General features: G+C 43.2%; 8 protein-coding genes and 1 non-coding gene across 10 annotated transcripts; 3 read left to right on the forward strand and 6 right to left on the reverse strand.

Annotated features, from left to right (window-relative positions):
• The first annotated feature begins 8,252 nt into the window (after nt 1-8,252).
• On the forward strand, nt 8,253-9,938 carry LOC4351505 (uncharacterized). The gene has a single exon (XM_015763591.3). It carries the CDS (start codon nt 8,395-8,397, stop codon nt 9,379-9,381), a length of 987 nt encoding a protein of 328 aa, XP_015619077.1. The 5' UTR covers nt 8,253-8,394; the 3' UTR covers nt 9,382-9,938.
• Nucleotides 9,939-16,072: 6,134 nt separating this feature from the next.
• LOC9266460 (RING-H2 finger protein ATL2) lies at nt 16,073-20,181 on the reverse strand. The gene is made up of 5 exons (XM_066306566.1): nt 19,761-20,181; nt 18,098-18,407; nt 17,841-17,901; nt 17,077-17,255; nt 16,073-16,514 (listed from the first exon to the last, which is right to left on the reverse strand). The coding sequence occupies exons 1-5, from the start codon at nt 20,081-20,083 to the stop codon at nt 16,425-16,427; spliced, it is 963 nt and encodes a 320-aa protein (XP_066162663.1). The 5' UTR covers nt 20,084-20,181; the 3' UTR covers nt 16,073-16,424.
• Nucleotides 20,182-22,901: 2,720 nt separating this feature from the next.
• On the reverse strand, nt 22,902-22,974 carry TRNAA-AGC (transfer RNA alanine (anticodon AGC)). The gene has a single exon. It is a non-coding gene; the product is annotated as a tRNA-Ala (tRNA).
• A 554-nt stretch (nt 22,975-23,528) lies between these two features.
• Nucleotides 23,529-25,368, reverse strand: LOC4351508 (probable glycosyltransferase 3). Its single transcript, NM_001423323.1, has one exon. The coding sequence runs from the start codon at nt 25,110-25,112 to the stop codon at nt 23,721-23,723; it is 1,392 nt and encodes a 463-aa protein (NP_001410252.1). The 5' UTR covers nt 25,113-25,368; the 3' UTR covers nt 23,529-23,720.
• A 5,946-nt stretch (nt 25,369-31,314) lies between these two features.
• LOC4351509 (serine/threonine-protein kinase D6PKL2) lies at nt 31,315-36,366 on the forward strand. Its single transcript, XM_015763236.3, has 2 exons — nt 31,315-31,908; nt 34,966-36,366. The coding sequence occupies exons 1-2, from the start codon at nt 31,376-31,378 to the stop codon at nt 35,831-35,833; spliced, it is 1,401 nt and encodes a 466-aa protein (XP_015618722.1). The 5' UTR covers nt 31,315-31,375; the 3' UTR covers nt 35,834-36,366.
• A 3,095-nt stretch (nt 36,367-39,461) lies between these two features.
• On the forward strand, nt 39,462-41,891 carry LOC4351510 (protein BUD31 homolog 3-like). Of its 2 annotated transcripts, none has more exons than NM_001404650.1 (4): nt 39,462-39,567; nt 40,532-40,639; nt 40,728-40,915; nt 41,451-41,891. In NM_001404650.1, the coding sequence occupies exons 2-4, from the start codon at nt 40,546-40,548 to the stop codon at nt 41,604-41,606; spliced, it is 438 nt and encodes a 145-aa protein (NP_001391579.1). In that variant the 5' UTR covers nt 39,462-39,567; nt 40,532-40,545; the 3' UTR covers nt 41,607-41,891. The 2 variants fall into 2 exon arrangements, with proteins under 2 accessions (NP_001391579.1, NP_001391580.1); NM_001404651.1 differs by having other exon boundaries at nt 39,478-39,567; nt 40,536-40,639; nt 41,451-41,792.
• A 180-nt stretch (nt 41,892-42,071) lies between these two features.
• LOC4351511 (IQ domain-containing protein IQM3) lies at nt 42,072-45,913 on the reverse strand. Its single transcript, NM_001404649.1, has 9 exons — nt 45,516-45,913; nt 45,209-45,323; nt 44,945-45,010; nt 44,585-44,673; nt 44,310-44,397; nt 43,690-43,836; nt 43,484-43,576; nt 42,938-43,039; nt 42,072-42,848 (listed from the first exon to the last, which is right to left on the reverse strand). Exons 1-9 carry the CDS (start codon nt 45,707-45,709, stop codon nt 42,309-42,311), a joined length of 1,434 nt encoding a protein of 477 aa, NP_001391578.1. The 5' UTR covers nt 45,710-45,913; the 3' UTR covers nt 42,072-42,308.
• Nucleotides 45,914-50,849: 4,936 nt separating this feature from the next.
• On the reverse strand, nt 50,850-51,603 carry LOC4351513 (large ribosomal subunit protein uL24z). Its single transcript, XM_015762737.3, has one exon. It carries the CDS (start codon nt 51,551-51,553, stop codon nt 51,101-51,103), a length of 453 nt encoding a protein of 150 aa, XP_015618223.1. The 5' UTR covers nt 51,554-51,603; the 3' UTR covers nt 50,850-51,100.
• A 6,555-nt stretch (nt 51,604-58,158) lies between these two features.
• On the reverse strand, nt 58,159-60,004 carry LOC4351514 (cytochrome P450 94C1). Its single transcript, XM_015763113.3, has one exon. It carries the CDS (start codon nt 59,878-59,880, stop codon nt 58,351-58,353), a length of 1,530 nt encoding a protein of 509 aa, XP_015618599.1. The 5' UTR covers nt 59,881-60,004; the 3' UTR covers nt 58,159-58,350.
• Between the last annotated feature and the right edge of the window lie 10,345 nt (nt 60,005-70,349).

Raw genomic sequence — 70,349 nt, forward strand, 5'->3', positions numbered from 1 at the left:
ATACACAATAGTGCTACACTCTTAAAATCGATAGCTAAGGGTCTCTTATATTATTATAGGTAGCGTAGTTCCATTAGAATTGCTAGCTAAAGAATATATGTGGTTTAACGCTAGTCAATAATAAAAGAGAGTTGGGGATTTGTCCCATTGCCTTGTATCTCATTTTGATTTATTTTTTATGTTTACTTTTTGTTTGTCTTATGATAGAATCCGAGATGTAATATATTTTCATTATCTACGGAAAAATTGGGAGATGAAGCCTTTTGCCTTATAATAATAATAAAAAATCTGCAGGTAATAAGGTGACAAACTTGTGATCGTATTCCATTAGATTTGTGATATTGGGGTTGGGTGGTTGTTTGTGATGGCCTCTGCTTTGATGTATGACCGTACTATAGTGCGTAGTGTGTACTATATTTTTTCTTCATCATCATACATGCCAAGGGACCATAAGCTACATTTTCATGAATCATGATCAACTGATCCATCCGATGTGCATCAGTCTATCCAAGGTATCCAACACTTCATCCCATCTGTTGCCTTCACTATCTTTTTTTACTCCATCAGTCTTGAAATATAGCTGCTTCTAGGATTCAAATTTATATCAAAATACAATTGTTTATTCACCTATTCATCATTTCAACCAATCATAACCTTCCCCATTTAATTTCTTCACATATTTTTTCTCTTAATCAATCATAATCATTTCTCACCGCAAACTTAGGTGTGTTTTATAGTACATTTTTCAGTTTATACATCTCGTTTTTCACACACACGCTTTTCAATATGCTAAACGATGTGTTTTTTAACAAAAAAAACTATAGTAAAATTGTTTTAAAAAATCGTGTTAATCTTTTATTAATTTTTAGCTAATAATTAATTATGTGCTAATTTATCAATCAAAACTGGGATGTGTCAGGGTTATGGATACCACATACCTAATAGTAGTTGACTAAATCTCGGCAGGACCCACCACATACCATGTCTTATACGGAAACAACCTGCGGATATAGGAGGGGTTCCGGATATGGAAAGACAACCAGAGTTCTACATGGAAATGACAAGGACTACTCGGATTGTATCCATATTGGTTTCCCTAGTTCTACTTGGACAAGACGACACCTATGGGTATAAATACAAGCCCCCTAGGAGAAGAGGGAGGAGGATCAACACCCAACACAATCGACATAGAAGCCACAACATAGCCTACATACGCCAAGACACGCCGCCAGATATCGACTTCAGGGATAAGCACGGCTAGTGCCCTACGATGTCTCCGGATACTGTCAGGAGAGACGAAAGCGCTATCTCTGATCTCGCCGGGCATGGATTCGAGGAGGAAGGCTACCCTGTTGTCGACTACGAGTCAGATCGTCAAACCGCCAGGTCGACAACAATTAGATAGGCTACCCTAAATATTGTACTGGTGTGATTATCATGAATAAGAGCAATACCGGCTTCGGCCAACAGGATGTATGGTTATTACCTGATAATTCAGGGGCCTGAACCTGTATAAAAATCCCCGTCTCCATCTCTTTTACCTCAGTCTCGCGTATATCCTAGTACCAACGATCCCCATACTATGCAAATACCGTAGTCGCGACATCAAACGTCGAAAGTGGCGCGCCAGGTAAGGGGATTTTGGTGCTTCAGGATTTAGACGAGATGGGTTTTAGAGATGGATTCTCCAACAATAAGCTACTCGACGACTTCGGTTGTGGGGAGATCCAACCTAACCAGATTGGAACCATCATCGTCATTGACAACTTGGTCTATCAAGATCATCCAAGCCTTAAGCTCCGCGGCGTACCAAAAGATGTTAAATCGCATGATATCGAACGAGTACGCAGCAAGGTAATTGGTAGATTGGTTTCTTAAATTGATCTACTAATTTCGTAGATATATCCGGCATATTTCTACATAGGTACGCGATATTTTATATGCAATTTATCATACATATTCAGATCATACAGCATTGTCAGATCAATAATTTATTATGTTTTCCTAGAGCATGTCTTTTATACAATATCTGTTGCGCGAGTGTCCCCGATGTTCAATCGACTACGGTCTAACGCTGGGGGCTCGCTTTGTTTTCTTCTGTATAAATCATGCTTGTTTACGGTCTACATAATGTCTGATATTTACATCTGCTCGTTATATCCTGATAATACTAGAAGATCCATGTAGTTTTTTTGAGTACATACTCGATATTCTCTGCTATATATCCTGCCTTCTAGAAAATATTTTTCAGGAACAATTGAGCACTCGAGTAGGTCGTGGTCGAGTACACCACATTATCGATAACGATCTCGACAAATGTAGAGTCGTCGCGCCCAACCTACCAACGAAGACCGACGACCTATCTCATAGCACCGGCCATGGCTGGACTACTCGAGAAAAGGTTGTTAACGGATAATTCCTCGCAAACTCCGTCAGCTTGATCACCCGACATGATTGCGAACGGGCATCCGGATATGCTACAAGTTGGGTGTGTGAGTCATGTTGGCCACATGAGACGCACATAATAAACCAACTCTACCACCTCTATTGGTGTCCGAGAGATAATTCTACATGTTCGCTGGTTCTTGAACCAGTGCGTAGCAATCTCTCGCACCGCAACCTCCATTAGTGTCCGAGAGATAATTCTACTCGCTCGCTGGTTCTCGAACCAGTACGTAGCAATCTCTCGCACCGCAACTTCCATTGGTGTTCGAGAGATAATTCTACTCGCTCGCTGGTCCTCGAACCAGTACGTAGCAATCTCTCGCACCACAACTTCCATTGGTGTTCGAGAAATAATTCTACTCGCTCGCTGGTTCTCGAACCAGTACGTAGCAATCTCTCGCACCGCCAACTTCCATTGGTGTTCGAGAGATAATTCTACTCGCTCGCTGGTTCTCGAACCATTACGTAGCAATCTCTCGCACCGCAACTTCCATTGGTGTTCGAGAGATAATTCTACTCGCTCGCTGATTCTCGAATCAGTACGTAGCAATCTCTCGCACCACAAACTTCCATTGGTGTTCGAGAGATAATTCTACTCGCTCGCTAGTTCTCGAACTAGTAAAACGTAGCAATCTCTCGCACCTTAACTTCGGATGGTCGAGGTACAACTACAGCAATAACGCAGCGGTCCTCGCACCTTAACTTCGGATGGTCGAGGTACGACTACAGCAATAATGCAGCGGTCCTCGCACCATGACTTCAGATGGTTGAGGAACAGCTACGACTAGTCTTCGACCGGCAGCGTAACGGTCCTCGTACCACGACTCCAAATGATCGAGAGACACCTACTCACTGGTTCTCAACCACTCAATCGTAGCGATCTCTCGTACATTTACTTCTAGTGGTCGAGTTTAGACTACACCTGGTTCTCGACCAGCGGTGTAGCGATTATCCCACTACCCTGACTTCTAGTGGTCGAGTTTAGACTACATCTGGTTCTCGACCAGCGGTGTAGCGATTCTCCCACTACCCTGACTTCTAGTGGTCGAGTTTAGACTACATCTGGTTCTCGACCAGCGGTGTAGCGATTCTCCCACTACCCTGACTTCTAGTGGTCGAGTTTAGACTACACCTGGTTCTCGATCTGCGGTGTAGCGATTCTCCCACTACCTTTACTTCTAGTGGTCGAGTTTAGACTACACCTGGTTCTCGATCTGCGGTGTAGCGATTCTCCCACTACCTTTACTTCTACTGGTCGAGTTTAGACTACATCTGGTTCTCGACTAGCGGTGTAGCGATTCTCCCACTACCCTAACTTCTAGTGGTCGAGTTTAGACTACATCTGGTTCTCGACCAGCGGAGTAGCAATTCTCCCACTACCCTGACTTCTAGTGGTCAAGTTTAGACTACATTTGGTTCTCGACCAGCGGTGTAGCGATTCTCCCACTACCCTGACTTCTAGTGGTCGAGTTTAGACTACACCTGGTTCTCGATCTACGGTGTAGCGATTCTCCCACTACCTTTACTTCTAGTGGTCGAGTTTAGACTACATCTGGTTCTTGACCAGCGGTGTAGCGATTCTCCCTCTATTTCTACTTCTAGTGGTCGAGTTTAAACTACACCTGGTTCTCGATCTGTGGTGTAGCGATTCTCCCACTACCTTTATTTCTAGTGGTCGAGTTTATACTACATCTGGTTCTCGACCAGCGGTGTAGCGATTCTCCCACTATTTCTACTTCTAGTGGTCGAGTTGCGACTACCACCTGGTCCTCGACCAGAGGTGTAGCGATTCTTACATTACCTCTACTCCAACAAAGTTGACATCAGATACACAATATCGCCAAGTGTTTTACCCAGAGATCCCTTACCACAAAAGACACCTAGCGTTGAAACCTATCCTAATGTCCCTTTACGCCGTCTTGACAAGGCCTCCGAGGAACCTAAGGGAACTTCGGCTGGGGACGCCCAGAGCCGATAAGGCCTTGTCGGATCCTTCAGAGATGAAAGACCGTATAAGATCTAGTCGTGTAAGAGTTCTCGCCGTGCGTATTAACCAAGCCGTGTAATCGGAAATGGATTTTCCAACTTCACGGCTGGGGGCTAGGATCAGTGCTTGTTCAACCGAGGCAGGTCAAAGGTCTAAGAGCCTTATCTCCCGAGAATGCCTCTCCGATGACAAGGCTGGGGGCTAGGAAGAGTGTATAACTCAACAAACTGACTGATCAAAGTCGGTAAAAGAGTAGACGCTCATATACAAAACATTGGTCTGTAAATTTAATTCATTTTCGGTTTTCCATACATATTATAACATGTCATCCTTTGAGCGTTCGCTCGGGGCTATTTCTATCTAATATTCTTTTCTGAGTATTGATTTCAGGAAAATTCTATTCGACATTATCGAAGGCTCCATGTCTCTATGGTTCTACACCAAGATCGACTAAGGCGAGTACGACAAATGTCGACAAGACTTCGTCGCAGATTCTACGCCTTCTCGATCGCTCGAGAACGATTGGTGGATCTCGACAAGGAATACGGAATGAAGAGATGGTGTACCCGCCGAGATAAAGTTTCTTGACTTCAATCCAAATTCTCGATTACAGCAAGACGGGAGACTTAGTCGCATGCTCTGTACTTTTTTGGTTAACGTCGGAGATTGACTCAGACAAACCCTTTAGGTGCCCTCACGAGGCTGATAAAGGAAGTCTAACGTTATCTCTGAACTCACCGAGAACGGTCACGTGAGCTCGATAACAGTTACTCCAAGGTCTGCGCGCGGTTGAGAATATGAACTCGTTCATTTGCATTGAAGTCGGGGGCTACTGTTAGGGTTATGGATACCACATACCTAATAGTAGTTGACTAAATCTCAGCAGGACCCACCTCATACCATGTCCTATACGGAAACAACCTGCGGATATAGGAGGGGTTCCGGATAAGGAAAGACATCCAGAGTTCTACATGGAAACGATAAGGACTACTCGGATTGTATCCATATTGGTTTCCCTAGTTCTACTTGGACAAGGGGACACCTATAGGTATAAATACAAGCCCCCCTAGGAGGAGAGGGAGGAGGATCAACACCCAACACAATCGACATAGAAGCCACAACATAGAAGTCTACATACGCCAAGACATGCCGCCGGATATCGACTTCAGGGATAAGCACGGCTAGTACCCTACGGTGTCTCCGGATACTGTCAGGAGAGACAAAAGCGCTATCTCTGATCTCGCCAGGCATGGATTCGAGGAGGAAGGCTACCCTGTTGTCGACTACGAGTTAGATTGTCAGACCGCCAGGTCGACAACAGTTAGATAGGCTCAAATATTGTACTGGTGTGATTATCATGAATAAGAGCAATACCGGCTTCGGCCAACAGGATGTAGGGTTATTACTTGATAATTCAGGGGCCCGAACATGTATAAAAATCCCCGTCTCCATCTCTTTTACCTCAGTCTCGCGTATATGCTAGTACCAACGATATCCATACTATGCAAATACCGTAGTCGCGACATCAAACGTCGACAGGATGGTTCCTAACCCCCAACGAACATAGCCTTAGTCTCTTAGAAAAGGATATAAGTTGTTCTATTTTAAGATAGAAAATGAACATGATATATTGTGCTACACGCAGAGAAAAGCCATGGTTACAGTGAATAAAAAACACACATGAATGGAAGGTTAGATTTTTTTTAATGGAAAAAGAGAAGGTCAAATGCCACATGGATGGACCATTTCTTTCACCACTGTGAAACCATTCGACACGTTTTTCTTTTCAAGACCATTTGACACGGTGAAGTTCAGGGATTCGAGGCACGGCTGAATCCTCTCCCAACCATTTGATCTCAATTCTTTTTCTCTGAACTCATTTGACCTCCTCAAGTTCTTTTACCGTGCAAATTCCTGAACCCACAGGATTGGAACTGGAGAGAGAGAGGCAACAGAATTTCTGATTCCAGGACGCGATGATCATGATCTCACTCCGTGAGAAGATTGAAATGATTATCATACAGATTAGCCGGAATCAAAACGGTTGCTACCTTACAGTTGATCGTGGAGCGATAAGAGATGTGTAGTTTTAACTTTAAAATCCCGTGTTCAATTCTCTACGCTCTCATAATTTTTTCTTAACAAATGTTCCGAGGATGTCTCTTCGCTCAAATCTCGGGTCTTTTTTTTTTTGAGCTGATCCATCCATCCATGATGATATGATGCTGTGGGCTCTTGCAGACATGCATTCTGCGTTTTCCTGCCGGTTGGACGCTTCTCACATGTTCCCTCCTCACCGGTTCCCCAACTAACTCGTGACTGCACCCGGATTGCGACACTGCCACACTGATCGACTCCTGTGCATCCATATGCATGGCGACATGGTCGACTGTACGAGTGATCAATCGAGGAAAAACATTCGGATCAAATTTCACCAAAAAAGAAAAGGACAGTTTGAATTCCCTTGAGAGACAGTTGAAATTCCTACGTTCCAAAAGAGCTTCATCGTACAATCTCGTTTGGCAAGTCCTTTTTTTCCCCTAATTTCGAACAAATTTTTTATTTGACATATTTTAAATGAATTTGAAAAACTTTTAGAGAGACAAACATTTCGAGCCACCTCGAGAGGACTAAAACTAATCCACGTGAAATTCGTTGAAATTGTGAACCCTAATGAGCAACAAGTGCAAAGCTTTATGTACATAAACCATACCAACTACTCTCTCCATCCCAATTTAATCATCAGTCATCACATAAGCTTTTTTAGGTTTTTCCAAAATAATCATTATCTAACAAAGTGTCTCTTTGTTATTTGTGCAAAAAATAAATGTGCATACACACATGCAACCAATCAATTTCTATTGGTTTAATCCATGCAACATTTAAAATGTGAATTAATTTTTATTGGACACGAAGTGATGGAGGACCTTGATAGGTGAGAATTAATTTCAAAATGATGTAAGTATATCTTGGTGTTATTGGTCACGATGTTATTTACTTAGAGGAGATCAAATTAGGATGGAAAGAGTATTATTTTTATAATCACCTACTATGGTACAGTATAACGGTAATTTCTTATGTAAAATTTACTATAGTGCACTCAAAGTATATAATCTTACTCCTAGATACCGTAGAAAAGTGATACGGCTTGAGAACACACTAAAAATTAGTAATTTATTAAAGGACACGGTAGCCATTATTTTTATCATTTTCTTTTTACCAAATGAAGAGAGAAACTGTGTAGAAAAGACAATTCTCATTCCTCCCCCAATACTCCCTCCAACACATTAGAAATACACATCGAACCAACCCAGAGGTTACTCATCTGAACCAAAAATAATAATGTTTATAGTGTACTTCAGAAAATTATTAATTTTAAAAAATATCCTCAAGCTGTTTTACTCGCAATATCATGTAACAAATTTCGCCAATTTCTTAAGAGAGGGGTTGTTTGGTACAACGAAAAACAGTTCAATTTTCATTAGGAAACTGTTCAAATTCCCCTGTTTCATTCCTATTATTTTAAGAGCCATTATCTTTATAAAAAAATATTTTAAGAGACACTACAGGTATGGTTACAGCAGCTGCAGCTAACAGTACATAGCTGTTGGTATTTCTGCGGTGCAGGTGCAGCGGCCGAACACAACCAAAAAAATGAAGTTCATTTTTCACAAGAAAAACTGTTCGAATTCCCCTGTTTCAATTCAAACCTCATACGCCAGCACGATCGATCCGACGGCTCTTGATCACCGCCTCACGATCCAACGGCGAGCACACTCCTCGACGCACTTAAATCCGAAGCTTCCTCCTCTTCCTCTTCCTCTCCTCTCCCCGCGCCGGCAGTTACTGGTTAAAACTCGTCGCCTCCGCCATAATAAGTTCACTCCTCCTCCTCCTCCTCTCTTAGCTCCACTCCACCTCGCCGCAGATCTCCCGCGACGAGCTCGAGCTAGCTCGAGGCCATGGTGAGCGCGTCAAGCCTCCTGCTCCCGTCGTCCGTGCGCGACTTCGCCTCCTGCATCGGCGACGGCGCCGCCTGCACCGCGCCGTCCTCCACCCGCACCCGGAGGGGCTCCGCCGCCGTGCAGGCGCAGCCGTCCACGCTCTCCGTCACCGCCTCGTACCGCGTCGCGCTCGCGTCGTCGTCGTCGCCGCCGCTGCAGCTCCGGCTCACCTGGGCGCACTCCCCGCTCGGCCCCACCCTGTCGTTCTCCCCCTCGGCGTCCGGTCGCAAGGTGCTCGTCCGCCGCCGGAGGGGTTCTTGCTCCGTGCTGTCCTCCGGGGAGGATGAGGCGGTGGAGTCGGAGTCGGAGTTGTCGGCGTCGTCGCCGCGGCTCGCGCTGTTCTGGGACCTGACCGCGGCGCGGTTCGACCCGGCGGCGTCGCCGGAGCCGGTGTCCGGGTACTACGTGGTGGTGGCCGTGGAAAGCGCGGAGGTGGTGCTCGCGTTGGGCGACCTGGCGGCGGAGTTCGTCAAGGCCAAGTTCGAGGGGACGACACAGATCCCCATGGCGGCGCCGTTCGCGCGCGGGGAGCGCGTGGTGGTGGCGGTGTCGTCGGACGCGGCGGCGGCGGTGACGCACACCGCGCGCGCCCGGTTCGCGGAGGGCGGGGCGGAGCACGAGGTGAGCGTGGGGTGCGCGCCTGGCGGCGGCGGCGGCGGCGGCGGGGACGAGCTGTGGGTGAGCATCGACGGGAAGCGCGCGGTGCAGGCGCGGCGGCTCCGGTGGAACTTCAGGGGGAACCAGACGGTGTTCGTCGACGGCCAGCCCGTGGACGTGATGTGGGACCTCCACGGGTGGTGGTTCCGGCGAGAGCCGCCGGCGCCGGGCTGGGCGGTGGTGATGCTCCGGGCGAGGAGCGCGCTCGAGAGCCGCCTATGGCTGGAGGAGGAGGCCGCCGCGCCGGCCTTCTCCCTCCTCGTCGAGGCCTTCAAGTCCCCACCTTGACTTCACCATCTTCTTCTTCTTCAACAGCTTCTTCATTGCCTCATTTGATGATGGAATTTACCAAACCATCAAACCAAATATGTGTCCTTTGATTACAACTTCCAACTTAGATTAGATTTTCTTTTATGGGAGATAAGATTATCATCATGTCTGGGGAAAAACAACATCATGGACAGGTCATATACTGAGAGATTGGTGTGATTGTGTAGTGTAGGATCGTTTTTTATTATTATTATTATTGCTTTTCCTCTTTACTGATTTTTTTTTGGCTTTTCCTCATTTCTGAATAATTGTTAGAGCATTTTTGTTTGTTTGTGTGTGTGTGTGTGATCCGTACAGTTAACAAAGAACAAAAGAAGCAGATTCAGAGTTTGGTTTGATCCTGCTGTGCTGTATGAATGAGGTGGTGCCATTACTCTTTACTGTTCTTGAGTAATGCAGCACTTAATAACAGTGATAGGATCTGCTTCTTGCACTGTTTTGTACTTCCATTTTTTGTATATACTATGTACAACAATGAACAAGACAATGTCTGGATAGATTTTCTTGCAGTGTTCCATCGGATCTCTTGCATATCTGGTACTTCCTCTGCATACTGCTACTGTTTAAATGCTCAAATCTTCAGCTACGTCACTGATTCTTGAGACATGTACACACCACTCGTTTCTATTACAGACTAAATAAACTTATCTATGATTTTTCTTCTCTCACATCATGCATATGTTGTTCGGCAGTAAACACTAATCAGCTTCAATCATGTTGATCTAATTTCTTCAGTTTTGTTCTGCTTTTCTACCAGTATTGATTGCCATATCCTGACCGTACAGTAGTCTGATGGAGATGCAGGTGTAAAATGCAAATGGCAGTAAACCTGATTTCACCGTGGTCCTAGCTGCTCCTGCAGACAAGTAGAGGAGGTACTGTACTACTGTTTGTTTGTTTGGTGTTTGCTTCCTGGTACAACTCGTGCGAACTTTTGCTTTTGTGCTGCCTCTTGTTCTTCTCACGAGAGAATGAGTTGGCTTACTAGATTCTGCACTCGTTGGTTGCTATGTTTTCTTCTCTGAATTTTTGTCTGCTCCTAATCTGTTGCTATGTTTCATCTCTGAATTTTTGTCTGCTGCTAATCTGTTGCTATGTTTCATCTCTGAATTTTTGTCTGCTGCTAATCTGTTGCTATGTTTCTTCTCTGAATTTTTGTCTGCTGCTAATCCAATCAATGCCAAATTGCTAAACAGAAGTAGGGGTGGAAGGGGACTGATGCTGTCATGCTGATATGGCTCCCAGCAAAGCATGTGAAGGTTGTCTCCATCATCAACTTTACACTTAAAACTCTAATTCAGAAGCAACCATGTTGATACATTGAGACAAATTTGTCACTTCCTTTCTGTCTTGTCTTGATTTTTCATTGTACACTTGCTAGGAAAGCATACAAAAGCATACATTCCTGAAGATGTGTTGGTTCGCTGTTCTGGACACAGCTCCATTGTTGCAGGAATCAACTGACACTTATAGCAGTATCTTATGTACACTGCTTCTAGACATGGTTCACAATCCTGATACTGGATCAGCGATATCTTTAGATTTCACAGAAACCAAAGATAAACCTACAAAATCTGGAAAAATCTTATCAAAAGTTTAAAATTTCAGTTTGAATTTTTTTCAGAGATAACTGAAAAACCGAGTTGTTTCTATTTTTTACCTTGTCCAAAAAGTCCGGATATACCAGTCCTCATCGGGATTGTAAATTGACAAGTTTTTTTTACAGTATTTAAGAGGATGTAAGGACTTACTAACGCTAATTTATTCGAGGAATAAACCAAACAGCATATTTGTAAATAAAACTTGTATATAAGTGTTCTTAACGATCTAAAAGCAAATGATAAAAAATAAACTATGATGAAAAAACCTCAAAATCAACTCCAAATTTAAGATTAAAAATTTAAATTTTGGCTGATAAACATAAGTATAAACGAAAAGATGAGGCCGTGGTTTAGTTCTCCCAACGTCAAATATATATGACTAGATAGTAGTAGCTCTTGATAATTTAACTATAAAATATGTGGTACCTTGTAAAATTGTCTCTCTAAAATGCTCTAATCTGATTTACATACAGAAATTGTTCAGAAGAAGGCACGTCGGCAACCTAGCTCGACTCCGGCCGTCGGCCGGCCTTATCTGCCTATCTGGGTTGATCAATTACTAAGCATGATTTAATTGGAGGCCGTCCAAATGCAGTGTTGCTTTCACGATTTATTTCGGTTGCTTCCAAGATATGCAGCGTATATGATGATTAATGGACAATGGTGACCCGATGTATATTGACGCATGAATCAATGAATGATGGTACGCTGAGTTGTTGCATAAGGAGTAACTCAACTGATTCCGCGATTTAGGTATCACGAGGTATTTAATTTGTGGTACCTCCTCAGTAAATGATGCTATATACTTTATCTGAATTCAAATATAAATCGTCTTAGACTTTTCACTAGAATTAAAAATTAACAACTCATGTTTTCATTACCCTTCACTCGTATTTATATTGGAAATATGGGTTATTATGGCACCTCTTGGATGACATTAAAAGTCCAGGTAATTTTATTATTCTTGAGAAAGTATCGGGGGTTCAATATTTTTTAATGTAAAACTTGGTACCTCCAAATACTAGGTACCTCGATGTATTAGAATCTAGTATAAAATTTTGGTACATAAAGATACTTTTTCAAGTACCGTAAAATTTCTTCAAAAATTTATACAACTAGAAAAGTAGCCCGCGCATATGCACGGGCATCTTATTTAACTGTGTTAGAAATTTGATTAAGAATGTTTATGATTACTCAATTGTAAACATGTTTAATTTTTCAATAATTTGTGTGGTGTTTCTATAAATGCTAGTAACCATCGCCGGCATATAAATTCTAAACTAAAATTACTTAAAACCATGCATTTTTGGTTTTATAAGAAAAAATATATATGAAACTATATATCATTTGTACATAAATATTTTCTACTAAAAATATGGCTAATACGACTACATCATCTAATTAAAAGAGCTAAATATGTTGAAATGTTGATTTAATTGTAAGTATATAGTATTAAAGTATGAAACTGCGGTTTAGCGATAAATGTTTTTCTCAATCAGAAAATATATTAGAAAATGAGACTTTTATTGCTCCCAAGTTGTAGTTTATGGTTGTATACTTTGAAGTGAAATTGTGTTAGATTTTGTTTCCAACATAATGCCGAAAAGTCAAATTTCCTATTATATTTTATTTAAACTTTTAGTTATTTTCATTATATCAGTACTCCTAAAATATTTGAACATTGAGAATGGGTTTCAAATAAAAAAATGTTAAATTTAGAAAAGAAAAGTTCAGTCTTCAATTATTTTTATCATGTTATTATTATTTTTTCTAGATTTCCATTCATCCAGCATCCCTTAAATGTTTTGATCTCTACAAGTTGGAATAGAAATATAAGTGGGTTAAGGCCATACAACTTGGCATGGGATAAAGGCATTCTTAAATGTTTTCAATATGTTGTCTATGACAAATAGATCCTAGACGGGGTACACGTTATGACATGAAAAAATGATATAATTAAAAGTTTTTTCTCTAATCTATTAGTGGCAACAGATATCATATGTACAATTTAGATGTTATGATCATCTTAGGAAAGATTATTTATCTCTAAAAAGATCATTTATTCATAAAAGCGCATCTAAGATCAAGTATAAGTAAATAGCCCCAATATGCATGTTAAGAGAAATTAACTACTTCCACTGATGAGAAAAAATATATCAATATTTATAACACCAAATTATATTTATCGAATTCAAAATTTAATATGCTTTTATAATATAATTGTTTTGTGTTGAAAATGTTATTATGTTTTTTATAAACTAATTCAAGTAATTTGACATAGACAAAAATTTAAAATGGCTTGTGATTTGAAACAGGAGGAAAAAGGTCATTAGATGTCTAGCATGGTATAAATAATGAGTTGACCCTTTTTTAAAAACATAAGGTGGGATATTTTAATTTTTAATAAGAAATTTTAGTATTTTATTTTATTTATTGGAGGCTTCAGGGTGGATAGATGTAGTCCACAATGCAAGTCAATACGTATATTAAATTATTGATTTAATTTAAAATTACAATAGTTTAGAAATATCATAAATTGAATATACGGTATACAAATTTATGATTATTTTAAAGTATAATTTATGTTTTTTACTATAAGTGCTAGCTTGAGGAGAAAGCTGGCTAGACTGGTTAGGCAAAGTCTATTTTGTGGGAGTTTTTTTTTTCCCGTAAAGATAATTTTGGATTTAGTTGCTATGGAGATAAAAAGACCATAGAAGGAATGGTAGGGAGAGAGGAACAGGAGGGAGGGAGTTTTAGGATTTTCTTTTAAAGGGAGACCTAACCATATAAGATAGTGGATCCATCAATTTAAGTGGAAACAATGGTTAGATATTTTATTTTTATTTGTCACACTTATAGATTTTTTTAATTTATTAAAGTGTTACGTGGCGATCGACTTACAAGTGTTTATGGGCATACCATTAGGCCCAGACATTTGTAGTTAGAACGGCTGCATGATCTAATTTTTAGATAACAAAATATGAGCAATATGGATTTTAAATTTTATATTTCATTATAAATAACACAACAATTGACAAAAACTGAGAATAAAATTGTAACTTGGGAGTTATGATCATTTAGATGTCCGAATTAATTTTTGATATATTGAGTGTTAATTAGAAAATAGGAGAGGAGGGGAGATTCGGAGGGTCGAAGGAGTACATACTGCATTTGTTTTTTTATCTCATGTAGGTAAGGTGTTGGTGGTTGGGATACCAGATTTATTTTCTTCGAGATGGTGATCTAATGGTTAAAATTAACAGGTCCATCAATTCAAAAGAAAGTTTACGGTGTGATTATAGAATACAACGTGACGATCTAGAAGAATGCCATGTGGCGGCCGAGAGCGTTTATAGGAAATTTAATTGGTTTTTAGTATAAAAACTCATTGAGCTTCCTATAAACACTCTTAGGCCATCACGTGACACTCTTATAAACGCTCGTAGATCACCACATGTCATATCTCTAAACTAAAAGTAATATTAAAAATTCTGAAAAAAAGAAAAATATCTAAATCTGTATAATGTGATTTTATATCTATTAACACTTCCTCCTAAACTCCCGTTGTGTACTTACTATACGCGTAGTAGTAGTACTGTTTGCCGAAGGTGTAAACGAAACGTACTGTTTGCAAAAAAAAAAAAAAAAGGCGAAACAAATAATACTTACGTATAGTAATGTATGTACGCCAGTGGAAAAAAAAAAAGGGAACGTACATACCCTGCCCGATCCTCACCTGATCCCAATGATGGTGTACGTTCTCCTCCTATTTCTTTTTCTATATATTAGTTATAGCAAACACGTCATTTTTTTTCAAAAAAAGTGGGATACCAGATTTATTTTTTTATGGAGATCTAATGGTTAAAATTAACAGGTCCACCGATTTAAAAGAAAATCGACGGTGAGATTATAGAATGCCACGTGGCAATCTAGGAGCGTTTGTAGGAGGCTACATGGCGACTTGAGAGCGTTTGTAGGAAGTTTAATGGACTTTTAGTATATAATAGAAGATAGATAGATGTCGTTCTCTCAATTTTTCGGTGATGTGCATCCTGAAAAATTGGATTGTTTGAGACTTAGGAAAGGATGTTTTATATGGTTTAGCCTTGCATGTTTTGTAAACCAGTTTACTACAGCACATGGGTAGGAACAAAAGCAATGGGCTCTCACTCTTTACCCCTATCATCCCTATTACTGTCCAAATATATTTGCATTCTCTGTTTGATCTATTCCATTCCTGCAAGTCGCTAAAACTTTACTGGTTACTGGTTAGACATTTCTATGAATGCAATAATGCTTCAACGAAACAAATTATAATTATAGTGTCCATGAACTAACAAAATCCCAGCAGATGGCATCTTTCAAACTTTAGAACAACAGTTTTCAGCCAGTGGCATATTATATCATGTAATGTAATGGCCCGTTAATTTGACGTCATAATTGTGGAAGTAGGATGCCCATTGTCCTATCACCAAACCTCATGTGGATAATAATAGTTGGCACATCCATAACACATGAAAATTTCTAGGAACATGTAAATTTTCCCATTACGCATCATACTTTTGTAAGACACTGAAATCATCAAATTTCAGTACTTCAAATGCTTCAACTAGATCATTTTTTTGAAAAGCATATCACATCGACTAGGACCTTTTAAACCAACCATCAAGTGGGCTCTTCTTTTTTACCCCATATACAACCGTGAATACTATGATACATATCTGCCGTTGCTTGCTATGAAGGCTAGAAAGATACCACTCCAGCATCTCTTAAAGAGAAAGTGAAAAAAAAAAGATAAAAAGTGATCACACCGCCCCCCTCTCCACATTACAATTTAAATGACAATGTAAATGGCTTCACATGAAAGCATTGTTTACCATGTTGTACTTCTACTAGTAAGCACCAAACATAGTCATTGCAAACCTGCTTTCGCCAAAGTTTCAGGCTTTCAGCGGTAAGCAGCTGTGAGATCATAAAAACTGTTTAGGAATTAGTTAAACCCATCATTAAGACCGAAAAGAAAAAGGGAGAAGAGTATCAGCAGCCAAAAAGATCATGGAAATTTTTATTCCAGGATTACCCTAAACATCTGAACTGAATTTACTGTATAATATAGCTGGATTACAACTAGTCAGCTACAACAGCTCAACACAATAGAATGTAGCAGAAGAAGCAGTAATGGAGCTTAGCTCCAACATGACACCTGCATATAGATCATAGATGGATGGGTACCTGAAAAGGGACCATTTATACAATGGATGATGGATGTTTGAGCCTTGATAGACAGTCCATATCATCATGATGCTGGCGGTGGGAAATCGATGATGACGACTTTGTCCATTGCTGCCATGAACGTGCCTGCAAACTCCAGGTGTTTCTCACGGCTCATGTAGCTCGTCAGATCTTCAGAGCTAATTCCCGAAGGTCGGGGAGAAGACATGAGTGAAGCCCTGCGTCAGCATCTCTTGGTTCAACACGACTTTTCCCCTGCAAAAATGTGACAGATCCAACGAGTTTGCATAACGAATTTTAGCTGTTTCAAGACTGAAAATTACAGGTTTATTCAGATACTGACACTGGTGGTCTTCATCTTAATTCTTAGGCAAATTTTATCAGAATGTACTGAACTTCAGCTAGATTCAGAGCAGAAAACTAAGTCTGAAACTCTGAATACAACAGGGGTCGATGTAGTATTATATCACTTTGTCAGAGGATTTCACCATGTCCATCTCTGAAAAAAGCTTTGGTCATGCCATGCAGGATGTCATCCACCACGGTGCCTGCCACGAACATCACCAGGCAAAAGGTTCTTGATTTCCACCATGGCCGAAAAGCGCAAAGCTCCCAGCCTTCGGTGCCTTCTCGCAGAGTGCGATGATCACCACCATGCTGGCCACCATTTTAAGGGCAGAGTGAGTGAGAATTCTGCTCCGGCGAGGACCACCACCACCACAGACATGAACCACTGTAAAGCTCACTAAGGCCTTCCTTGGCAGTACACTACTACACTTGGTTGAATCATTTCTGCATAGATGGTCAGCGCACACACTGTTGCAGCAGGGAAGAAGAACCATTGCTGCTGCTGATGCTTTGAGCACACAAAGTTCAGATCTATTGTATGAGCCATGATTGGACCGGCCGACATCCATGCGTGGACAAACATATAGGCTGTTCTTCTGCCACTGGAGGCCCCTGGCTTCAGAAGAGATATCATATCACCATCTGAACCTGAAACTTCAGATCTTGGATCAGGAATTCAGAATTATTCAGCATTGTGCTGGTTCCCACCAATGGAGGTCATGTTTGATCGACTAATCCCAGAATCACACCAATTGGGCCATTCTACCATACTGTTGGTGCCATCAGACTCGACAAACATAGGACAATGAAGCCACATGCTGCTGCTGCAGTATGAATAGCAGCCACTGTGTGATGTCTGACTAAGCTCTCCCCAAGTAGATCGAAACAAGATGGCAAATTGGCCACTGATTTAGATGCTGTTCAGGAAGAATTTCTCCACGAACTGATGAGTGCGAAAGCCCCAACTTGCCAATAGACATGCATCAAGTTCCTCTCAAATGATCTGATCAACGAACTAATCAACGAGTACTTCAACCTGTTTGCCGGTGGAGTTGTAGGAATGTAGGTACTTTTTTTCTGTGTGATTTTTTTTGCAGGTGTGCTGTTGTTAATAGTAAGCCATTGAATTTGAATACAATGGGATCTTGAATATGATGACAAACAAATGTGGTTTTCTTTACAAGAAACCTGAACGGTTTCTCATATTTACATCAAAACCGCTCCAAAACTAACCTATGACAGCAATCCACGGATCCCCCTGTGTCGATGTTTCTAATATTACAGGTAGTTTCACCTGGCAGAGAGCAGACAGAACAGCAGAAATTTCAAGCAGCTAGTTGCAGGGTCCTAGCTTAGTGGATCATGATCTGTCATGAATATGAGGACTCTACTGTTTTTGCTGGTTGTTATTTTTCACCAGGGGGGTTAACTTCTGATGATGGCAAGCTATTCCCCCCTTCCGCCGGTGGAGTATATAATGTCCGATTCACCTGGTCAGGTTCATTTCTGAGAACCTGCGATGTCCTTGGCGAATGACCTGTTCCGACGAATAGGCAATTGCATTGATCTGATCTTGATGCTTCAGGAGAACATGGAGGTAATGGTATTATCACTGCACTTGGTACAGGAGACATCGTGTGCTTGCTATCAGGGTAGTCGCACAACGAAATTCTACAAACTGGGCATGTTGAATGGTGCATTAGCCAAATATCTATGCAGGCCACGTGAAAGCCGTGGCCACAGTAGGGAAGAACACGGAGCACATCTTTCTCTTCGTATTCTGCAAGACAGACTACACACCTGCCAGTGATGAAGCAAACAGTTCAGAATCTAGGCTTGGTGGAGTTGGGAACAATTAGTAAAAATCGTATACAGTGTCATCTCATTATTTCTACTTTATTTAGTACAAGACCATAAGAAAGCAAACAACACCAATATAACAGAAGCATCTCACTCCAGATAACAGTCAAATGCATCAAACAATCAAGCTAATCCTCAATAGCAGTACCAGCATTGTCTTTCAAAAAGAAAACCTTGCTATTAGCACATCAAGCACAGATGAGGGGGTTTAAGTGTTTGACCCACTTGATGACAGTGACCCATCCTTACCCAAGAGCAGTTAAAATTTTGTATTCCTTTTGATTGATATAGTAGCCTTAGCTGTTCAGTAGCAATGCAAGTTCAGGGATCTCAGGACTCATAGTCAATCTCCAATCAAGCACAATAATCAAGACTTCGGTACTGAAGCAACTTTTTTTTTCCTCAGGGACCAACACCAACATGGACCTAGTTAATCTATCACATAACTTTTTTTTTTCCTGCACGGTGCTGTTTTTTCAAGATGTTTTAGTAGCAGTTGTTTATGACTATGGCTTGCCATGATCAGATATGTATGATACCAGGAAGTGAATAGAAGCAAGCAGACACTTCCCAAATCTCAGTACAGAAAATGCTAAAGGCAACAGCTAATTTTAGGCAACAGGTTGAGTGACTGTTGCTCACAAATTAGCGGTTGTCTAGCACGGCTCAGTAACTGAGCTTCTCACTAATATTAGTAGCTCATAGTGCAGTGTAAGCAACAGTCACATTCAACACTTGCAAACTGAACCATGTGACATACCCAAATCCTCCCCCAAGAATAACACTACTAGTAGTACTACTAGTTGCATGTTCACGCATACGTGAAGAATGAGAGAACACCAAATGAAAGTAACATCCGCAAGATTCCCCCAACTAAACAGTGATAATGACAAGTGCCGAAGCAGAAAGTATCCAATCCTAATTTTATAATGGGTAGCAGATCCCCTTTCCTCACCCATCCTGAGGGCGCCCTCGCAACTACGAAGACCACAATTTCAACGCCACTACTCACTTCCCCCCCAATAATCAAGCTAATACTGATATAGTAGTAGAACGTGCGGAATCTGGTTGTGAAAGTTCCACTCAAACCGCAGGTTCCACTCGTGATTGGATTCACCCAACGAACGAACAATCAATTCAATTCAATCCCCAATGCAATTAAACAATCGGAGTAGCTGCGGCGCCGCAACACCGCAGAATCGAAGCTTGGATTCGACGCAAACGCGACGGCGTACAGTAGCACGGGCGGAAAACGAATCGGCGATGCGGGGGGAAGGCGAATCGAGGACTTACTGGGTAGAGGCGGAGGCGGAGGAGGAGGCGGCGGGGGAGAAGGCGCGGGTGGGGAAGGCGGCGACGGCGGCGGGGTCGAGGCCCCCGGTCCCGGAAGCGGCCCCGGCGGCCGACGAGGGCTGGTGGTGGCCGTGGCGGTCGACGTAGATGGAGAGGACCCCCGATACGGCGAGAGGGGAGGCGCGGCGGAGGCGGGCGCGGCCGCGGCGTCGCCTGAGGAGGGCGCAGGCGAGGCGGGAGCAGACGAAGACGATGAAGAGGACGCTGACGCAGAACCCCAGCAGCGTCAGCACCATGCTCCTCGACACCCCCGCCGCCGCCATGCCCGCCGCCGCAGTGCCGATCCCGCAACGGCGCCGCCTCCTCCTCCGCTCGAGTCCACTACTACTCACTCGACAAAAGCGAGGCTACATGGATGGATGGGATGGGGATTGGTTGAGGTGGAATTTTATGGAAGTTGATGGGATGGGATGGGATGGTGGGAGGTGATGCGATTTTGCAATGTCAACCGCCGCCGCCGCGGAGCAGCGATTGCGTTTTCTCGATTCGATCGGGTGATGGTGGTGGTGGTGTAGTGGTTTGTGCTACGCTACTGTTGGTGTTGGTAGCTTTCACGGCTGCGGCTGCAACGGATGGATGGATGGAGCGCGACGTACTAGTAGTAGGAGTACCAGCCTACCAGGGTGGGATGCACCAAGGATGGGTGATGTTGATGACACCATGTCAAACCCACGTACGCAAATACTCTCTCTATCCTTAAAAAAAAATTAACCTAAAAATATCCTGATTTGTTGTTATAGGAGAGGTCACATCTCTTTTAAGATTAAATTTTTTAACGGAGGGAGTACGCAATACCAAGTTTAGTAACGCTCGAAGGAGAACAAAGCTTCGCTCCTAACGCTACGTGAACGAACCTTTTTAAGGTTGTGTTTTTCTCCCATTTTCCCAACCTACATCTCTCGTTTTCCGCATGCATGCTTTTCAAACTGCTAAACGATGTGATTTATATAAAAACTTTTAATATGAAAGTTGTTTTAAAAAATTATATTAATCTATTTTTCAAAAAAATAGTTAATACTTAATTAATCATGTAAAAATACGAGCTTCGTTTTGCGTGCCGGGGAGGAGGGAAAAAGGTAAGATACGCCTAATTGGGCTATTAAAACACGCACTCACCCCAGAGAGGGAAAAAAGGTAAGATACGCCTTGACCATTATTAAATCAATCACTGTGGAGTAGAATTTTTTTTTAAAAAAAAGTGGTGGGTGCTCATATGGTTGCATCCAATATATTAGTATGGAGTATATATGGAAAGAACTTCATCGTCTCACCTCACATGTTCTCAGCTTGAAACCGTCCGAATACGACAACTTCTTGGACCAATTGTCTTTGAGTATTCATGCCATGTCATCAAAGTTTCCGTTGCATTGATACGAAGATGTAGTTGTGCCATCCCCCTCAAGCAGCAGCATCACCGGTCGTGCAATGGTAATCGTTATCTGCATTGGTCATCTTCAGATACTCAGGTTCTTCTCTGCCAATTTCAAGTACCATGCCACGTCTTCTTTCAGTTGCCACTATCGTCTGTTTTTCAACTATTTTTGTTCTCCTCTAACCGTGGATCGCACTAGTATTTCTTCCTCTACGCTGCTCTATGTGTCGCAACCAATTTAGAGGTTGTCTCTAGTTCCCTTCTGCTCTCCTTTGACAATAGTCACGGCTCATATTGGCCTCCAACCTAGCTTGTGCGGCATTGCCAACACCACTACAAGCATTTGTCTCAGGTTACCTCTGGGCCTAGCAAATCCAGTGTGGCATCTTGTCATCCACAGTTTGAAAGCATTGGCCATGCGATGTCATCTTCCTAATTATTGGCGCGATCGTGACACCATACAGTCTTTATCTTCAGTGCGTTGACATGCACCTTGGTCTACGGTGCCATTGCACGCACTCGTGACCACTCCATGGCACTCATTATGTATTTTATGGCTTGGCAGATAACTTATCATCGGCATCCGGCTTTGACTGCCTCGTCCACTACTACTATACACACAGCTATCTATATCAGAGCTTATCAATCTCTTCGCTTTGGTTACCTTGACAATGGAGGACATAGCTATCATTGTTGAGTACTCTCGTTTGTTCCTTCTCTGGTCTTAATATCCACGATACTCACACTTGGAATACAGGGATGTTAGAGCCTATGTGTAGGCCTCTAGAGTATCCGGTTATTATGGTGAAACGGATTAGTTTTTATCTATATCTTTTGGATTATTTGAGATTCAAGTCATGTTATCTGACATATACCGATCTTATGAGACTAATAAAGTCAGTCCATGTTATAGGCAGACATCTTCTTGTACAAGCTTTCACATATATAGCTCAAGTTTATAACACTTGCAATGTAAGAAAAACGTCCAATGAGGAAATTAATCAAATGAACATAGCGTATATAAGACTATCAATATGAAAAAAAAACCCGAAGATATGGGATCTTATGTTAGCAAGGAAAAAAATTAGAAAAGTGAAATTTGAATGAAAAGAAAATAAGCTTATAGCACTACGCAGTACTGCAAGCTTTGATATAGCTCAAGTCTGTAGCACTTGCGATGTAAAAAATATCCAGGAGGAGGAAATGAAACGTACATAGCTCAGGTTTACAGCACTTGCAAATTGCAATATAAAAAAAATGAAGTTTTTGGATCTTGTGTTAGCAAGTAAAAAAAATGAAAAGTGAAATTTGCTGGGGAAAAGAAAATAATCTTATAGTACATGCAGTATAAAAAACGAAGTTATGGGATCTTGTGTTAGCGAAAAATAAATGAAGAGTGAAAAATTGCCGGTGAAAGAAAATAACCTTTTAGCGAGGGGAAAAAAGGAAGAATAATGAAATTTGCAGGGAAAAGAAGAGAAATTAGAAAAGAGAAGGAAAAAGGAAAGTGAAATTTCATGAAAAAAGGAAAGATTTTTGGAGATGCTGCACTGCTGCAGTAAAAGAAGAGAAATTAGAAAAGAGAAGGAAAAAAGAAGGGAAAAGTGAAATGAAAAATAAAGAAAGAAAATTGGAGATATGCTGCAGGAAAAGAAGAGAAATTAGAAAAGAGAAGGGGGGAAAAAAGTAAAAGTGAAATTTAAAAAAATTGGAGATGCGGGGTATCGATCCCCGTACCTCTCGCATGCTAAGCGAGCGCTCTACCATCTGAGCTACATCCCCGATGTGTTAGTGATTTCGTAAAAGTTTTACATAATCTCTGCGTCATCGAGATGCAGACAAGGAGAGTTTGTCCCTATGCACACAAGCGCAACGAAATTACAAATAATTGGCCCATTGAACATAAAAAAAAAACAAACCAAACAATTCAACCTTTTTGAGTCATGGGAAAGCATGTGTCCATTTTCTCTTATCCTACTTTCATTTTTTGTCCCTTAATCCAAATACAGAACCAAACAGCAGCAGATGGTATCATTATCGTCATCATCACTATGCCCGCTGCCTAATAAAGAACCTGAAACGAACATTCAACAAACACATACCAAAAAGAAAACTTGTACTAGCATCGATCACACATTTGATTATCTCCATGCGTAATTCAGAGCAAAAATTCCGCTCTCTATCTTGGCGTCCATCTTGAGTCATGAAACTTCACAATATTACAAATCATTCGCGCGCTGAACCTAAAATTAATCAAACCAAACAAAACAATTCAACCTTTTTGAATCATGGGAAAGCATGTGCCCACTTTCTCTTATCCTGTTTCATTTTGTCCCTTAATCCAAAAACAGCAGCAGATGACTTGCTGCGGCAACAATTACTGTATCATCATCATCATCATCATCATCATCAGTTCCTAATAAAGAACCTGAAACGAACTGTATTTGATTCAACAAACACATAAAACAAAATCTGTAGCATCGATCACACATTTGATTATCTCCAAGCTTAATTCAGATAAAAAAAATTCAGCTCTCGATCTTGGCGTCCATCTTGAGCGCGGCCTCCTTGTTGACCAGCGGGTTATCCGTCCGGTTCGCCACCCGCCGGACCCGGGCGCTCGCCAGCGACCGGTGCCGGAATCCGTACAGCCGGAGCACCTGGTTGTCGGCGAAGTTGAACGCGCGCTCCATGCCGCCCAGGCAGCGCTCCCGCGGGTAGTCACCGTAGCCGCCGCACGGCTTGCACCCGACGAAGTGGGTGACGAACGGCCACCGCTCGTCGCCGAGGCCCGGGTGGTGCCTCTCCATCATCTCCTCGTACTTGTCCACGAGCCCCGCCCAGAATCCATGGAGGAAGTACTTGTCCTCCACGTACACCTTCTCCATCCACCTCTCCTTTTGCGTCAGCAGTATGTGGATCAGCGCCGACTGGTCGTCCGCCTCGAACGCCGGCCGCCCCGTCAAGCTTGCCGTCAGAACCTTCCCGGCCTCGTCGCGGACGCGGCCTTTTGGTCCCATGGGCGCCCACGCGTCGAGCAGCTCGAGTGACCATTGGCAGTTACGGAGGAGGAAGCTGCCGGTGTTGAGGGCGATCCAGGAGCGCTTGGCGAAGAGGAGCTCCGGGTAGCCATGTATGACGAGGTTGCTGGTGTCGTAGCGGGCGAGCGGGAGCTCGAACGCCATGTCGGTGAAGAGCGCGTCGCTGTCCATCCACCACACCCACTCCACCTCCGGGTGGGAGAGCATGAGGCGGCGGAGGAGCGGCAGCTTGGCCCAGTAGCCGGCGAGCTCGCGGTCGAGGTGCGCCATGCTGTGGACGATCTCGATGCCGTGGATGCGGCAGTAGTCGATCTTGTTCTTGGTCGCCTTGAGCAGGTAGTGGTCGCCCGCCGCGTCGTCGCACGGCGCCGGCTGCGACCCGGTGACGAGGAGGATCCTGGGCTTGCCGCGCGCGTCGCGGGACGGGAACCCCGGGTTCCGGGACAGCCATTGCCGCCGCTTGGCGTTCCACCGCGTCACCTTGGGCCCCAGCGTGTAGGTGTGGTTCGAGCTCCTCCTCCTCGCCGCCGTGGCCGTCGTCGTCGTCGAGTTGGTCGTCGTTGTCGTCGACGCGTCGACGCCGAGTGGCTCTTCTTCTTCGTCGTCGTCGTCGTCGTCGGTGTCGGAGCGGATCTCGCGGAGGATGCGCTCGATGTCCTCGACGACCCTGGCCTCCTCGGCGGCCGCCACGGCGTCGGAGCCGCCGCCGCCGCCGACGCCGTAGGTGAGGAGGTTGATGCCGACGGTGCCACGGAGGACGAGGAGCGTGATGAAGCCGCAGATGAGCGTGATCTTGACGTTGTTGAACGTCCTCTGCATCTGCTTCCCCCTCGCCGCCTGCTGCCTCACCGCCGGCCTCCCGCCGCCGGTCACCGCCATAGCTACACACTACTGTGCTCCTCCGCTGCTCGATCGATCGGCGAGCGTCTGGAGATCGATGGAAGAAGAAGAAGAAGAAGTAGAGTTGGGTGGTCTGGTCAATGCGTGCGATCTGGATGGCGACGTGCCGGCGAGTGGGCGGCAACGACGTTTACACCCTCCTCTCGTTTCGATTCGGATTCCGAGCTCGCTGCAGCGGGGGGAATGAGGAAAGTCAGCGGCGCGCGACGCGGGAGCGCGCGAGGTTTGAGGCGGAGGTGGAATATGAAAATGGAAGGAGTGGCAGGCCAGCTTGATTCCTGCTCTGCAATTACCATTTCCTCGCGGAGATCTGCGACTTAATAATTGGGACAAATTTTATATGCGCCCGAGTGATTTTTCTTTCTTTTTTTTTACTGCGGTAGGTTTGCTCTTCGATAGCGAACGGAGGGTGGTCGAGGGCTAGGGGTGGGTGACATGTGGCGGGAAGAAAGGCCATGGAAGAATATTTTAACCTTTTCCCCTTTTTTTTTCGCGGAGAGGAAGAATATTTATTTGTTTTTTTTTGCGGTGAGGAAGAATATTTAAATGTTTTTATTTTACGGAGAAGAATAAGGTTCTTAGATTCCGTTGACCATTTTGTTGTTTCTTGTGCAAGCCATTTTGTTATGCTTTGAATTTGAAGTACCAAATGGGCCGTAGCCTTTCCTGGGCCTGATTGTATACTTCAGGCCCATTTCAGTTGAACCAGTTTAAGCTTAGGAATAAGTTCACTTTTTGATCCTCAAAAGTGATCGAAATCTAATCCGTGACCCTAAATCACAAAACCGGATATCTTGATCCCCCAGCTCTTAAAACCGGTGCAATTTGACTCTCTCAGCGGTTTTGAAGGGCGGTTTCGCTGACGTGGCGCCTACGTGGCAGTATTGACTCGGTCTTCTTTCCACATGGCGTTGGCGTGGCGCTTAGGTGGCATTAGAAATAAAAAAAATATGTGTGGGACCCATTTGTCATTTACTAAAAGTATGGGTGGGACCCACTGACATGTGGGGCCACAAATCATGCTCTCTTCATCCTCCCCCTCTCTCTCTTTCACTTCCGTTCGGCGAGCGGCGGCGGAGGGCAAGCGGGCGAGGGCCGGATCCCCTAGTGGGAGGATGAGGGGAACGGCGGCGGTGGCTCGTGGCAGTGGAAGGACGAGAGGAATGGTGGCGGGCGGGAGGGGAACGGCGGCGGACGGGAGCCGGCGCCGGACCTCACTCCCAGGGAAGACGCTGCTCCGATGACGCCACCATGAGCCGATGGTGGGGAGCAAGCAGGCATCGGGGGAGGAAGATGGAGGACGGGATGGTGAGCTCGAGCTCACCGATTCCAATCCCCTCTGTCTCGCCTCCGTCTTCTCACCGGTTCTCGCTTGCCGCAACACCTTCCTCGCCGTAGCCAAGACGATGAACCTGAGAGCTAGCCGGCGGTGACAAATCGGCGCGCGGGAAGGAGCTAGTGGAGGAAGAGATTGGAGCGGCGGATACCAAAGTCGATGGACCAGCCATGGCTCGACCCCGCCCTTCCTCCTCATCCCTTTACTCCCCGTCTCCTTGCCCACGCTTGCCGCCGCGACGGCCGCGTTGGTTGGCCTCGAGTCCTTCCTAGCAGCGACAGCCGTCCGCGACCTCTCCACCAGCAACGTTCGCCGTCCTCCCCGCCTCGGTCCTCCGCCAACTCTCGGCTTCTTCACCACCCGCCGTCGGGTGCCGTCCTCCTCACAGCCCGTCGCCGGCCTCCTCACAGCCTGTCGCCTGCTGAGGTTGGAAAAGGGAGGAAGAGGGAGATATAGGTGGAGCCTGCCGCCGCCGCCGCCAGCTCCCGCCAGCCGCTGGCCCCCGTCCCATGGCCGCCGCTCGCCGAACGGAAGGGAGAGAGAGAGAGGGGTGGAGGATGAAGAGAGCATGTTTTATGTGGGCCCCACATGTCAGTGGGTCCCACCTATACTTTTGGTGAATAACAAATGGGTCCCACACATTTATTATTTCTAATGCCATATAAGCACCACATCAATGCCACGTGGAAAGAAAACCGAGTCAATACTACCACGTAGGCGCCACGTCAGCGAAACATCCCTTCAAAACCGCCAAGGGAGTCAAATTACACCGGTTTTAAGAGTTGGGGGGGTCGAGATATCCGGTTTTGTGGTTTAGGGTAGGATTAGATTTCGATCACTTTTGAGGGTCAAAAAGTGAACTTATTCCTTAAGCTTATTTGGGCCGAATTCCACTGGTTGTTGCCGATCATGGGGCAGCCACGGCCCACAACCAACTCTCACAATTCCAGGACAAATACGACCGTCTGAAACCGTTGTTGGGTGTTACATATGCTTCGGGCTTCAAGCGCATCACCCAGCTTGCAACAGAAAACAGCAGCAACCAACTCGCAGAAACGAGGCAAACGAGCATCGCAAGAAATGCTGCCTGCCTCCGCTCTCGCCGACAGAGCCATGGGATTTAACACGTACAGATGCTGTAGGAAGCATGCAGCTAGCTCGCGTCAACTTCCAGTCTCAAACAATGTCGCCAGTTGACCCTGCCTGGCTGCCTGCCTCGTACACAGGCAAAACAAAACAAAAAAAACTTCATGTAAATGTACCTGAAGGGCCTACAAGAACAGATGTACTGTGCTACTATTAAGACAGTACTGAAGTACTCGAACGAAAAATGCTATACACAAGACCGTTATGTTCGACTCTTGTACGACCGTAACACAAGCGAGTGCACGACTTTGCCTCACGCCGTCATGCACCAAGCTGTTCTGCCGTTTAGTCGTACACCGGTCGAACAAACAAGTCGGACGTATAGCAAAGTTGTACTCGATTATGTTTGCATTGGACAAGCTACGACAATGAACAATGTATTTCAGTAATGGTGTCATGCCAAACAACATTAGTCGACCGGCTAGCTTAGCTGATCATCTGATGTCTCGCCGAGAGACATTAGGTTCGCAGTGTGTCGACGTGTCGAGTTACCTAAACGCGCTAGGTAGGATATGCGCCGACATGTTGACTCTGCTCGCGCTCCTGCTGAGCTGCTTGCCTCTTACCTAGGAGACGAGTTCTTCGACTGTCTCGAGGGCGCGCAGCGTAGGTAAATAGAACCGTGCCTGCGCTGTAGAGATCGTGGCTCCGAGTCACCGTCCCCTCGCGCCGCACTGGATACGAAAACCCCAAAATCGACCCCTCGCCCCACTGATTCATGTCTCCCACGCTCGGATTTGGTCACTCCTGGGCTTGTATTCTCGCACTTGTTTGGCTTCGTGTGTGAACCTCATTTCCGCCTCGTCATCTCCACCAGAGAAGTCCACTCTCTCATCTTGCAACGCAACTTGCTAGCGCCATCCCTAGACCTCTTCCCACCCTACTTCCTTGGCCGGTCAATTGGATAGGGGATACGGAAGGGAACTCACCACTATAGGCTGCGTAGCCTCGAGGCGTATCATCAGCCTGCACTAGACCTATTCAAATGCATTTGTGAGCCTACACTGCACTGTGAGAGTTGTATCTCAAGTGATCCTTAAGGGCAGTAGTAGTGCAAGGCACACTATGCATGTCTCTGGCCTATTTGTGTGATGAAATTGGCTCGAAAGCCACGCACCTCACAGTGCTCATGACCCAACAAAAAATCGTCGACCACACAACCACCTAACCCTTCATGCTTATCCTCATGCATCAACAAAAAAAATCCGTCACTTCTCCTCCCCATCACCTGCGACGCATCTTCTCCATCGCACCGCTTCTCCCCCAATCCACACCGGCGCATCGATTGATCCTTCTCCGACGGAGATGGCGAGAGGTGAGTGCGGGAACGTGGATGTGAGCGCACTGGCCTTCTCTCTCCCACTTTCCCCTTTCCACTTTCCTAGCTCTCATGCACAACAGCGGCGAGGCCGCAACGGAGAGGATACAGTGTCGTTCGGCTCGTCACCGGCAAGTGCTGCCTGCCCTGATGCCGAGCGGCGATGACGTCCCCGACTTCATCTCCGATAACTATGGGGCAACCCGTGTGTCGTCCCTGCTTTGAGCAGCGGAGGGCGACGATGGCGTCACAGATCCAAAGCGCTGCGAGAGCTCGTCATTTCTCCCTCCTCCCTATCCGCTGGCGCATCGATGTAGACGGAGCTGGACGTGTGCGAGGATTCCAGCGCGGGAGCGATGATGCAGAGCGAGGGAGTGGAGGATTAGAGGGACGACCTCCACAACACAGGCATGGAGGAGGTTCCCTGCGCTGCGCGCCCTCCCTTCAACAAAAAGACTCATCTCCCAGATAAGGGACGAGCGACTAAGCAGAGCACCGCGCTTCGTCGCCACGTATGTACGGGTCCAATGTGGCGCGGGAGGTAACTCGCCACGTCCCTGCAGTGTAAAGGGCATAAGCCTATATAGCAGCTAGAGAAACTCAAACATTTGAATGGCTTACACTGCTATGGCTGTGTTTAGTTCGGCCCAGAGTTTGAAATTTGGTTGAAATTGGAGATGATGTGACTGAAAAGTTGTGTGTGTATGAAAGGTTTGATGTGATGGAAAGTTGGAAGTTTGGAAAAAAACTTTATAACTAAACATGGCCTATATATTGTCATAAGATATAATGTCCTGACAGTAGAGGCAGCAGTGTGCTCATGCATGCATGAACAAATTAATATTTGAGGGCCCTACGAAGCTTTGCAGATGAATATAATCCCCCCTGAAAAGGAAACACCACATGTCTCGCTGAATCCGACCTCAACTGCCACCCCGACAGACACGTCCGTCCTAATAACATGGGCCCCGGCCCTTCAGATTCATCAGATCGACTTTCAGTGAGAAAAAAAGCTGGAGCTCGAACAAAACAAGCGGCTAGCTTCATCACCTTGGTCCATATCGCAATATTGGTCCATCCCATGAGCTAGTATAGCAGAGGAAACGAACAGAGCAAGTTCCAGCTCAGCTAGCTACGGGGCTACGGAAGAATACACACGCATTGTATCTCCATCGTTTGGTCCAGTCACTTGTCCCGGCTACACTTGGACGTACTCGATCATGCTCTCTTCGCATCCACGTCAATGTAGTCCCATCCGTTCAAGATTGCTACTACCTTCATTTCATTTTATATTATAAGTTATTTTAATTTTTTTAAAATGATTAAATTTATAAAAAAATAAAGTAATATTTTTAACATAAAACAAAAAAACTAGCAAAATATATTCATTGTTAGATATAATAAAACTAATTTATTGCTATAAATGTTGCTGTATTTTTATATAAACTTGATTTAACTTTCAAGAAGTTTGAGAGACAGACTATAAGTCGTTTTGACTTTTTTCTAACCAATTTTTTAAAAGTTTGATTAAGTTTATAGAAAAATATAATAACATTTTCAACACAAAACAAACATATTATCAAAATTTATTCAATATTACGTACATTTAATAAAATTTATTTCGTGTTATATATATTGCTATTTTTTTTATAAATTTGATCAAACATAAAAAAATATTTAACTGTGAAAAAGATTTAAAAGACAGATTTATAATTTGAAACGGAGGGGCAACTAGCTTCTCTAACCACAGTGCCACTTCTAGCTCGGTCCTCCAACGTGCGTGCGCGTGTGGTTCCAAGCGCAAGCGGCCAATCCCGAAATTATAGTGCCATGCAAACTAGGCGTTATATCACGAGATTGGGCAGGCAATTTCGTGCGGTCGCCGGCGCCGTTTGCGATTGATTTCAACCCAAGCAACAATAATCTCGTCATCGAGCTTGATTACCGGTTACTGCATGCTCGCTCGCTCGACCGGCAACTCTTCCTTTTTCGAGCCGTGAAATCACCACTAGCTAGAGTGTAGCACCCAATGCCATTAGGTCAAAGCAGTTGATCATTAACGAGGTAATTAATTTAATCTAATCCAATCAACCTGCTAATTAGTAATACTGTAGCATTTGCAATGGAATGTTCTACTGCCTGTTAATCCAAGTATGGTATACTCTACACTACCCGTAGAACAGGGCCTGCATGTTCCCCGGAAATCCAACCCCAAAAACAAAGCCAAACCAATAAAAAAATAAAACAAAACAAAACAAAATAAAATAAAATAAAAACCCAATTGCGTTTGGACCGGACGCGTGATCCCGGCCCGGCCCATCACCGTCACCCTCCCTCGTGTCCTCTTCAAATTAAAAACCCACCTCATCACCACCACCACCACCTGCGCCCCCCCCATCTCCCCACCTCCACCTCCGCCGCTGTCTCCCCCCCTCGCCGGCAATGCCTCCCGATCACGGCGGCGACGCCGATCTCGCGGCGGACGAGCTGCAGAGCCTCAGCTTCGGCTCCTCCGAGCGTTCCCGCTCCGGCTCCACCGTCTCCACCGCCACCACCGTCTCCACCACCACCTCCGGCCCACCTCCTCCTCCACCTCCCCCTCCTCCTCGCGCCGCCGCCGCACCCCGCCTCGGCGCGGTCTCTCTCTCCGACATACGGTTTGTCCGGAGGCTCGGTTCCGGGGACATCGGGAGCGTCTACCTGGCGGAGGTGAAGGGCGCCCGCGGCGGTGGGGCGGCGGTGGTGGCGGCGAAGGTGATGGACAGGAAGGAGCTGGCCGGGAGGAACAAGGAAGGGCGGGCGAGAACCGAGAGGGAGATCCTCGAGGCCGTCGACCACCCCTTCCTCCCGCGCCTCTACGGCGTGGCCGAGGGGGATCGCTGGTCCTGCCTCCTCACCGAGTTCTGCCCCGGCGGCGACCTCCACGTCCTCCGCCAGCGGCAGCCGCACCGCCGCTTCACCGAGTCCGCCGTCAGGTATAATACTGTAGTACACTACATCTCTTCGATTCGATTGCTCGATCGCACAAATACATTATTCTCATAATCTCATCCGTATCGTAAAATGTCAAAAAAAAAGTTCCATTTCTTTTTCAACTGACGAACCAACCCAGCATGAATCACTCATCACCGTCCTGTTAATTTTACATTCAGTTATAAATAAGCATTCCTATGTTTTCGTGTGTTTAGTTCACGCCAAAATTGGAAGTTTGGTTGAAATTGGAACGATGTGACGGAAAAGTTACTCCCTCCGTCCAAAAAAAAAGACAAACCCTAGGTTTCCGTGTCCAACTTTAACTGTCCGTTTTATATGAAATTTTTTTATAATTCGTATTTTCATTGTTGTTAGATGATAAAACATGATTAATATTTTATGTGTGACTTGTCTTTTTAATTTTTTTTATATTTTTTTCAAATAAGACGAACGGTCAAATGTTGGGCACAGAAACCAGGGTTTGTCTTTTTTTGGGATGGAGGGAGTAGAAGTTAGGAAAGTTTTGATGTGATGGAAAAGTTGGAAGTTTAAAGAAAAAAGTTTGGAACTAAACAAGGGCTTTGTCAAAATTTTAGAACTAATTCACTTTGCCAATTTTTGAGTATTGGATCCTCAAGTAGTAGTGTAGCTATTAAGCTAGTGATCATAGGCTTTTGGGAGAAGAATGTGGCTTGTTTCCTGCGTTCTACTAATTCCCTTTGGTTTTACTCTCTGTGTGTGTTTTTTTATGCATAAAGTATAGTATATTCTTGTTATTATAGGATCTAGTGGATGAAGCTCTCTCTGTTCTCTTCTTTGCTTGGCCCCATCATGTCTTCTGTTAGGCATGCATGTCCATCTTTATTCAGTCGGAATGTGTTCAATCATGAAAACATACATAATGCTATTTGATGGTAGCTAGCTGCCTTTTGGATCCATCCTTAACCCAAAAAAAAGACACACAAAAGGACTAATATATATCCTCCAAAGCAACATATGAATGCGATGTATATGAATGAGTGTTTTGCGAATTAGGTGATGGACATTTGTGCTCAAAGTGTCTCCCTTTCCTCTCTTCTGAATAAACAGACAGTGCAAGGGATTGGACATCATGGATGGGAGGGAGCTCACTGTCGCTTTACATTTTCCTTCCTATAGGAGCTTTTGAGCTACACTACACATCCGCACGCCCATATCACCTTGCAATCACTCACTATTCAGAGCGTGTTCAGTGTTTGCATGTGCACTCCTCTGCCATTCTGAAGCCAAGCCTGACCTTGTGGAAGTAAAGCTGTTCTTGTCATATGCGTTTGCAGGTTTGTTCCTTCGAGGAAATTAGGCATCTTTTGCATCACACAAAACTAGTTAGGATCTTCAGCTACCTTATCTGTAGGCGACGATCACTACGGATGCTGGTGTGATTACGCTCCGGGATATAACTTTAATGCAGAATCAACCTCGGTCGTATTTCACTTGTGAGGAATATCGTGTAGGCCATAGCCGATATTACGGAGTAGAAGATAACAAAATATGTCAACTTCTACTAGACTGTACTGATCGAGAATAATAGTAGCAGCATTATTCGGTACGTTTGTTCCCATTACAAGCATCATGTGGCCACATTCATTTAGTCAAGGGTACATCAGTATTCAGTAGTAGTCCGGCCATAGCATTCACCACACAACCTACATGGCTACATACTGCCAGTGCATAGCTTGTATGGCATTCACTATATTTTTCCATTTTTAAGTATAAAAATAACATGTGCAGTCTAACATATACTATTGAAGTTAACATTGCCAGTTAGCCTTTGGTGCAGATAAACTTTGTGGGAAAAATAATAAGAAAACCATATATAACTCACTCTCACATATTAGCTTTTTGTATCACTCATATCAGCTCAGTGAAGAAGTCTTAAAACCATAGTACAGCCTTAGATACAGAGTTGCACTGTGTGTATCCCTACAAAAAAACGAAATGAATGACTAGATCTCGTACGCTTTTATGGTGTAGTTGTACATGGATGGCACACCTACCTACGGCCAACAACATTGCCATCAATCAACTCATGGTAATGGGGTCGGTTAATTTGTGCTAATCCCGGTGTGACACGAGCCAAAGCCCTTGTGCTACGGCGCAAGAACCGTTTGGAGAACATGATCATATATTATCACTCCCTCATAGGTGTAAATTGCTGCCATTGGTCAATGAGGCTTTTATTAACCCCCATGTGATGACTGATGAGAGTTAGAATCACAGCTCTGAAAAACACATACACAGGGCCCTATGGCTAATGAATGGGTGGATTCAGAAGAGATCAACATGGGGGTAGTAGGGTACTTTGCTGTAAGGATTAATCTAATTAACCCAAGGAATTATCAACTGAGTGCCCACATGAAGAACCTTCCTTTGTGGCAATTAATTATGCTTCAGCCGTGCAACACCCCCAGCATCAATGATGCACTGACTCGAGTACTGTCTGTTTTTAATCTCTTTTTTTCTCTCTGCTCTGCTCTTGCCTCTTTGTGACTTTTGCTTCGTACTGGAGTCTGGAGGCTCACAGTGGCATCCACCATGGTGGCAAACATGAACACAGATGTGGATAGTTGATACAGGTGGCTTTGTCGTTAGTCGTCGCTACACAGAGTTATGGGTTCCTTAAGGTGACATGTGACTAAAGTCCCAGGATGTCATGCAACTTCCATACAGTTGCAGTATATATGCAATAGTAACTTGCTTTGTACATGCAGTGGTTGCAAAGAACACTAGCAAGTCGTAAGAATTATTAGTTGGTGATTGCTACACTTTCATCAGCTGAATTTTGATTAAAAGTTTGCAATGGGATAATACATCTAGCATGGCCAACTTGTTTGCTTTACATTCTCCATTTGAATTTTTTTAAAGATAATAATAACATGCTCCATTTTGTTTTATAGAATGACATTCTCCATTTGGTTACTCTATATGATAGCAGTGGCTGATTAATGATGGTTTTATGTGGAGCTTAGCTGAATGATCATGGCAATATGACATTGTTTGTGTGATGGTGCTCATGGTAGGTTCTACGCGGCGGAGGTGGTGGCGGCGCTGGAGTACATCCACATGATGGACATCGTGTACCGTGACCTGAAGCCGGAGAACGTGCTCGTCCGCGCCGATGGCCACATCATGCTCACCGACTTCGACCTCTCGCTCAAGTGCGACCCGACGGCGCCGACGCCGGCGCACGTCATCTCGGACCCCATCGCCCTCGCCGGCAGCCACTACTCGGCGTCGTCGTCGTGCATCATCCCGTCCTGCATTGTCCCCGCCGTGTCGTGCTTCCAGCTCTTCCCCGGACGCGGGCGACGCCGGCGCCATCGCCGCAAGAAGAAGACAGCGAGTGGTGGCGGCGGCGGCATCAGCGGCAGCAGCTTCCCGGCCGGTGGGCTGGAGCTGGAGTTCGTGGCGGAGCCGGTGGAGCTCCGGTCCATGTCGTTCGTCGGCACGCACGAGTACCTCGCGCCGGAGATCGTCTCCGGCGAGGGGCACGGCAGCTCCGTCGACTGGTGGACGCTGGGGGTGTTCGTGTTCGAGCTCCTCTACGGCGTGACGCCGTTCAAGGGGTACGACAACGAGATGACCCTGGCGAACATCGTGGCGCGCGCGCTCGAGTTCCCCAGGGACCCGCCCGTCTCCTCCGCCGCCAAGGACCTCGTCACGTCGCTCCTCGCCAAGGACCCGACGCGGCGCCTCGGCGCCACGGTCGGCGCCGCGGCCATCAAGCGGCACCCGTTCTTCAGCGGCGTGAACTGGGCGCTGCTCCGGTGCGCCACGCCGCCGTACGTTCCCCCGCCGTTCAGCGTCGCGGCCGCCACCGCCGCCGCCGCCGCCGCCGACATGTCGGACGATGACAGCTGCCCCGGCACGCCCGTGGAGTACTACTAGAGACAAGCAAAGCCAAGCCAAGCCAAGGAAGCTGCCACCATGGCTGGCACCACCATGTCCGTGCAAAAGGAAAGCTGCTGCCGCCATTGGCCAGCGCACGTGGTGGTGGGGATCCCACCCATGGACCGTGGCGCATGGCGCGCACGAGGGCAAGCCGGCCGGCGGAGCAGGCGTCGAGTAGTTGCCGGGGGCGTGTCGAGGGCGCGCCGCGCCGCGCCATGGCAAGCGACAAGGAGCACACACACACCCACCGTTCCAACGACTTATTGTCAAACTCTGAATTTTTCTCTGGCATATGCTGCCCGTCTCACTCACCTACATGCTAGCATAACATCAGCATTAGTCCTATAGTATAATAGTACTACACTTTAACTTAACCCATCTAGAACAGACAATTTAGCTTTATTATTTCGTCCAATGTTTCATGCAAAGTTTATGCATTGTACTCTCTTGTAGCGAGTTCAGACTTCAGAGTTGTATTTATGGGTTTTTTTTTAACAAGTGAAATCAACTGGACATTCTGATTTCTCCGATCTTGTGATCATTGGAAACAATTGGGGACATGGCTAATGAAAATGATACGCAGTGTTAGGGCGTTGGGGGGACAAGAAGAGACTCAAAAAAAAAAAAGGCAAGATGGCGCGAGAGAGAGGTGGCGATCATTTCATTTCCCGGGAATTCTGCGCGGCCACTTTGCCGTGCTCGTGCGCTTCGCTTTGCAACCGCATCAGTCTCTCTTGTGGTTGTGTCACTGCTAGCTACTGCTACGACGTGAGTGAGTGGGGATCATATCCTTTCTAGACGCGTACTTCTAGATGAAAACAGCTGTGTGTACGCATCATCGCCGGCAAGCGCCTTTCCTGGGCTGCACAGATGATCATCATCTTGAGGAAAAGACGACGTGTATACAGTGCAGCGAAAGATGTCCATCGTTTATCCCTTCAGCTTAATTATAAGATGTCGCTAAACTTTTAATTCTAAAACTTAATTTTAACATTGGTTTTAGGGTTTTTAAATCATAGTTTATATTTTAGTATTTTCTTAAAAGCATTAAGAATATGAAAGTTTTATATATAAATTGTGTTATCTTTGATAAATTTTGATGCTAGGATGCATAGCTGGGCTAGAGGCAAATGTTGCAGCTATGCACAATGAGCAGGATCATGCTTTGTGCCATCAAAAGCAAGTCAACCATATAGTAACAGGCTTACAGTTAACCGATGGGAGCAAGGCTGTCCTCCAGCTTGATTGCATAGTAACACTCTAAAAAGGGGTCAAGAGAGGTTTTAAAAGCGCAGAGAGTAATCAAAAGAAAACAGTACATTTACCTTTCTTGGATCTGCAGGTCAGCAGGTATGCAAGCACGCTCTCTATAGTAGATATGTACTGCAAAAGCAGAGCATCCAGGTCACTACCAAATGATAACACCAAGAATTTGCTGCCACTTCACTGGCTAGTTAGGGTTACATTTTAGGAGTTATTCAACACTATCTATGTATATTAAATAAAAAGCCAATAATTCTTAAGACCGCATACATGTACATTCAGGGGCGAAGCTAGAAAACCCTCAGACTGAGCAAAGCTAATGATGATTCAAATATTTTCACAAATTACATAGCATTTAAAAATTTCTTATGAAAATGCTATGGAACATTTCATGCTTGGGTGTGTTCTTTTCTCATCTTTCTCAACTTTACTTCCTTGTTTTCTACGTGTGCATTTCTCAAACTACTAAATAGTGCAATTTTGAAAAAAATATATTGTGAAAGTTGCTTTAAAAACATAGTAATCTATTTTTAAGTATTTTAGCTAATACTTAATTAATTATGTGCTAATAATATGTCCCTCAACTTAACAGTGCGAGATTTTTTTAGTCCTTTAACCCCAAAACCATAAATATCTACCCCTAAACTCACTCAAAACGTTCAAAGGAGGTCCCATGGCAGTATTCTTGCCCAATTTTGCTGACGTGGCATCCTAATCAGCAAAAAAACAAAAAAATAAATATGTGGGACCTATATATAAGTGAGAAAAAAATGTGGGGTCAACAATCCTAATCAGCATCCCTTTTTCTCTCCTTCTCTTTCGTTTTCAACTTTTCAATTTGCCGCAACGGGGAGTGGCAGCGGCGCGCAGCTGGAGGCAAGCGGAGAAGCGGCGTCGGTGGGCGAGCGCGGCGGCAGCGAGCGAGCTTCGGATCCAGGCTCGGGGAGGAGCAGAGGGGATTGGGACGCGGGGGGCGCGTGGCGGGGGGCGAGTGCGGCTGCGGCTGCAGGCAGTGGTGCGCGACCGGAGCAGGTAGAGCGGCGGTGTTAGCGGGCGAGCGCGGCGGCACGCGCCACCGCTGCAAGAACACTCCTTTGCCCCGCACCGTCACTGCCGTCACCGCTTCGCACCTCGCACCATCGCCGCCGTTGCTACTTCGCAGGAGTTGAGTAGAGGCACACTGAGAGAGAATGTGGCGGTCGGGGTCCCTGCAGAGGGGCGGGGGTGGAAGTGGAAGAAGGATGCCGGCGAAGGGGCCCCTGGCGTCGTTGGCGGCGGAGGGGGCCTCAAATCCCGTCGGCCGGTTCGTCGCGGGAAGCCCCCGATGCCAGGCCAGACGTACAACCGCCTCGGCAGCCTCAGCAAGGCCACCGCGGGCGCGCCGTCTCTCCCGTCGGTGCCACGGTCTGCGACAGTGGGGTCCCTGTAGAGGGGCGGGGCCGGAAATGGGAGGAGGACACTAGCGAAGATGGGCTTGGTGTCATCGGCGGCAGAGGCAGCCTCAAATCCCACGGCAAGCGGCGGGCGAGCGCGGCGGTTGGCGAGAGCAGCGGCTGCCTCTCCCGCCGGCGCCCCCCTCTCACGTCGGCCGGCCTCCTCTTTCCCCTCTTTGGCTGGCACCAGCTGCTGCTACCGCCGCCGCCGCCTCTCACCCCTCTCCCGTCGCCACATGCTCAACTAGCTGCCATCTCCGTTTGGGACTCCTCCCGACGTAAGCTCGCGCAGGCATCATCCCTCCACCGCCGGCCGCTCCGCCCCTCTCTCGGCCTTCTACTCCCCCATCTCACGCCGACGCGGTCGGTCGCCTCTCCCCTTGCCGGCCACTCCGCGCGTTGCCGCCACCACAACCCAAGCGGGGTGACGGCGGGCGAGCATGGGGGTGGCGCGCGGAGTTCACTCGGGCTTGCCTCGCTCGCCCCCATCTGCCACCGGTCGACAGTGAGCTGAAGAGAAGAAAAAAAAAGAGATAAGAGAGAAGATAAGTGGTCCCCATTTTTTTTTTATTTTTTTTTGCTGTCTAGGATGCCACGTTAGCGAAACCACCCATATATAATGCCATAGGACCTTGTGTGTACGGTTTGGGTGAGTTTAGGGGTACACATTTCTGGTTTTGTTGTTAAGCGACCTAAAAAAAATCTCGCTGTTAAGTTAAGGGACCTCTGGTGAACTTATTCCATAAGAAAATACTAGTATACTGGGCTGTGATGAAGCTTATTATATTCTGGCCCATTAACCTCGAAACCTTATGATATAACAAGTAGGCCCTATGAGGCCCAGTTCGGCCCATTCCATGTCCCCTCGCGGCCTCACCGTGGGCCAGACCAGCCGAACCCACCAAGCGGCATCTTCTTCCTTCCGCCCCGGCCCCCGATCCTCCCTCCGACCACTGCTTCCTCCCACCTGCGGAGACGGAACCCTAAAAAATTTCTTCTTCCCCTTCTCGTCCGGGCAGCGGAAGGAGCTCTAAGGTGATGCTGCTACTTCTCCTCAAATTTCTAATCTGCTCATGGCGGGGGCGGGCGGGTGTGCATGCGTTTCCGTTGTGAATAAGTCCCCGCGCTCCTGTTGCTGGTGTAGTAGTATTTGCGTAGAGAATAGGGAGGGTTTTGTGCTTGGGCTTCGATTTGTGCGTGCTTGGATGGTAGCTTGCGCGATTTCGTGCTTTCCCCGATTGATTTACCGCGGTTTGGTGCTAACTTGCGATTTCGTGGTCTCCGGATTGATGATTTAGTACGGTTTCCCCCAATACTCCAGTGATGCTGTACAAGGTAGAATACTTACTCGGTAGATAATGAGTTGTGACGGGGCAGTTAGTTGTAACATTCAGTATGATGATTCTTCCTATTATTACTGGAGCAAGAGTAGCTTGATTGTACTGATGAAAGAATGGAGCACTTGTTGCAGCAGATTATATAGTTCATTTATCTTTATTTCTTCCCCTTAACCCCCAATCAGTTAGAACCATTTATTAATATGGTGTTTCCTATGATTAGATGTACAACATGAAAAAAACATGATTATGCTGAAGAATGGAACACTTGTTGCAGCAGATCATATATATACTTCATTTATCTTTACTTCTTTCCCCTGACCCCCAATCAGTTAGAACCATTTATTATGGTGTTTCCTATGATTAGTTTTAGAAAATGAAAAAAAAAAGGTTTTGCTGAAGAATGTAACACTTGGTGCGGCAGATTATATGGTCCATTTATGTTAACTTTTTTCCCTTAATTTTTGGTACAAATTTATATGATATTGCCCAATCCAATCTTCATGTATTTTGGTTACAACCTCATTAGAAGTGCATAATCTTTTTGAGCGGAATTATGGAATAGTTTTTTTCCCCCCGACAGATCACTATACTTCATTTCTGTTTAGTTTTCTTCCCCATTTTTTCTGTACTCAGATTTCTGATTGTATCACCATATGCAGCCAGAAGAAGCATCATGCCTAAGATAAAAACAAGTGGTGTGAAATATCCCGATGGGTGGGAGCTTATAGAACCCACCCTCTCAGAGCTCCATTCCAAGATGAGAGAAGGTCTGTCTGCTTATCCAATCTCATTACAAACATGTGCACTGTTAGTTAGTAAAACTGATGCATTTCTTACCATGTATGCTTGGTGTAGCTGAGAATGATCCGCATGATGGGAGAAGGAAGTGCGAGGCACTGTGGCCCATCTTCAAGATCAATCACCAGAGGAGCCGATATCTTTATGACCTATACTACAACAGGAAGGAGATATCCCAGGAGTTGTATGAGTTCTGCCTTGACCAGGGACATGCTGACCGTAACCTCATCGCCAAATGGAAGAAGGTATGCACTTTGTTCTTCTTGGGAGGTGCTCATGTGCTACCTGCACCTCCATAAATACAGTTTAACCGATGACTAAACTTAACACTGGTACACCTAAAAAAAAAGATTGACCATTTCTCCAGGGAAAATTGATTATTCCTCTATGAATAGAAATGAAACAATCTGCAACTGATTTGGGATTTCAGTCCACATTTTGCTAATGGTTGAATTGGTTAAGTCCATGAAAATCTGCACCTCCATAAATACAGTTTAACCGATGACTAAACTTAACACTGGTACACCTAAAAAAAGATTGACCATTTCTCCAGGGAAAAATGATTATTCCTCTATGAATAGAAATGAAACAATCTGCAACTGATTTGGGATTGCAGTCCACATTTTGCTAATGGTTGAATTGGTTAAGTCCATGAAAATCTTTGATCTCTCTGAAGTGACAAATCTCACATGCACATTGGACCTCATATATTTAGTCTTAATGTTGTGGTCCAATTTGCATGGCCAACTGACTGAGTTTTTTTGCATTGGATAATTGCAGCAAGGCTATGAGCGTCTCTGCTGCCTGCGCTGTATCCAGACACGAGACCACAACTTTGCGACCACCTGTGTTTGCAGGGTTCCTAAGCACCTAAGGGAAGAACAGGTGATAGAGTGTGTCCACTGTGGTTGCAAAGGTTGTGCTAGTGGTGACTAAGTATCCACTATTGGGATTACTTTTCAAGTTACATCAGGAGCAAGTTGATGAATGTAAACTGAATAACTGATGTAGTGATATCTCTGATGTACTTGGAAAAATGCCTAGCCTGTCTAGAGAGTAGACTGAATGTACTCGTAAGATGATGGATGTGGTAATGTGAAAAAAACTTGAGTTCTTCTACCACTTCTATCTTATCTTATTTCCATTCCTTCTTTTTTCAGTTTCTGTTGACAATCTCACTAGCTTACTAATTGCTCTCTGCTGCTGTGCTCTGAGTTGACAGTACGATTTGTCCATTTACTGTTTGAGCAACCTTCCCTGTTAAATCGGTCATGGTTTTCAGTTTCTTCCCTCAGAGCTTTTCCTTATTGTCATAATCAAACTTTCTATCACATCAACTGCAAAATATTTTGGCTTGACAGGAAATTTTTGTGCTCAAGCTGTTTCTGGGACAGTTAATGTCGGCAAACAAAGAGCAAGCAAGAGTTATATTAAACAAAATTCAAACATGGAGGATTTATATTACTAATCTTATTGATTCATTCATGGCACAAATAGATCCACATAACCTTTGAAAAGCAGCAGGCATTAACCTCTAGCATCTGACTCTGGCCAATGCATTCTACACCAAGAGCTTAACTGCAATTCTGCAATGGTGTCTCGCTGCTGCACATACTAGTTACATACTCATATGCTATTCTAACTTGGCTGGGGCAGTGAAGTCTGGATTGGTCCAAGAGGAGATGATGGTAAGTTGGGTGTAGGTGAGAGGCATGCTGGCAGCCTCCATGACGGCGATGGAGTCGACGCCCTTGGTGACAGGTTTACCATCTCCAGTGCTTGCATTCTGAGCTCCATTGGGTAGTCCTTCACACATCCAATCCTTGGACCAACCCCAGTGCTCCATTTCAGGGAGAGCCTGTGCCCGAGCTGATAGGATTTCGACTCTCCCTTCGATTTCACCCTCTCGAGAATTGCTTCCCGCGGGACATCAGCAGCTCTAGGGCTTTTCAGACCACCTGAGAGGGTTCTTTGGTAGGTTGGCTTTGTTTGCACTTTAGGAACGTTATCGCTTTCGGCACCTTCAGCTTGCGAAAACGGCTCAGATGCCTTATCTTCTTCTATCATGTTCTGAGGGAGAATCAATTGTGGAGGATTGGATTCCATGACGGTAGCAAGAGGGTTCTGTTTATTAGGCACTGGATCTTCATAATAGTCTTCGTTGGTGGATGAGCGCACCTGAATACACAAAAACAAGCTAGTTGAAGCCACCTGATATTTGCTTTCATAGGGGTATAATAGGTTTCATGGGCCTGAAAATGGCATACCTCAACTTCTTTCAGATCAACTCCATTCTCTTCAAGGAAGTTCATGAAGTTGGCGAGGTTCTCTGCACTTGGTTTATAGTGACCACTATAGGCCCAGATGGACTGAAATCAGAAAGTGATCATCAGAAAATAGCAGAAAGCAGCGATGCACCCAATCAACATGCAGGAGAACAAGACAAACAAATTATCAGAATGATTACCATGCGCTAGTAAGCAGAAGGATGGGAAAGTAATGGCCAAATGTTTAAAAGAATGTAGTTTGATCAAATATACAAAATTTAAAACTCGAGAATATGTTTCTAAAATACATCCAATCTTCAGGCATTTTCCAATCTCCCTCACAAAAGGAGGCAAGCCTGAAATAGTTATTCATGGCAATCCCAGAAACACGAAAGAATTGTTTGAAGTACTATTAGCAACTGAATCACCAATCTTTTTAGATCACAGATGTGGACACAATGTAAGAACATAAGCAGTCATATCAATAAAGGAAAACACTGAGCATAAATAGTAACATTGACAGGGCACATAGTTCTTCATCTCTACCTTGATAACTCCATTTTCTGCTGTAAACCTCCCAGCAGCTATGGTAGCACCTCCTGCTAAAAAGCTTGAGTGCTGGAATACACCTCTCTCTTTCTGGATAGAGAAAAATCAGCTTATGATAAATAAAAATAGCAATGGTAAACTAGCTGAACATAATTTAGTTCAACAGCAACAACATGAACAACTTGCCAGAATGGGAAAACTACCTTGCCAGCATAAAGTTTCTTTGTTGTGCTCATAACAAAAATCCATTTTGTCCCTTTAGGACCCTGGCTTGTATCAAGTGGTTCTCCAGAGTGCTTATGGATAATCTTCCCTTCTGTAACTATGTATTCATAGAGCTCACGCTCTTGCTGCAAAAATCCAGAAAATATAGATTTCATGTAACATTATTTCATTAAAATAAAATAGTTTCATGCTGCAACTTTCTACGGTGTCAAATATGAGGATGAGTTAGCATGAAAAACTGAAATATTGTGTGAATGGAAGTAGGCCAGGGTATGCTACTAGTTGCTAGGGTATTATATATTGATAGTCAGATCTGTGGATTGTGCACCTCTGGCTTTGCAGGGTGTATAGCTTAATTGCACAACAATATAATAATAGCAACACAGAGACATAGCACATGTTTTAAGTTCAATAAAATTCTAAAAGGTGCACATGACAAAAAGCCTTAACTCCTACTCCCTCCGTCCCAAAAAAAGGCAATCTAGGAGGGAATGTGACCCCTTGTTGTACTAGGAGGGAGTATGCAGCTCTTCTTAGTATTTCAACAGTATACGCGATTTTGAACTAAGGTAGGGAACAATTATAGACATGATCTTACCGGACCAAGATATTTTATGCATTGCTTCTTCAGGCGAGCTCTGGGACACTCAGGAAGGTCAACATCTTTTCCTTCCCCAATATCAAGCCTACATATGCATAAAGATTATTGAATTCAATGCACAACCAAACCACTCACTGAAATTTCTGAGATAAGAGTGCAACACTGAATCTATTACTCTGCCTGCAAATCTCTTGTGTCACAGACATCCAACCCATTTCTTCCAACAACATACTTTGCAAATGCAAACACACAAAACACAACCAACTTCTTACCAGTAGAAGAATGGCTGGCCGGCCTGGCTTTGGCACCAAACATCATAGTAGAAATGCAGATTGTGACCATATCTATGCCGTGGGTCAATCTATACAACAAGTAAACACTGGGTAATCAAGTTGCATTCACAAGGTTTGCACAATGAACTTAAATAAACATGGACAGAAGCTTCTATGACAGTAAGATATGGAGCTTTTATGATCGATGTTCACACACAACTGAAAAGGTCCAAGTCAACCCATAACCGAAAGCGGCCTCTTTTCACATTTGTGAAACAAAAGTAGTGATATCTAAAGCTAAAGAATCCTGGTACAGCTATACTAAAAAAACATCAGTTCATCTGTACGATTTGTACTCACAGCCTCGATCCAGTGCTGGAATGCCAGCTTCAGAGCCTTGCCGTCTCTGGATAAACCCTGACCCACCTGCATCAAAGCACAATTTTTTTACACAACAATTTCAAACACAAACACGCAGAAGAGCAGTCAAACAAACACAAACACACAGAAGAGCAGTCAATGAAACTTGGTCCAAGTAAAACCCAAAAGAAATCGCTTTCTCGAGGGTTTGTGGTGGTAGCGAAGTGGTTGCACAGAAAGGGAAGGAGAGGCCGAGATCGAGACCTTGGAGGCATTGAGGCTGACGCGGTTCCATCGCGACGCTACGGTCTCCGGTTTCGGGTCGTCGAAGAAGGAGACGGTGCTGTGGCTCAGCCGCGCGAAATCCAACGCTTGCCACCTTCATCAACAATCCAATCCACAAACCATCTCAATTAAAAATCAAGCAGTTTTTTTTAGATTATGGAATAAATTCCACGAAACCGAACAGTAAACAAATCCGGAGCAAGAAGCTTCAGAAGGATCAGTAAAAGAAAAGAAAAGAAAAGGGAAGGGAGAAGAAAGATTGGGGTAGGATCTGTGGAGAATTTACCAGAGCTCCTCGACGACGACGGCGGAGTCGGCGAGCTTGCGCCGGGTCCGGTAGCTCCGGTACACCTTCTGCAGCTTGGTCGCTGCCCCATCCTCTCCTCCGCCGCCGCCGGCCACCGGAGAGGAGACCTCAACCGGAGGATTCATCCAAGAAGAGGCCGCGTCCATGCGATCCGGAGCAGCGTCCACCCCCATTCTTGACTCCTCGAGGTTTAAGGTGGAGGGAGGAGGAAGACGAGTAGAAATGGCTGGACGGGTGGGCGAATTTAATCGGAGTTGCGTCGCTGTAAACAGTGAGATTAGGGAATAAAATACAGCAATTAAAGGGAGGTTATTATATTCTATTCTGAGAATTGATTTGTTCGCGCGAGGAAGAAGCAGCTGCCATAGCTACCTACCAATCTCATCCATTTGCAAATTGCAACAAAGTTATAATAGTTCTTGGCGAGGGCAGAATCGTAATTTCTGCAGTGGCAGGGTGGCAGCAACTGAGTGGTTGATGCAGATTTTTGGATGGAAATTGACTTGCCGGCATTTCTGGTCTCTGAAGATGTACTCCTCTTCTTGAGTTCTTTTATTTTTATTAATAAGACGGATGAAAACAATGGGTGGTTCGTATTGATACCATTTCAAAACATATCATTTTTAAAGTTATAAAAAATATGTATATATTTAGTTTTTTTTACTAAACTTTGTTAAATACATAAGGAATCCTACAATACTTTGTAATATTGTTAATTTACTAATATTTTGATATTGCCAAAATTTGATAAGGTTTATTTTGACTACAATCTTAACAAGCCCTAAATAGTAAATTATTGTGATTAGTTGATAGGAGGAAATAGCATAAAAGTTTGTAAAAGGTAATTACAATTGATTATGGTGATAAATTAGATGAAAGAGTTCTGATGGAGTAAACTTTTAATACTGTAAATTGCTAAATTTTGAGTCAGAGAGGGTAGCCACTGGATAGCTTGTCAAGTCAACAATGGTCACTGTCCTTGCCGGTCATGCTCATGTGCATACAACGACCGTGGACGCCAGCGAGCTGACGAATGTGTGGATGTCTCTGGACTGGATCGGTTGGTGCATTGTGTTTCATGGCCTCATTGAGGAGAGTTAATGATGTTGCCTGGTTAGATTACAGCACATTAATTAGTGGGGGGAACACACATATATACACATACATATACGACAAGATTATTTTGTGTTAGGTTGATTCCCAGCAATCAGCATCACACCTGGTTTCACATCTCAAAAGTAATGGCTGGGGATGATCTGGTTAGTGAAATGGTGATAAAAGCTTTTAACTGATGTAGAATTGCTATTGGATTAGCATACCTTTGATGCTTTGTAAATAAGTACATTCCAAAGTGACTTTGGTGTTTTTTACCGTAACAAATTACGTGTTGCTTGATGACACATTTCGACACCGTCTGTCTGTCTATAGTTCTATTTTAAGATAGAAGTTGGAGTTTTTGACTAGCTAAAGTTGGAGTTTTTGACTAGCTAAAGTTGGAGTTTTTGACTGGCAAATTTTTCCAAAACCTACCTGCTCCGCATAGAAAACGTTTTTTTTTTAATTATTTTTTTGGGAACAGCGTAGAAAACGGTTGGATGCGTATAGTCCAGGCAGTTTCCCAAGCTTGGCACATGTTGATTAATCCATTGGTAGTAGAACTAGCATTTTGTTTGCTTATGGGAGTTGTCATTTTGGCACAATCCGTGGTCCGAGGAGTAGGGCTCACTTAGGGTCTATTTGAAAGAGTTTTAGATTCTAAGAAGCAGCTGTTTGGTAGCCAGCTTCTAAGAATATGGAAAAGCTCTGAAACCCAGCTTCTCCAGCTTCTAGCTTCTTCTACAGATTCTCAGAAGCTTTGGACTGTTTGAGGCAGCTTCTAGCAGAAGCAACTTTTGGGAAAAGCTGCAGTTGGGAGAAGCTCCCCCAAACAGGGCCTTAGGCTGTGTTTAGTTCAACACAAAGTTTAAATTTTGGTTGAAATTAGAGACGATGTAACTGAAAAGTTACGTGTGTATGACAAATTGATGTGATGAAAAAGGATTGAAGTTTAGATCCAAACTTTAGATCTAAATACAGCCTTAGTTACCTTTTTCTAAGCTGGCACGCGCTGCACGAACACATAATTAATTTGCAGCTGTGTACTAGTATAATTAATTATGTACTGCAATGCAGTAAGAATGTACTACCACTATCAGCAGTAGTATCCAGCACTCCTAGTGGAGTATTTTCCTAGCTGGCAGACGCATGGACTAGGAGAAATCTTAATAATAGCCTGGTAGTTATGAGAAAGTACACGGTTTACCTTCTTGATTGGTTAGAGCAGGTACAATTATAGACTATAAGCTACTATAAATATATTTCGAGAAAATAAAATAGGAGAGGGAATAGCAGTGGGCTACATATTTATAGCCAAATGCAGTATGGACTTCAAGATGCATGTGTATATGACAGGTGGGACCAACTAATTATTGTGCAGTACTCCCTCCGTCTCATAAAAAACCAATATAGTACCAGATGTGACACATCCTAGTACTACGAATCTATACATACATATGTCTAGATTCATCGTACTAGAATATGTCATATTCGGTTCTAGATTCGTTTTTTAGGGACGGAGGGAGTATACGTTTATAGGTAACTATTGAATGAATCGGCTATTAAATTAACTAGATAATTTGGAGCTGATAGTTGACTGTACTACTCTTAGTGAATTTTGAGCTACATGCATGGAGACGTTGATTATTGCTAATTATTTCAAATGAGTTTTAACGAAATCGAAACAAAACCGTTCGAGATGCACATTTCAAAGCCGGCTCAAGATGTTGGAGATTTGTTGAGATTGTGAACTGTGGGAGAGAAAAAAGGCATTTAGTGAATTAATCATGCATGTTGGGAACGGCATAATTAACTATAGTCATTGCTACTATGCCATTTATACTCATTTTAAGCAGCTATAGGGGAGGTAACATCTATGCATACAAGCGTTCTCGTATCCACACCGTACACATAAACTAACAAACTTCACCAAATATTCTAAAATTTTTTTAATAGTATCACATTTATGTATAAAGTCTCATCTTCAAAATCATTTATATATGGAGCGCAAGAAAACAAAATTCTAACCAATTTATATCCTTTTGTTGGCTAAAATATAATGAATTTGAGGATGATACAGTTAATTAATATTGGAAGTATGGAAGTATATGTACAATATACAATTTTGTATAGATTTTTTTATTGAAATTTATTAATTGATGTGCACGGTGTATACATTGCAAGCTAATCATGCATCTTTCATTTGGTCCGGTACTCCGGTAGGCACACCGACGTGGCCTTTTGTTTCTTGTGGATGATATAGAATGATTGACACGATCGTTAATTAGGGCTCCCACATTATCGATCCATATTTGGTTGGACCATTACATCACTTCGAACAATTTATATATATTGCTTAATTGACTATATTGCTCGTTTGCTAGCCACATGATGTATTTTTTTAATGAATTTCCGGAAAATGATGTTTTGCTTTCATCCTTTCAGAAAAAGGCATCTTTGTCGACAAAAATACAAAATGATCGATGATTTGTTTGCCAATTGTCATCCATGAGTGTTTTGTGCTGCAGGGTAGGTATGGCTAGGTGGCTACCACCTACTACCTCCGTCCCAAAAAAAAAGACAAACCCTGATTTCTATGCCCAACGTTTGACCGTCCGTCTTATTTAAAAATTATGAAAAAAATTAAAAAGACAAGTCACACATAAAATATTAATCATATTTTATCATCTAACAACAATAAAAATAAGAATTATAAATTTTTTTTAAAAAACACAGAGTTTGCCTTTTTTTTTGGGACGGAGTAGTACCAATCTACCTTCATGTAAGTATAGTACTACCTAGTAGTAGTAGGCCAGGCCTGGCAGGATGAGCTAGTGCCAAGGCCCATTATGGTTGTGTTTATTTTCTGAAATTAGAAAAAAGTTTGGGGAAAGTTGGTAGTTTGGAAAAAAAGTTGAGTTTATGTGAGGCTGTGTTTAGCTCCTGAATTTGAGAAGTTTGGGGAAAGTTGATAGTTTAGAAAAAAAATTAAGAGTTTATGTAAGTAGTAAAATTTTAAATGTGATGTGATGGAAAGTTGAGAGTTTAGAGGAAGTTTAGTATGAACTAAACCGGACCTAGTAGGAAAGATTTGAATGCGATGTGATGAAAAGTTGAGGGTTTAGAGAAAGTTTAGCGTGAACTAAACAGGGCCTGTACCAGGGTTTGGACCAAAATGAAGCCCTTACGGGCCCGTTATCAATAGACCAAATTTCTACTCAGAATCTTCAGAATTCGTAGTTATAAAATCTAAAATTTAAATTAGATGCCAAAATAAGGTGAGAAATCCAATTTTTTCACTCACCAATTATTTCTGACAATCTCGAGGTTATCAAACATGACCTAAATATACATCGAGGCATGCCGACATGAACCTCTGCTATAAAAACCATCATAGAGATCGGTCTTATAGGAACCTCTGCTATAAAAACCATCATAGAGATCGGTCTTATAGGTGCCGGTTCATTTAGAACCGATACCTATAGGCATTTTCCCATCTCCGCACAATGAAAAAATAACCGGTACTTTAAGGCACACCTATTGCCAGCATCAATCTCAGCCAGGTGATATACGATTACGCCAGGTAATATATGCTTCAGGCACACCTATTGCCAACATCAATCTCAGCCAGGTGATATACGATTAAGGCCTTTTGGTTAATCCAACTCACAAGAGGATTAATTCCACGTCTATTAAAGGTATCAATCTCTTGGGATTAACCTAACAAGGAGCTGGAAGGTTTACAAAACCATGCAAGTGTGCAACTATCACGGTTACCACGTTCGGTAAACCTTTTCAGTTTTTGAAACCATGATGTATAGGGTGGCACTACCCTCACTCCAAACAATTTGGTAAACCCTGGCTGGAACCAAACCAAAACTTAGCAGCAACAACACTGTATGTCGGTATGCAGGACAGCCAACATATCAACTGATCTAATGCTGCTTCTTTTGCATAATCTCGTATCAGCACTCGAGCAAATCACTCCCTGAAGTTGCACAACACACGACCAAAACCTCTTGTGCACAATCAGATACAAATGACTAATTGTATCAGCACTTGAGCAGATCACCCCTAAATTATGTAACAATGCATCCACAAACCCAAGATTAATATTAACGATAATATTTCTAGCTATAACCAAAATGATGGCTAAATGATACTACTATCCTACTATTAGTTACTGACACTCTTCGAAAGATGAATGAATCTACTATCTCCCTGACGAATTCCATGTTTCCATTGCAGCTGCCTAATTGCAGTTTCAATTACAGACAAATATAGCAGTAAACGTCTAAACCATGATCAATTAACACATAATGAGTTTTTAATCTATCAAAATGGAAGACAAATATCAGTTCCAAAACTCTTAGAAAAGATAGATTATGATAATAATTCTTTCAAGCAAGTAGCATAAACTTGTAACAGAGGAAGGAGTGACAACTGACAAGGTGGTACAAAACCAGCTCCTAATCGATCTCCTGGAGCGAGGCGCCGGCGGCGGCCACGTCCTCGGCGGTGAACTTGCCCTTGGCCTTGTCGGCGGCGCGGCCGCTCGCCTTGCGGTCGAGGATGGCCTTGCGGTCCTTGTCGAGCTTGAGCTTGGTGACGACCACCTTGGAGGGGTGGATCCCGACGTTGACGGTGGACCCGTTCACCTTCTCCCTCGTGATGCGCTCGACGTGGATCACCCACCGGCGGCGGTAGACCTGCACCACCTTCCCCTCGCGGCCCTTGTAGCTCCCCCTCACCACCTGCACCTCGTCGTCCTTGCGGATGGGGATGGAGCGGACGTTGTACTTGTGGCGGAGCTCGGTGGAGAGGGCGGCGGACATGAGGACGCGGCGGACGGAGGACGGCGCCGTGAAGTGCGCCTTCCGGCACTTCCGCCGGGAGCTCGTCACGCGTGGGTTGCGCTTCATGGCGGCGGCGGCGGCGGCGGCGCGGGGGGAGCTAGGGTTTGGGGGTGGGTGAGAGGGTGGAATGCCGCGGAGGGAGGGTTTATATACCCGACGGCGATGGCGAATGGACGGCGTGGATTCGTTGGAAGGATGGAAGCGTCTGTGGGCTTCGGCCTTCAACTAGGTCTCGTTTTTATGGGCCTCAATTTCGGCCCGGTCATTTTTGTGGGCTTCAACTTTAGTAGTAGATGGGCCGGAATTTCGGTTTATCCGAACAAGGCCTAACCAGGCCACATTGCGAGGTAACGCACGGCCTTACTAAGTCTGTCATTGGGCCCATTTCATGGCCCGATCTATTGCCAATTTCCTCGTGGCACAATATAGATAGATAGATGATGCAACGTATACGCCCGTCTTTGTTGACGCTGACGCAAGGATGTATAGTAGAAAATCTCGTACGATCGTGCATACGTACACGCATACATAGACGGCTGGGAGGTCGATATGATGGTAGTACCGTTTTTTTTTTTTTTTTTGGGAGTACCGTTGAATGTTGATGCTTGCTAATGACTCGTCTCGTTTAATTGATTGGGAATTATTACGTGTAGCTGGTGGCTACCTGTACCGTTGATGCTATTTCACGTTGGCATATGCACCATACGTATTTTACGTGCAGTATGTGTGAGATATGCACATATGGTCCAATGAGTGTATGTACATGTGACTGTACCACTTTACCTCCGCCGTGAAAATGATCAGCTCCCTCACACACACATGATCTTTATAATCTTTTGCGCGTTTCTTCTAATATATTGATGTGTAATCTTTTGCGTGTTCGCGCACAAAAGAACGAATGTATTATATACTATCTCAAGAAATAATAAATGTTTTAAAATACGTGCAGCTAACACTCTTTAAATATTTTGATTCAAGTTTTAATTAATCAAAAAATGATATGGTTAGATTGGCTCTAGAACATTTTCAAAATATTAGTGAAAGTTCTATATAAGATGACCGTGTTATTGTTCAAAACATGTACACAAAAGTCACACCGTCGCATGTCTTGGTCCTACCTAGCTACCTACTACCTCCGTTTCTAAATATTTCACACCGTTGACTTTTTAGCATATGTTTGACCGTTCGTCTTATTCAAAAACTTTTATGAAATATGTAAAACTATATGTATACATATAAGTATATTTAACAATGAATCAAATGATAGGAAAAGAATTAATAATTACTTAAATTTTTTGAATAAGACGAACGGTCAAACATATTTAAAAAAGTCAACGGCGTCAAATATTTAGAAACGGAGGGAGTAGTTAGCATGCGCATCTCCGGCTTCCGCGGGCGGCGCCGGCCGGCCGCCGTCCGCCGGCAAAAGGATGGATGCCCATGCGGCCATGCCGCCGCCGCCTTCTTCTTGTGGGTCACTCATATCGCTATCAAATTAAGCTGTGCCGCGTCACCCAGCCAGCTAATTAATTAAAACCCAAAACCACACCAACTCCGCCGTACGTTAATCCGTTGGGGGAAGTATATACCTTGCATCCACACCTCATCCTATTTGACCATATATATATCTGCATAATCTGCTGCCATGTACTCCCACCAAGAAATGATTTCTACTAATCCTCCGACAAATTAGTAACAGGAAGAAGAATGACTATGGTGTCTGTCTTTTCTGTTGTTTTCCTCTTTTTCATTTTTATGTAGTAGTTGCAAATTTTGCAATGTGGACAACACGTGTTTGCATATGTGCAAGGGAGAAGGATATTCTTTCCTGAATGCTAAACTTCATTCCAAATAAAACTCAACTACTTCATCGTCCTGAAAGGCAGAAAGCTACCACTATGCCATCCTTGTGCATTTTTGATTGATTTCCTTGATTCAATTCATTGTTTAAATGCCACGTGTGGTTGTTGCAGGTTACAGTGCCCCAGGTTACAGATTCCATGCTACTGATTTTTTTTTCTGGATATCCTATTCAGACTTCGCTTAATTTCCACTGCATTACATTATTATTCAGTTTCTCTTTAGAAAAAAAAAATGTCTCTGCCTCCCATGTGCCAATATGCCATGGATCGAGGTAGGTACAGACGATCGATAATGATAATTAATTAACTGAAAACTCGAGTTGAGTGTTCATCATGCAATAGATATTGATATATTGACCTAAGATTGTTGACTGAATGCTATAGCTGGGGTAGATTAGATACCTATAATATGACTAATTCACAGAGTGATGGTCGATCGGTCAATTGCGTCTCATCCAGGAATACACCAGTAATTGTATATGTTCTTATGGGCTTAATTAGTTAATTAGCACAATATCAACACACCCCAAGAACAGATCAGCCAATGATTTTGTTGGTAGAGTACCATATCACTCCAGATGCCAAATTAAGCAAGGCGATCAAATCTCCATATATAGATTGATCTATACCATGATACTACAGATCAATCATATATTGCATGATACAATCCAGTTTCTATACAATGATATACTGAAACGAATCTCTGCAGCTTCATCTCCAGCTAGCAAAGCTTCCCCCTATATGTTCAGAGCTATTTCGCCTTAATTAGCATAATCCACACTAGCTTAGCTACTAGTAGTTGATAATTACATGATGGCACAGTCAGCATGCACAATCTCTATGCTGTAGTAGATGGCATGAGAAGAAAGTGAGGCCTGCGTGCTCATTTTGGACGGCACAGAGCAGCTAGAAATTAAGGCCAGGTTAGTGCCTCCTTTTACTTTGCATTCAGGCCACTTGATTCCTCAAGTGCACATGTATTCTCAGGTAAAGAAACTTCTAGTCACAGTCTTTTTTCTTGTTTGTTTCTGAAGAGTGAAGACTAGTCACAGTTTAGAACTAGTCACGAGAGTTGTGAACATATTGGGCACAGCAAGCAAAAGACTTTTCAGGCAACTGACCAGCAGCTCATTAGCAAGAACACATGCCATGCTGCTAAGTGAATTGACAGAGGTCATTTTCTTTGGACGTCTTCCGGAAAACCACCAGTTTGTTTGATGCTTCAGTATCTAAACTCTTTTGGTTAGTGATTAATTCAACCGGGAAACGAGAAAGAGACAGTAAAATCATGGTATGAGAACAGTTCAAGCCACATTCAGGTGGCATAACATCTGACCGAGAGACGAAAACAAATACAGTTATTCCACCGTATCTGAAAATAATAGCAGACTTATCTCTCTGTCCCAGTACGATGAATTGGACTCATTTGAGAGTGATATTTGCAGTAATGGACAACGGTTGGAAAGTGTAGAACAAATCATTGCCATCCTTTCAACTTTCTAACCATCGTTTGAATTGCGAAAAAAAAGTGTTCCCGTGCCTGAAGAAGTTGTGAACAACTAGCCTTTGCAGATGCTCCACTGCCATCTCTCTCTAGAAGATGTGATAACGTCTTTTCTTTCTCTTGATATGCCTGGACAAAAAATGGAGACAAGCTTGAGCAAAGAGCAAGTGATCATCAACTGGCCTGTTCTTTATCAGGAACACACATGCCATATTGCCATGCTTCAGAGTGTGCTCTTTTCTTTGGACATGATCTGGAACAACAACTGGTTGATTTCTTATCCATATCTGTATTATGGACTTTGGCTCTACACTGTGGCCACAAGTTTCCTGTCTGATTCTTGGCGTGCTGGCAGCATCGGGATGGATCACGTTGTGGGCAGTGTATCAACTAGGATCAGAATTAGTGTTAAATATTGACGTTATGTTTGCCCACATCGTGTTTCAATAATCCCATCAGTGACTCATTATGTCGGAAGCGAGTAATATAATAGTGAAGGAGACATCAGGTTTAAGCAGGTGATGAGTTGTGATCAAGTGACGCAGCTGACAAGGACAAGCTATCAGAATATTAACAACTCGGCCACTTTTCAAGCGGCTGTCAGTAAAATTTATCTCTAAAATATATCATGTATGTAAAAAAAAACTATTTCATGTATGAATTAGTGATAGATGAACTTGATAATACTCTTTGGAAATTGGTATACAATTCAGTGGAATTTTCTCGTAATAAAAGGGTAGGAGAAAATGACAACGGCTAATGACGCTGGATAAGAGGGGAAATGGGAATGCATGGCATATATTATCTTTGGAATCATCTTTTCACCACGTTCAAGGTAATTTCTTTGTTATCCATTAGGCTCCGTAACAGAATTGTTCTTTTATCTTATGACTGGGGAAGGAGAAAGCGGTGGTAAAGTTACAATTTCACTTTCACATCGCAACTTCAGAGCATAATTTACCGTAATCTACTAATCTGATAAGCACCGTCCGGCATTGCATCTATTCAGAGATGGAGACAAATACAGGAATCGGTCGTTTTCACCGTAGCCTTATCTGCAACCATGAGCACAATCATGCTGCTATTAGTGAACGTGCAGTAGATTCCTACGCTAGTTTTGGTGACAAAAAATATTGCAGAGTAACCGTTTGACCACTCATCAGAACGGTCTGAAACTGACACTCTTGGTCATTTGTATGTATTCTAGATTGAGCATTCAACATAGCACAGAGAGTGGAGTACAAAATTTGTTGTTAAATGTCCAGCTGTAGATTAAATCCCTAGCTAATTATGGACCACAGTAGCAATGGATCTTGGCCAATTTCCATGAAGAAAGTATTCAGGCTAGAGGTAAGTCAATGACACAGATAACCAAGCTAACAGGGAGTATATCAAGTGAAGTACTACCGTATCCCGAAATCAAAATTTTAGCATTCAAAATTTATTCTAAAATATACTCTCTACATCCTAAAAGACTATACTGTGCAATTTATTAGTGCGGAAAGAAAACAAGAAGAAGAAGAAGAAGGGAGTATTATTGTTTAATAGTAGATAGCTACAACGAAGTACTTAAAGAGATATAATGAACCATAATCTTAAAGTACTTTTTTTAGACAAATTCTTATCTAAAACTGTAGTCTTTTATGAGGGTAGTAGCAATATTTCCTATTCATTTCAACTTTTCTTAATACATGTGCCCAAGTCTAACTCTAAAAATGCTACATTTTTTTGAGACGAAAAGAGTATATGTAAAAATGTGTGGATTAATAAACAATGCCAGCCCAAGTGTTTTAAGTCAAGTATACCAGGGCCTTGTTTGGTTACATGGGCTAATTATTAGCCTCACCTTTTAGCCCTGAATTAGCCCTCAAGGATCCAAACAGGTGGGCTAATTTGAGGCTAAAGTGAATTAGCCCCCCTCAAAACATTAGCCCCTCCAAGAGGTGCTAATGGGACTAATTTTGTGTGGGGACCATCAAAAGACAGCTCTCTCTCTCTCCCTCTTTCTACTCTCTCTCTCCACCTATTAGCCTTGTAGCCCATGGATATAAACATACCACCCTAGGCTAATGTTTAGTCTACCAATTTATGACTAAACATTAGCTCTCAAAATTAGCCCTGGCTAATCTTCTAAACAGGGCCCAGTTTTGAGGTTGCTTCCAGGTGATTGCATAAGTATGCACATTTATTACATGTTCTTTTTTCAGAACTGTTTGAAATTTATTCTCACCATCCAAAAAAAAACTTTACTTCTAGTCATTCTTACACAAATTAGTGTGGAGACATAACTATAGTGCCCTTCATTAATATCTTTGGTTGTACTCCCTCCATCTATTTTTGATAGTCATATTTTATCTTGGCACAATGATCAAGAATAACTAAACAAGCGATTCATTAATATTTACATTTCTTGTAAACAAGCGATTTCATTAATATATACATTTCTCGATGCCCATGTAGCTAATCTTGTGCGGAAAAATAGAGACTCATGCATTAAATCTAAGAAAGTCATTAAGATGGTAGGTGGTTGAATTGAAATATGTCTATCAAAAGTAAATTTGTCATATTTAAAAATATGCCTATTAAAAATAGATGGAGGGAGTATTTCCTAGGCTCTAATTAAAAACATACATATTAGGTTGATTGTCTATAGCTCCAAAAATAAAGTTTTTGCGGGACAAATTTTTAACTCTAAAATAAAATCTGTGTTACGAAGGAATGGAATTGACCGAAGACAAACCTTATGTATTTAGGGTTGAATGTGTTATATACCAGGCAATTCAATAAACATACTCTTTCCGTTCCATTTTAAGTATTATAGTCGTGGGTTTCAATATCCAACGTTTAAACATCCGTCTTATTTTAAGAAAAATGAAAATATTAAAAAAATCGCGCATAAAGTACTTTTATGTTTTATCATCTAATAACAATAAAAATAGTAATCATAAAAAAAATTAAATAAGATGGACGATCAAACGTTGAACACAGAAGCTCAAACTGCACTTAGAATAGGACGGAGGGAGTGTTAGTTCACTGTGCTTAAAAATAAAGGTGGATTTTCAGGAGAATTTCCTAGCAGCTGGCCGGTTTGGCTTCAGAAGAAGTAAAAGTAAAGAAACCTGCCAAATGAAATATATGATTGAATCTGCTCAATTTCTGGAACAGCGACAAGGCCAACCAGCCCATTTCCATATAGCAAAACCTGATAGATTATCTTTCAGAAGATACCAATGGGCTAACTTGTGAACACTGTAGTAGACTGACTAGCACTTGAGCTCATAGTAACAAGACTGACAAATTTGTGATTTCAAGTTCTATCAACATCAAATTGCAGAAAATTCATAGAAAAGTGAAACATAGTGAACATAAAATAGATGAAAAATTTGGTATATTGATTTCTCCCTTTTTTGTTCTATGTACATGCCTATTTAATTTCTTATCCAATTTGTTGATACAGTGAATGAAAAAGAAGTCTGTCTACTATGCTGTGTGCAAGTCTAAACGCGTCTGATCTTCACTGGGAGCCCACCGCTGATGGACGCGGTGAGCCCCGGCACGAATCTTGGCGCGGCGGCGGCGCCGCCGCCGCACCGGCCATTCTCGCCGACGACCTCGACGTCGAATGCCCTCACGACGGCGACGCTGACCGCCTTCATCTCGGTGATGGCGAGCTCCTTGCCGAGGCACACGCGGAGGCCGGCCTGGAACACCGGGTACTTGAAGAGGCTCTCCGGCACGAACGCGCCGCCGGCGCCGGTGAGCCACCGCTCCGGCCGGAACGCGTCGCAGTCGGCGCCCCAGATGCGCGGCATGCGGCCCATGGCGTAGGGGTGGTACATGACGCGCGCGCCGCCGTCGACGTAGGTGCCGTCGGGGAGCACGTCGGCGGCGGCGCAGAACTTGGAGTCGAACTGCACCGGCGGGAACAGCCGCATGTTCTCGTACAGCACGGCGTGGGTGTAGTTCAGCCGCTTCAGGTGCTCGTAGCTGACGGCGGCGCTCTCGCCGGCGGCGGCGCCGGCCTCCGCGCGCATGGCGGCCGCCACGTCGGGGTTCTTGGACAGGATCATGAACAGAGTGGTGAGCGCGGAGGACACCGTGTCCCGGCCGGCGAGGAGGAAGCTGACGACGATGTCGCGGAGGAACTTGTCGTCGGCGGCGCCGCGCGCGTCGTCGCCGGAGGAGGCCATGAACCGGGACAGGAGGTCGTGGCTGTTCGCGACGCCAAGCTTCCGGCGCTCCCGGATCATCGCCGCCGCGAGCCCGTCGATGAGCTTGATGGCCTTCTTGAGCTCCCTCTCCGACCCGACGTTGAGAAACCGCTTCATCTTCCACAGCAACGGCGACGCCGCCGCGCCACGCATGGCGGACAGCCGCGACGCGGCGTCGAACGCGTCGGCGAGCTCCGACACGGGCATCTCCCGGTCGAGGCAGCCCGGGTCGAGGCCGAAGGAGATCTTGCAGATGGTGTCGAAGGCGAAGCGGCGGAACACGTCCTGCAGGTCGACCACGGCGCCGCTGTCGGCGGCGTTGGCGAGCACCGGCATGAGGCGGGCCTCCACCTCCTGGGCGACGATCTTGTACGCGTAGGATCTCACGGCGACGCTCCCCAGCTCGAGGCTGGCCATCTTCCGCTGGTGGCGCCACGCGTCGCCGTCGACGTTGAAGATGCCGTCGCCGAGGAGGTCGCCGAGGAGCGCGGCGAACGGCCTCCCCTTGGGGAAGTTGTCGAAGCGCGTCTTGAGCATGTACTCCACGTTCGCCGGGTTCGCCGTGACGGTGCAGCCGAGGACGTGGACGTGGACGGTGCCCGTCGGCGAGCGGCGGAGCAGGTCGGCGTACCAGTCGCCGAGGTTGGCGAACTCCCTCCTCCACGACCCGGCCAGGTAGGCGCGGCAGACATGGCAGCCGCACCACGGCCACCGCCTGAGGAGCAGGAGCACGACGCCGAGCGCCGCCACGCACAGCGAGGACACGAAGAACGCCGCCGCCGCGCACCGCGCGCCCCATGGCAACTCCACCTCCATGGCGGATCAGTTACACTCGACAACAATAATCAAAGAAACGGAAATCGAGCGAGAGCGAGAGAGCGAATCGTCGATCGGAGGAAGAAGAAGAAGAGAGGAGGAAAATGTGGAGCTTGTGTTGTGTGGGAGGGGGGAGTCAAGGAGGCCATGGCTTATATACACGCGTATGGAGGAGGAAGACGCACATGGGACACGTGCGCTAAATATTAAACAATTACTAATTCTTCCACGCAGCACTGGCATTGTATTTTCGTCACGTGTACACCTGCTCATTGCCCCCAGCTCATGTTGACCACCTGTATGACAGGTGGGCCATGGTAACATAATTTTTTTTGTGTGTGGATAGCTAAATTTAGTGTACTTGCGATATTGAAAATATCGTTGATGTGTGATATCTCATTCATATCTAAAGATTTTTGGTTCATTGGTGTGAGATCAACATAAGAGTGAGCTACTGAGCTAGCTTGTGTTTAGAGACTTTGTGAATATTTTAAGCAAGAACATTTATATTAGGAAAAGATGCCAAAAATAGATAGCCACTTCTGGAAAGAAATTAATCTCTCTTTTTTTTGAGAGAGAGAGGCCGGGTACATAAGAAATTGTCCACCAATTGTGGGATATACTCCCTCCGTTTCGAAATATTTGACACCGTTAACTTTTTAGCACATGTTTGACCGTTCGTCTTATTCAAAAACTTTTGTGAAATATATAAAATTATATGCCTACATAAAAATATATTTAACAATGAATCAAACGATAGGAAAAGAATTAATAATTACTTAAATTTTTTGAATAAGACGAATGGTCAAACATGTGCTAAAAAGTCAACGGCGTCAAACATTTCGAAACGAAGGGAGTAATTATTTAGCATGGCTAAAAAGGAAGCAACAATAAGATTTGTAGTATAAAGTAACTCAATTCCACCACATGAGAAGGGAATAAGATTTGGGAAAAACAGCAAGAATTTAGCCTATAGTTCCCATTCCAAATAATTCAATTGCATATATTTGTTCTGTCCCCAAAAAGAATGTTATCTTAGCTAGTCAGAGAGATTAAGAAGGAGGGTTAAAAGTAGGGATGCAAGTGGGTAGTCCCGCTATCCACATAAAAACCCACTTGCTAGTTTATTTCTCACATGGTAGTATAAAATTTAGAAGAAAAAATAAACTAGAAATGAGATAAGCGGGCTAAAAAAAATCCTCTTGCCCACACCGCTTGTATCCCTAGTAAAAAGACTGCTGTCTTTTATTAACATGGAGAGAAAAAGAGAGAGAGAACCAAGGAGGAGGGATTAGTATTGGTTGGATGGTTAAAATGAGAATAAAGATAAAATAATATTAAAGAGTTCTAGTGGACTCACCTTTAAAAATACACCCTTTATGTGATAAACTATTATACTAAAAATACACTCGGTGTGTACTATATACATAATCCAAAAGGCATCAACTAATATAAATAAAGTGACTAACGGTTGTGAATATATGACTTCACCTATCAGGGTTTAAATCCTGGTGTCTACCAATATTACACACACGTAGGTGTGTTTTCAATAGAATTTTAGTAAGAACATGGATCTAGTACTAGTTTCCGTGATTCCGTCCCTTAAAGCATATGTTAGGGGGACACATTCACGGAGGCGTGTGAGTGTAATATTGTGTGTGAAATAGTGTATGCGTGTGCGTCTGCGGTGCAATTAAAAAGAAATAGACTAATAGCAGCGATATTCAGTTACTATATTCACCGAAATGATGGCTTCATCTAGTAGCTACTACTCCAGCAAGTAGTAGTAATAATTAATTACACTTTGAATTTTGTACACTGAATTGAAGACAGGGAGGTGTTAATTGGGTGCTGAATTGGTGACCTTTTCTTTGGGGGTGCTTGCATAGCTAGATCACCGGCGCTTTGGCTGCCATGCATTTGAGTCGCTTAATTTGACTGCCATGCATGCATGCATTTGACTAGTGTGTGTGTAAGTCGAGGCTCGAGAGTGACTCGATCGTGTGATAGAACAGCAGTCAGCGGAGCCCGTGCCGTAAGTATGCGTACACTGATTTTTCTTTTACCTTCAATTAAAAACACAGGTATATAGAATTATCGGAATACTCTTACATACATACAGCTTAATTTTTTCGTCTTAAAATATAAACGATTTTAGATAAATATAACATATATCCTTATTTTCATGAATTTGGAAGTGAACCTGTTCAAGATTCGTAGGATATATCTTATCTACCCAAAATCTCTTATATTTTACGACGAAATGAGTATATATGTAAATGATGAGTCAAATGAGTACTCACTATAAAAGATATGTTCAACTGACACGTATTATTTATTGGTTGTTGAAACTGCATTCGCGCAGTCCATAAATATAATAAGCACTTTAAAACATCAATATGGTCTTTAATGTGCGCTATTTTGATCACCGGATACTACATACGTGTTTCACGATAAATCTTGTAACAACATTCGTTAATCTTTTTAAAAAATATTTCTATTGGTAATTAATGTTAAAAATATTTAACTTAATATTGTTTGAATATACTTATTATATTTGTGGATAGAGATAGTATTTTCATCTATAATCTCAATAACTACTGATCATCCTTTTTGAAAAACAAAATGAAATTGATCGGTTCGTGTCTGATTTGATTGTTCCAACAAATACAGACACAGATTCGTAACGTGATTAATTATCAATCACCATGGATATCGTGCATGTGATTAATTGAGCAGATTAGTGTATGATTTAATTGCTCGATCAAGATCCGATCGCCGAGCATATCATGCATGTGAGCACATGCATGCATGTATTATTCTCATGTAGATAACTTCATAAGGTGATGGACTATACGATCTAGATTTGAAGCCTCACCCGTTCTAATTATTTGATATTAGTTTTTCCCTAATATTCGTGTTTTTTTATTATTCTCATATGCTCCGTGCGTATATGGAAAATGGAAAACGATAATTACCACTACCAATTGTCACTTTCCGCTGGTATTGGAGGCTTCCAAACAATGGGCTAGCTAGCAAGCTACTGGCAGCTTGGAAACTGATAATGGTTTTATTACGTACTCGTAATTTGCTACTGCCACTGCTTGCGTGATTGCTTACATCATCACCATTTCACCAGCAAAACCACCACAAATTCAGACATAAGTATTGCAATACAATGTGCAGTTTGCTCGATCTCTGTGCAGTACGTACGCTAGCTACTAGAACTAAGTGACGCAGCGAATTCATTTTGCATATACTTATTATTAGTTGGTTGTATCTTGATGTGAAACTAAAAAAAAAAAACTGTATATTTAGGCATTGCAAGTTGAATGGCCGCGAGTGTCATGGACCAACTTGGTTTCAACAACAGTCCATATATAAATATTCTAGTACCTGCTAGAGTGCTAGTACAAATTAATATGTTAACACTATGCATGACTAAATAGTCAACATGAATACATGATTACGTCTTTCAAAACATGGTTAATGGGAGGACATAGTTTGGTGCCATGTTGCATCTACCTTGTACGGTCATTCTATTAGAAAAAAACATAGCTTGCAATTGTTATATTAGTTTGAGCCATATATAAAAATTACTTAGCTGATTTTAGAATAATAACATGTCTCATTTGGTACACATGGATTCCGTGGAAGTCTTTTTTTTTTTTGCAAAATTTACTACATGATATTCAAAGTTTATGACATTTGCTCATGGACACCGTAAAAATGTGTGATACAGCCCAAGTACACCTTAAAAATTAGCAATTGATAATTTGCTAGAGGATACCGCAACATCGTTTTACTATTTTTTGACCAAATGTATGGATTCATACATGTGTCCAAATTTAATCTAAATGAGAGATGAAAATATCAAAACATTTCGATTTTGCTAAATCTTTGTCGACAGATTTTCCGTTGGAAATCACTCATTTTTTCAACCCTCCAATTTATGGTGAGATTCGTGCTAACAACATCCAAAAAACTAAGGCAGCTTACCACCAAACCTCGGGGTGGTAGGATTCAATCTCACGATCGGATGTTTACCATGTGCAGTGCTTGGCCAATTGAGCATGGAGGAGAATTTGGCTGTATATATAAAGCGATATTTACATTGTAATATAAAATTACATTATATATATATATATATATATATACATAAAACTAAAGTTACATTTATAAATTCAGTTGATATGACATATAAGTGCACTGTAATTTTGATAAAAGATAATCTGTAAGTAAATATGTATTTATTATTTTCTTAAAAATATAAAATTACAGTCATATATAACTAAAATTACATTTGCAAATTCAGTTGATATGATATGTAAGTGCACTGCACTTTTGATAAAAGTCTGTAATTAAATATATATTTGTTATTTACTTTTGTTGTCCGCTAGATGTAAATCTAAGGGTATAAAAAATCAGGGTGATTGTTTGTTAGCTAGAAATCACCCGACAAATGGATAGGTTTACATTGTGGAACCGAGGGAGTATCTAAGAAAGGGAGGAAGTTTCTGATTTAATTTACTGTACAGCTAGCTATTTGTCTCCTATAAACTTTGCATGTATAAAACACAATTAACCTAATACCTCTCGTATGAATACAATATACAGTGCACGTATATATACATATTCGTACCCAAACAAAACAACAAATTCGACTTGTACAGCTGAGCTAAAAACAAAAGAAAGAAAGAAAGAAAAAACTATACCTGACAAAATATACGTACGCGCTTGGGTAAGCATCACTGCATCAGATCGAGAAAACTGCATCGATCCAGCGCCGCCTGTAACGTAACGTACTATACGTAGTACGTTGTCTGCGCCTTGAATACGCTAGCTATAGATGATTTGATCGATCGAAACCAGTTGGCGCCAGAATTCTGCACGTTTAATTTGTTTGTTCGATCTCTCTCCTCATCCTGCCGGCTGCCGCGGTTTTCGAGTTCAGAGCCCAAACAATGCAGTATTGCAAAGCTAGCGGCCGGTGATCGGCCGTTTTTTCAACAAATTGATCATTTTTAAAAACTTATTTTAAAACTAGCATGAAAAAAATTCAACCAAAAATAGACCGTAAACTCAGAGACAAAGTACATGGCATTGAGCTATAATGTCTTAGCGCCAACATCATTGGCGCTAACCACTAACCAACCACTAAACATCATTAGCGCTGAATTTGTTGAGTTATCATAGGTCAGTCAGTCTCGCAAGTAACATATATAAGCAAATCTGTGATAGCCTTGTGGTTGATGGCTTTGGCTGTGAGCCCTAAGGTACTATGTTTGAATCTTGGTATCCCTCCTCTCCTATTTTCTTTTGTATTTTTGGGTTTTTATCCTTTTCTCTTCCTCCTAGCATTCTTTTAGAATTAACTAGGTGAAAAAAACCTTTTCTCTTCCTCCTAGCATTCTAAAGTTTTCTTTTGTATTTTTGGGTTTTTATCCTTTTCTCTTCCTCCTAGCATTCTTTTAGAATTAACTAGGTGAAACCCCTCGTATTGCTGTAGAAATTTAGTATGATAAAAAAAATAAACGTGTAAAATAACTAGATAACATCAGATTAAGTAAATTAATGTGGTTTATGATAATTTAAACTTAAATTGTAGAATCCTGTTTTCTTTTGTATTTTTGGGTTTTTATCCTTTTCTCTTCCTCCTAGCATTCTTTTAGAATTAACTAGGTGAAATCCCGCGCATTGCTGCGGAAATTTAGTATGATAAAAAAATAACGTGTAAGATAGTTAGATAATATCAGATTAAGTAAATTAATGTGGTTTATGACAATTTAGACTTAAATTGTAGAATGGTGATTCAAACGTAAAAAGTAAGGTGGTATGACTTTATGGAAGAAGAAAAGTAGGGAGATAGTTTGGACCGTAGATTAATCATCTGAAGGCTATAAACAATTGATGTGATACGACTTAATTAGAGGAAAAAAGGAGAAAGATAATTTGGACCGTAGATTAATCATTTAAGCACTAACTAAGTGAGGATGAACTATATATATAGGATATCATAAAACATAATAAAGATATACATTGAAACATTATGTGAATTATGTTGGATGATAATTTAACATGTTTGTATTTGAAAAGCTCTTAAATTATAAAAACTATAAAGATATAGCATGTTTGCATGATGTTTAAATGTGACGATTGTTAGTGGATGATGATGTGGCATCTTGTTAATTAGTGGATGATGATGTAGTATCTTGTTAATTAGTGGATGATGATATGGCATCTTTGTATGTTAAGCTTAAGGAGTTAGTGGGGGATAATTTTATAGTAAGATAGGATATATTTTACAAAAATAAGTTTTGTTCTCTTGGCTACTCACTCTTATTGTTTGCATCTTATTGTTTACAAAATGTTTTATTTTGAATTTGATTTTGAGTACCAATATGAAAGAAGTATATGCTCCTTTCAAAATTCTATAATTTTTTTTATTTTCAATTTTATTTGAAATTTCAGTTTAATTTCCCATTTGCCATATAATATACCACTTCAATACTTTTTTCAAATTCAAAAAAAGTTGCATATTAAACATATATTTTGAAGATAGTATTACGAGGAAAAAAAGAAAAAAATAAATAAAGATAGAAAAAAACGAGAGAAAAAAAACATATTAATAAAGAGTGAGAGAGAAAAAAAAAGAAAAAACGTACATTAATAAAGAGTGAGAGAGTTCAGTAAAAAAAGAGTGAGAGAGAGAAGAAAAAGGGAAAACTAAAAAGAAAAAAAAAGATGTGACGGAAATCGAACCCTGCTCCTTACGGTTAATGTAGAACTCTATTACCATTGTGCTATTAGTAGGACTTTGTTAGAAATGCCTCCGCATTAATTTAAATTGTTTGGACCTCAGCGCCAAGTTATTTGCCACTGAGCTATGATGACTCAGCGAACTCACGGCACCTCGGATTAGAGGTTAGCGTCAACGACGTTGGCGCTGAAACGTTATATCTTAGCGCCAAGGTCCATGTTATCACGAGTAAACATTTTACTTGTAGGTTTTTTACTTATGAGTAAAATTTTCCTGGGAGTAAAATTTTTACTCATCGTGATATGGACGAAACTTATACGTACATTTTTCGATACAACGGTAGTTTCTAGGTTTTTACTACATATGTGGTTTGCACTACATATTTTTTTCGATATAACTGTAGTTTTCAGGTTTCCACTGCATATGTTGTATTATATATTTTCCATGAGAATGTGCCTATAGCTACCAGCTGTATACAGTGAACTAGGGACGTTGAACTTGATGAAGAAATTTACAATGACGTTACGGGTGAGATGACCAAGATACAAATGGAAAATAAGATGGCTACAACACAATTGGAAAAGCAGTATAGAATACGGGGTACATACGTAGACACCTATTGTGAAGATCATGACGGACTTCTATTTGCAGTGGCCACCACAGGAGTAATAGCAGATGGAGGCATGGGCGCCACTACTGCTAGTTTTTCAGACTCAGCCTGGATTGGATGTATAACAGGAGCAAAAGGTTCTCAGAGCTTATCCTTTAGCTTTGTTTTTTCTTGTGTAGTTTCTTTCCTTACTTGTACCGTTCATTTTTACTCTTACTATATTACTAGCAAAAATGCCCGTGCGTTGCAACGGGTGAAAAAATTCTAATGTTAATATAAGTTTTTCATGCATAATAATAATCATGTCAATGACAATGTTTGTATTTTAATGAGCGGCTTGTTTCTTTTATAAACGGTGTTTTTTCTTGCGTGATTTTCTCAAACCATTTTTCAGAAATAGCGCATTTCTTTCTAACAGTTTTTTCCTAGCATGTTTTTTTTCCTCTTTTTACTGATTACGAAAACCATATTTTTCTCCCCTTTTTTTGTTTTGCTTTTCTCGCGTGTGTTTTGCCTTTTTTTTTTTTACAATTACTTTCTCACGTGGTTTTTTTGCCTGTTTTTTCTGAATGTTATTTTTTGCTTTTTTTCCATACATGAGAATATATGACGAAATAAAAGCCGTGTAGTACATGGTAAAAAATTGATGGATCCTATCCGACTCAAGCGTCCATCAACTTTTTTCTAATAGTTTTTTCAGAGCGATTTTTTTATATAGATAGTGTTTTTTTTCTTGCGTGGTTTTTTCATACCATTTTTTTTAGAAATGGTGCATTTTTTCTGACAGTCTTTTCCTCGCATGTTTTTTTAAAAAGTTTTTGCCGACAATGGAAATAATTTTTCTCACTTGTTTTTTTATTTTTTTAAGAAGATGGAAAAACCTTTTCAGCGTGTTTTACACTTTTTTCTGACTTTTTTTCTCACACGTTTTTTTTATCGTTTTTATTTTCTCGTGCATTTTTTATTTTTAAATAGTTAGATTAGATTAGAGATAGAGAAGAGATTTATACTGATTAGAAATTGGACTTTGTTTTGCCATTTTCTTTTTTTTCTCGCGTGCATTATTTATTTTATACGAACCAGCTTTTTATTTTTTACGAACCATTTTTTTGCCACTTTCTTAGTGAATCGGACGAATCTTTTTAGATGTTTTTTCGGATTTTTTTCGCCTTTACAGGAATTAGACTTTTTTTCATTTTTAATGGAATCGGATCTAGCGTTTTTTTTCACCACTTTTTTTTTGCCTTTTATAGGAATCGAATTTTTTTTCCGTTTGCATCTACAGTTTTTTTTTTTGCCACTTAGGGGAAATAGACTTTTGTTGTTGTTGTTTTTTGTTTATTTTTTTGTGTGGCTTTTTCTTTTTATGCAGCTTTCTGCCTTTGTTCTATCCCTTTTATTTATTGTTTTTTTAAAAAAAAGACCAAAAGCACCTTATTGCAAGATTATAGGGACTCAAATATAAATATAAAAATTACAGGGACTCAAATGCAAATGTACAAATCCAAAAATTAAAATCATATAAAAATGGAATGCTCTTGACATGTAGGTTCCGTTTTTGCAAACAGATCTTCAATCCGGCACATCAATTTTTTTTCACCAAGATGTATGGAATATCACGGTAGAGATTAAAACCGAGAGAAGCGGTGCGTAGTATCTCGGACTCAAACCGAGAGGAGTGGGACTCGGATCTAGAGTCGGACTTTTTTTTTCTGAGAGGGAATAGCAACGAGGAGTCGGACTTTTTTTTATTTTTATCGCTATTTTCTTTAGGGACCGAGTCGGAGTTTTTTTTACCGCTATTTTGTTTTTTTCTTTTTTTTCGCACTTTTTGTTCGCCCGGTTTTTTGATCGGTCAATTTTGGTTTTTTCGCCCGGTTTTTTTCCTTTTTTCTGGATCGAACATATTTGGTTTTTCTTTTTTTCGCACTTTTTTAGCCCGGTTTTTTTATCGGACAAACTTGGTTTTTTTTCGTTCGGTTTTTTTGACGGACGATGGAAGCACCTCTTATTTTTTAAGTAGTAGAGATAGAGAAATAGGAAAAAAAGTACGAATTACCCCCCGAATAATCGCGGCAGTGCGAATTACCCTCTGAACCTCAAAACCGGACATTTGATACCCTAAACTATTGAAACCGGATAAATTACCCTCTTGGCTCAGCCCGAAGTGGTTTTGCTCCTACGTGGTATACACGTGGCGCCAAGGTGGCAATCCAATTAGAAAAAAATAATAAAAAACTATGGGCGCACTTATCATACTCATACCTCACCCCTCTCTCTCTTTTCTCTCTCTGCTGCTGGGGGGCACCGCGGGCGCGTCGGGGAGAGCGGGCGGCGACAGCGAACGCAAAGCACGGGTGTCGGCGACGTGAAAGATGGAGCTTTGCAGGAGGCGGACGGCAGCGAGGAGGGCCGTCATCGCCGCTCCTCCCTTTTCCCTCTCCTTCTCTTACGACTCCCTCCCCTTTCTTGCAGTGTGGTGGTGGTGGTGGTCCGGGCAGAGAAGGCGGCGGCAGTGGCAGTCTAGGCGGAGAAGGCAGCGGCGTCGATAGTGATCCGGAAAGAGAAGGTTGCGGCAAGGAAGGGCGGGCGGCGGACACGGCGGGGAGGGCCGCCACCTTCACAGGAGTGTGAGCACCGCACCGTGCATGCGCCATGTCTCTCTCTCTCTCCCCCTCTCTCTCTCGGGCCGTTGGGCGGAGGTCGAGCGGCGACGGGAGGTCGGCGCGCAAGGGCGGGTGGTAGGCGCTGGCGGCGGGTCGACATGGACGTGTCTCTCTTTGTCCTCGACGCAGGTCGAGCGGCGGTGGACGGTCGGCGCGCACGGCATTGCGCGGGGCGGGGTGGTGGGTGGCGGCGCGAAACGTGGACCGCGGGCCATGGGCACCGGTGAGGAGGGCGCTAGAGGCCGCCGGCGGGTCTGTGGCGTCGCGGACTCACGGAGAGGGTGCGGGAGGCGGCGGGCAGCGGCGAGGAGGGCGATCCCTCGTCGGTGCATCCTTCATCCACATCCTCCCCCCTCCCCACCCCTTCCCGGCGGCAGCTGGATGCTATCCGCCTCCTCCGCCCATGCTTCTCTTTGGAGGCCGCCAATCAAGA

Source organism: Oryza sativa, chromosome 12 (assembly GCF_034140825.1).
Source record: "Oryza sativa Japonica Group chromosome 12, ASM3414082v1".
Classification (NCBI taxonomy): Eukaryota; Viridiplantae; Streptophyta; class Magnoliopsida; order Poales; family Poaceae; genus Oryza; species Oryza sativa.

Excerpts from the sequence above, each read along its gene's own strand:
- LOC4351508 (NM_001423323.1), bottom strand. The coding sequence starts at position 25,112 with ATGGCGGTGACCGGCGGCGGGAGGCCGGCGGTGAGGCAGCAGGCGGCG.
- LOC4351511 (NM_001404649.1), bottom strand. The coding sequence starts at position 45,709 with ATGGGGGTGGACGCTGCTCCGGATCGCATGGACGCGGCCTCTTCTTGG. Across the intron at positions 44,674-44,944 it reads TCCAGCACTGGATCGAGGCT|ATTGACCCACGGCATAGATA; the intron begins GTGAGTACAAAT and ends CTTGTTGTATAG. Across the intron at positions 44,398-44,584 it reads GGCCAGCCATTCTTCTACTG|GCTTGATATTGGGGAAGGAA; the intron begins GTAAGAAGTTGG and ends ATGCATATGTAG.
- LOC4351514 (XM_015763113.3), bottom strand. The coding sequence starts at position 59,880 with ATGGAGGTGGAGTTGCCATGGGGCGCGCGGTGCGCGGCGGCGGCGTTC.
- LOC4351510 (NM_001404650.1), top strand. The coding sequence starts at position 40,546 with ATGCCTAAGATAAAAACAAGTGGTGTGAAATATCCCGATGGGTGGGAG. Across the intron at positions 40,640-40,727 it reads CCATTCCAAGATGAGAGAAG|CTGAGAATGATCCGCATGAT; the intron begins GTCTGTCTGCTT and ends TGCTTGGTGTAG. Across the intron at positions 40,916-41,450 it reads TCATCGCCAAATGGAAGAAG|CAAGGCTATGAGCGTCTCTG; the intron begins GTATGCACTTTG and ends GGATAATTGCAG.
- LOC4351513 (XM_015762737.3), bottom strand. The coding sequence starts at position 51,553 with ATGAAGCGCAACCCACGCGTGACGAGCTCCCGGCGGAAGTGCCGGAAG.
- LOC9266460 (XM_066306566.1), bottom strand. The coding sequence starts at position 20,083 with ATGGCGGCGGCGGGGGTGTCGAGGAGCATGGTGCTGACGCTGCTGGGG. Across the intron at positions 18,408-19,760 it reads TCCGCCTCCGCCTCTACCCA|GTGTGTAGTCTGTCTTGCAG; the intron begins GTAAGTCCTCGA and ends CATCACTGGCAG. Across the intron at positions 17,902-18,097 it reads TCAGAAATGAACCTGACCAG|GTGAAACTACCTGTAATATT; the intron begins GTGAATCGGACA and ends GCTCTCTGCCAG.
- LOC4351505 (XM_015763591.3), top strand. The coding sequence starts at position 8,395 with ATGGTGAGCGCGTCAAGCCTCCTGCTCCCGTCGTCCGTGCGCGACTTC.
- LOC4351509 (XM_015763236.3), top strand. The coding sequence starts at position 31,376 with ATGCCTCCCGATCACGGCGGCGACGCCGATCTCGCGGCGGACGAGCTG. Across the intron at positions 31,909-34,965 it reads TTCACCGAGTCCGCCGTCAG|GTTCTACGCGGCGGAGGTGG; the intron begins GTATAATACTGT and ends TGCTCATGGTAG.